Raw genomic sequence first — 72,089 nt, forward strand, 5'->3', positions numbered from 1 at the left:
TATATGTGGTGTTAATATATGCCTGAGGTGACCATCAATTCCGACATGTCCAAAAGAACAGACATCATTTTAATCCTGCAGCCATTATGAATCAATACACAATGGAATTAATGACATTAGCAGCCCATGGGCATTGGTTTAGCAGGTGTAGAGGTATGAAACCGGAATTTCCCTTATATTGTGCTAGCCGTCAGAGCAGGGCCCGTGAGACCACGTCTGCAGCGCCATCTCCTTCGTGTAACGCCAGACGACGCATGCCAACACACAAACCCAAGTTCCATACATCGGTATCTGTTTCAAACACGTAAAAATGTCGAGTTTTGTGCCTACGAGCTACAATTTGCGGACAGCACTGGTTTTCTGTTATCATTTGAAGTTAACTGCAGCAGAATCGCATAGAATGCTTGTCGAAGCTTTCGGCGAACATGCTCATGGGAAAACACAGTGTTTCGAGTGGTTCAAAAAATTTGTAAGTGGCGTTTTCGACGTGAGAAACGACGAGCGTGGAACAATTGAATGTGACGCAGAAAGCCCTTTCTCTTCCGTTGAAAGCTGTGGAAAACGTGCAGAAAATGGGTTCCGCATGAACTGAAGAAAAAGAGCAAGCAAATCGAAAGACCACTTGCGAAATGCTGCTCGCCACATACAAAAGAATGTCTTTTCTCCATCGAATAGTGACGGGTGACGAAAAATGGATATAGTTTGAGAATCCTAAGCGTCGTAAGTCATGGGTGAATCAAGTCAAACCATCGACATACACTGCAAGACCAAATCGCTTTGAAAGGAAGAAAACGCTGTGTTTGGTGGGATCAGAAGGGTGTTACCTATCATGAACGGCTAAAACATGGTGAAACCGTTAACACTGACCGCTACCAACAGCCAATGATCGATTTAAATTGATCATTACGTGAAAAACGACCGGAATGTGGAAAATGCAACACATATTGCGCCATGATAACGCTTCATCACACACAGCAAATCGGCTTAGGGAAATGATCGAAGCGTTAAGTTGGGAAATACTACGGCATGCGGCTTATTCTCCAGACTTGGCTCGGTACGATTATCATCTATTTGCATCACTGGGAACGCCGTCCGTCCCCGGTAGCTGAGTGGTCAGCGTGACGGAATTCATAGCCTGCTGGAGAAGTGGGAGAAATGTATAAATAGCGATGTAGATTATTATGAATATAATATTGTTTATCAGTTTCAAACAACAGACTGTAATTATTGCAACCAAATTCCTCTTTCATACTTTTACACTTGTTATTTCAACGGGGAAAGTTGCAAATTTGCGCTACACCGGAGTTCGATTTAATGCCCACACACCGGGTGATCAAAAAGTCAGTATAAATTTGAAAACTTAATAAACCACGGAATAATGTAGATAGAGAGGTAAAAATTGACACACATGCTTGGAATGACATGGGGATTTATTAGAACCAAGAAAACAAAGTTCACAAAATGTCCGACGGATAGCGCTGGACAACGAAACGTCAGTGACTGTGTATGACAATCGTGTATAAAAGGAGCTGTAATGAGAGAGAGAGAATCAGATGAGCCAGCAGATGCAGCATGTTGACGTTACCTGAAAAGACGCTCTTAGTGAAGCTGTATTATCAGAATGGGGAATGTGCTAGTTCAGCGTTACGATCCTATCGCCATAGGAAGGGAATTCGAACGGGTAAAGGTCCGTTGATAAATGCAGCTATGGCGAGAATGATATCGAAGTTCGAAGCTATGGGTTGTTTAGACGATAGACCCCGTAGTGGCCGACCGAGCACAAGGCGTAATGCTGCTGAAACAGTTCAAAAAGAAATGGAGACTGTAGCAGGTTCGTCTATGCACGGGGAAACCAGCGCTCGTGCAGTCGCACGTCGCAACGGCATTCCATATATTGCTGTTTGGTTGGCACTTTGGCTTACCCTCCGATGCTATCCGTACAAAATCCATCGGCATCATGAACTGTTACCTGGCGATTTAGTGAAGCTGATGGCATTTGCAGTGTGGGCGTTTCAAAAGATGGCGGAAGATGACGATTGGTTAAGTAACGTGTTGTGGACCGACGAAGCTCATTTCACGCTCCGAGGGTCTGTCAACGCTCATAATTGCAGAATTTGGGCTACCGAAAATCCTAGAACTGTCGTGGAAAATCGATTGCACGGCGAGAAAGTGACGGTATGGGTTGGATTTACCACATCAACGTTGTCCAGCCTTATTTTCTTCGAGGAAATGCGTAATTCTGGTTTTGTAAGTGCTACAGTGAGGGGTGAGAGGTACGCCAATATGTTGCAGAATCGCATCATCCCCAGCCTCGTTATTAACACCTGCTGGAACGTACGATGTTTATGCAGGATGGCTCTCCACCCCATATTGCTGTACGTGTGATAGATCTCTTGCGCGCGTCGTTTGATGAGGATGTAAGATGGCAAGAACTATGCGCCTTACATGAAGTCATTAAAGATCACCTAACTCACGTTGAGGAAACAGTAGGGCTGAACAAAAATGACTGACCAGACACAATGCATATTGTAGAGGGTATAGTATGGACGTATTGGAATAATTAATGTTGAGTGATGGTTTTAAAGTAATTCCCACGACATGAAAACTTTGTGGAAATGCGTCGATTTACTGGAGGCTAGTTTATCCCAGGGAAGTATTCAGAATTCACCGTGGCCAGCTGGGGAGCCGCGAAGGGAAGCGACAATAGGCAGCTTAGGGCGGCTCATGCTCTGAGAAAGTGGTAACGGGGCATTGCCTCCAGCTGCCTTAAGATGAGTGACAGTGTGTGGGTCGTTGACCGAATGCTGGTATACCGGGAAGCAGATGGAGAACTTACACGCCTGTTGATAAATGTCCGTCATCCCGTTTTCAGTTAAACATGCGAGAAAGCCGCGCAAAGCTATGGTGGAGCGGTCAACAGAGGCCAAAATATGCGTGTTCGTGACTATTGCAACTTCACGTTGAATTCACGGTCCACAGAGTCTGAAGTAAATCAGGTGAAGAGCGACAGAATGAAATACACTGGCCACCGATGGGAACGTAGGACCAAGGAATTTGAAGTACTCTCCTGGTGTTATAGCCTAGCCGGTAATGCCACCCGAGCCCGCTGCCAAAAAGGTTGGCAGCATCAAAGTCCGGACGCCGTCCGCATAAGCAGCGCCAGCGAGACAGGAAATCGCCGCAAGTCTGCGCGCGCCACCGCTGGCTTCTGGTTTCTTAAGCGCTGGAGTCGTGAGCGCTAGGACAGTTCTGTATTCGCCGCTCAGTTGTATACTCGCCACCGAATTGTGTACTTGCTAGTCAGTTGTGTGTTCATCGCAGCAGAGTTGTTGTTTGTCGTCAGCCGACGCTGACCTAGCCGCTCCGACTCGAACTAGACAGATCTCTGTAGACACGGAGTTCACTACTGTGTTTCTGTATCTTCGTTAATAAAGATAAGTACCGACTTTTATTTAATCAGAGTGTTTGGGTTTTCATCTTTCTGTTCACTGTTCCAGCGGACCGTTCGGCCCGCTATTAAAAGTGTGGCGGTGACTTCGTAAGCCGTTTCTACAGCGAATTGTTTGTCCCTACGAACGCCGCCACAAAACTGGCGACGAGGGCTTCCGAACTCGTGTGCAGGGCTGGTTCAACTTGTTTCTGGTTATACTAATTATAGCGATAAAATTTTGGGGGCTGGTTTAATTTGTGTTCACTATGTCTGCCGAATTACAACAGTTGATCTTGTTACAGAGTCAGCAAATACAAAGTTTGGTGGAAGCAATCGCCAAACAAGCGGCTAATCCTCCAACACAAAAGGAACAAGCATAGGCAGCACCACCTTTCCGTGCTTTTGATGCATCAAGAGAAGAATGGCGAGAATATTTCGCGCAGTTGCAGGCGCACATGACAGTCTACAAAATCACGGGTACTGAGCGGCAGCTTTATTTAATTTCCACTGCAGGCGTGGAAGTCTATCGACTACTTTGTAAGTTGTTCCCGGAATCCAAGCCAGAAGCTTTAGACTATGACGTTGTTGTTAACAAGCTTGCTGAGTATTTCGAGTCGCGAGTTCATGTGGCAGCAGCCAGATTCAAGTTCTTCAGATTGAAGAAACTGCCACATCAATCTAATAAGCAGTGGTTAACAGATTTACGGGGCCTCACCCGTCAGTGCCGATTTAATTGTGTGTGTGGAGCTTCCTACAGTGATGTCATGTTACGAGACGCTATTACTCAAAACATTGCAGATTCTCGTATTCGTGCTGCTATCTTAAAGTTGCCTGGCTCGTCATTAGAGACTGTGATGAACATCATTGAAGCCCAAGATACTTTTGACTATGCTGAGTGTGAGTTAGATCAGCCATGTATTTCTCAAATTTCCTGTGCTAAGCAAGTTATGTCACGCCGCGGCTCCACCGGCAGAGTCAGACTGTAAACACTAGCCGGCCGCGTCATGTTAAACACATTCGTCAGCCGCGTGTGCAAAATGATAGAGTTAAGTCTTGCCCTAAGTGTGTTCTTGCTCATCCTCGTGAACGTTGCCCGTTGAGAAACGCGGTTTGTCACTTTTGTCAAAAGAAAGGACACATCCAGACTGTTTGTTTGCGTAAACGCAAGAACAATTCTAGTGCTGCCCAGCCCATGGATATTCATGTTCTTCAAAGCCAGCCCGCCCAGAAGGTGGCGTTTAAAGACTCTTCCACGGTTCGTGTGGGTAATAACCTTGTTCGCAATAAGCCACCCACCCAGCCCTCTGCTATGCGACCCAGGCGTAATTCAAACGCTGTAAAAAGTAATGTACAGACTGCAAGTGAAGCGGGAGTTGTTGTTCCACCCGCCCAACCCACGAGTTGTCGTAAGCAGCGAACACGCGCTAAACGCGCTGATTTTGTCTCTTCCGCCTCCACTGCACCGATCCAGAGACAGTGTAATAAACTATTTGTGAAGCTACGCATCCAGGATAAGACCTTCAATTTTCAATTAGACACTGGTGCGTCTGTGACTCTCATAAATAGTGCTACGTATGCGGCTATCGGCCGCCCTAAACTTTCAGCGGCAAAACATTCTTTGGCTACTTATAGTGGAGAACAAATTCCTGTGTTAGGTGTATGTAGCGTGCCAGCCACATTCCGTGGCAATACAAAAACAGTTTCATTCACAGTGCTCCGCGCTACAGACAGTGTAAACATTTTCGGATTAGACTGTTTTGACTTGTTTGGCCTGTCTATCCAAGACAATGTGTTGCAAATTAATTCTGTTGTTGTTCCTCAAGACAGCATAACCGATTTTTGTAAACGATACAGTGACATATTTAAAGACGAACTAGGTTGTGCTGCGAACTTTGCCGCTCATATTACGTTAAAAGATAATGCTCAGCCTCGATTTTTTCGTGCTCGTCCAGTGCCTCACGCCCTCCGGGCACCTGTAGCAGATGAACTTCGTCGTTGGCAAAACAACGGTGTTATTCAACCCGTTTCAGCGAGCCAGTGGGCTTCTCCCTTAGTTATTATAAAGAAACCGTCTGGCAAGTTACGTTTGTGTGCTGATTTTAAGTCGACAGTTAATCCTCAGACTGTCATTGATTCTTTTCCTTTGCCTAGACCGGACGAGCTGATGGATAAGTTAGGGGAAGCTCGTTTCTTTTCCAAAATTGATCTCCGTGAAGCATATTTGCAATTGTCCCTCGACGAGCAATCACAACAGTATTTTGTCATAAACACGTCGTTGGGGTTGTTCCGTTTTCTGCGTTTGCCTTTTGGTTGTGCGTCAGCTCCAGCTGTTTTTCAGCGTTTTTTGTCACAACTTCTGGCTAATGTGCCATCGTGTTGCAACTATTTAGACGATATTGTTGTGTCCGGTCGGACGCCTGCTGAACATTTCCGTAATTTGGAGTGTTTGTTTACAGTGTTGTCTCAGGCAGGCCTACGTTGCAACATCGATAAATGTTCATTTTTCCTTACGGAGATGGAGTATCTGGGACATGTTATTAATGCTCAAGGCATTCATCCCTCCCAGTCACATTTAGCAGCTATTCGTGATTTGCCCGCCCCTCGCAATCTGCAGGAATTGCAAGCAGTTCTTGGCAAATTGACATATTATATTAGGTTTATACCTAATGCATCACAGATTGCTGCACCGTTGCATCGTCTCCGCCGTAAGAATGTTCCGTTTGTGTGGTCAGCTGATTGCCAATCAGCCTTTCAGCAGCTTAAAGAGGCTTTATTGAATGATCGTTGTCTGGTCCTTTACGACCCTAACAAGCCTCTGGTGTTAGCTTGTGATGCCTCTTCTTTCGGCCTCGGTGCTGTGTTGTCTCACCGAGTCGGTAACACCGAACGTCCTATTGCGTTCGCATCTAAATTGCTAAACAAAGCTCAGTGTAATTATAGCCAATTGGACAAGGAAGCGTTGGCTATTGTGTTCGGTGTCACAAAATTCCATCACTACCTCTATGGTAGACCATTCTATTTAGTAACAGATCACAAGCCCCTGACGTCACTGTTTCATCCGTCTAAACCAGTTCCTCAGCGGACAGCTCAGAGACTACGACGTTGGGCTCTTTTGTTATCACAATACCAGTATGAGATACTGTATCGCCCTACAGCTCAGCATGCAAACGCTGACGCACTTTCTAGATTGCCGATTGCTGCGGATGATGTCTTCGATTCCTCTGACGACTCTTGCCATCAGATTGACGCCGATGAGCATCAATCCCTCCGGGATTTTCCGATTGATTATCGTCAGGTGGCACGTGAGACAGCTACGGATCCTCATCTGAGTTTACTATTACGTTTTGTTCAACGTGGTTGGCCCTCCAAGGCAAAGGACATATCGGATCCTGTGGTTCGTCGCTATTATCCGCAACGTCATCTATTGTCTGTTTCGCACGGAGTTTTGCTGTTACGTACCGAGAATGACCAGCTTCGTGTAGTGGTTCCCCAAGTGCTCCAATCCAAGGTCCTCGACTTGTTGCATCAAGGTCATTGGGGAGTGGTCCGCACCAAGCAGCTTGCCCGCCGTCATTGTACATGGATCGGCATTGATAAGCAGATTACGCAGATGTCTACAGATTGTTCGACGTGTGCCGAACACCAAGCTGCTCCGCCTCAACGCTATTTTGAGTGGGCACGCCCTGCCGGTCCCTGGCAGCGAGTACATATTGATTTCGCTGGTCCATATTGGCATTCTCGTTGGCTCATCGTGATAGATGCATTTAGTAATTTTCCGTTTGTTGTGCCCATGCAGTCTACAACGTCTGCACAAACTATACAGGCGTTGACTTCAATTTTTTGTATTGAGGGTCTTCCAGAAGTTTTAGTGTCTGACAATGGTCCACAATTTACCTCTGCTGAATTTGAAAGTTTTTGTTCTGCCAATGGCATTCGCCATGTTCTTACTCCGCCGTTCCACCCTCAATCGAATGGTGCAGCGGAACGTTTTGTACGCACATTCAAGGATCATATGGACCGCCTTCGTGCTACGCACTCTCGTCAGCAGGCCCTCATCACGTTCCTGTCGTCGTACCGGACCACGCCACGCGACGGCCCTTCGCCTGTGGAGCTTCTCCACGGCCGTCGTCATCGCACCCTACTACGGTTGTTGCGCCCCCCGGATCGACCCGCCGCTTCTGAGCATCGCACGCGTTTTCAGCGCAACGACGCCGTTTTTTTTAGAGTTTATCACGGTCGCCGTCGTTGGGAACGTGGTACCGTCATAAGTGTCCAGGGTCGCGGTTTTTATACTGTTCAAGGTGCTACTGGGGTGCACAGGAGGCATCAGAACCAGTTGCGCCGCGCTGGCCGCCCGGATTCTGCCGCTCGTTCTTTGTCCACAGATTTGGTCCGCGGCGGGTTCCAGCCGCGCCTTCCGACTTCGTTGCCGCCCCCAGGGCAGCAGCAGCAGCCGTCGCCGCTACCACGCCGACAGTCCGTCCCGTTGATGCCTCCCGCGCAGCTTCATCCGGGAGCGCCCCAGGTGGTCGCTCCGGCGCCTGCGGTCCCTCTTCAGTCGCCACCGCCTTCGGAGCTGATGGACGTCGACCCCTCAGCCGGGCCGCCTTCCCAAGCGGTGGCTGTGCAGCCTGTCCTGCAGCCGCTTTCCTTGGGCACCCCCAAGGAGTCTGACACCGCAGCGCCTTGTCCGGCGCCCACTCAGCAGCCGTCGACGCAGCGTCAGGAGACGCTGCCTCTCTTCGTGGGTCCCGACGCCCCGTCGCGTCCAGTACCAGATGCTGCGCCCGTGGTCACAGGCGTGCACCCTGACCTCGGTTTTCAGTCGGTGTTTCCCGAGGCCCCGGGCAGCCAATGCTGGGGTGCGGACCGGGGACTGCCACCGACAACAGTCTCCGCCCCGGTCTCTTCTGCTACGCCTGCGGCCAGACCCCTCCCCCGCCGTCGCCGCTCGCCACGTCATTATTCAACGACGGTGCGGCGATTTGGGGGGGAGGAGTGTTATATCCTAGCCAGTAATGCCACCCGAGCCCGCTGCCAAAAGGTTGGCAGCATCAAAGTCCGGACACCGTCCGCATAAGCAGCGCTAGCGAGACAGGAAATCGCCGCAAGTCTGCGCGCGCCACCGCTGGCTTCTGGTTTCTTAAGCGCTGGAGTCGTGAGCGCTAGGACAGTTCTGTATTCGCCGCTCAATTGTATACTCGCCACCGAATTGTGTACTTGCTAGTCAGTTGTGTGTTCATCGCAGCAGAGTTGTTGTTTGTCGTCAGCCGACGCTGACCTAGCCGCTCCGACTCGAACTAGACAGATCTCTGTAGACACGGAGTTCACTACTGTGTTTCTGTATCTTCGTTAATAAAGATAAGTACCGACTTTTATTTAATCAGAGTGTTTGGGTTTTCATCTTTCTGTTCACTATTCCAGCGGACCGGTCGGCCCGCTATTAAAAGTGTGGCGGTGACTTCGTAAGCCGTTTCTACAGCGAATTGTTTGTCCCTACGAACGCCGCCACAAAACCTGGGAATCAGAATTCCTGAAAAATTGGTATTTTGTGCAGACACTAACCTTGATGGGTGGCCTGGGAGAAGCTAAACAGCAGAAGTTGAGAGGAAGGGAAATTTTGTGGGAATTTGGTCACTTCACAGAGCAGGCATTGGTCGGCACTGGGAAGTGACACATAATTAACGCGACTTGCACAGAAATTGGCGTAAGTGATTTTGCTGGAGGGGAAACCAAGACAACGAGCGGACTGGGAGAAGTCTCCATAGTTATCTTCCGTTCCCAGCTTGCCTAGAATGCAGACCTGGCGTTCTTTACTCAGCTTGCCTGAGAGAGAGTGAGCATCTCTGTAGTTTAGGACTTAGCAAACGGAACGATTGAGCCTGGAGATAGAAAATTTTCATTCAGCTATGTACTGAACAAGATAGCTAGAACTGAATAGACGAGCGCAGCCTTCAACACCATGAGGTCCGCCGACGTCCGCATAATGATACTGCCCCGCCACACTGAATTCGGTGATATTGCGCCCGCTCTGCCCACTGATTAATTTGTTGGATCATGTGGGTAAAGTTTCCACAAGGGTTTCATGGGCCGTGTATTGTAGAATTCTTCTCGCACTTCGCATCACGCCTGGGTCAGTCGATTGGAATTACATTTGATTTATCGCAAACACAATTTATTACCGCTGCCTGTTAGGAGAGTTATGTAATGTGATGATTGAAGGTCGTGAGTTAAAATAAATCTGTGCTAATCGACTGCATCTGTTCTCAATCAAGTAGTTGAAATCTCAAGTCACTTTCTTAATTAATTTTATGTTCAACATTTGCATCTGGTGTTCAGTAGCTGAATATAACATCAATGTGCACCCCTTTTTAATTAAAAGGGATCAATTCTGAATCAATTAATGTCAGCACTGCCACCGCAGTTCAATCAGGAGTCACAGGGCCTTATTACTTTCTTTGCGTTATCCCACATTGCGGCAGTTTTGCACTCTCTGTTGATCTGACAGTCAATTACCTGGGGTGAACACACACCACATCCAAATAAGTGACAGGTGGAGGGTTACATATGGCTGACCCATGCCAGGATACGATACTTTGGGATTTGCTAGGAAGTAGTCTTGAAAAAGGAAATTTTTCCACGTGATCCATTGCTTAGCCATTTTTAATTGAAAAAACGGGTAGCATTAGTTACAGTAAGTTACATTGTGTTCTTCACGTGCTGTCCTTTCAAATTGACGTTTATAGGTGCCTGTGCATTGTATTTGTGATTTGTTGGAGTACTTATGATGTGCAGTGCCGTAATCAGCCGATTCACAGCCCACAGAACACAATCATTGGTACTAGCCTTTTTGGGGGAATTCTTCATGAACTGTTTGTCGGGACACTGCTCACACCCAGTGTATCAATTTGTGTCCTGATACATGTTTTGCGTTATCTAATTATTGAGTGAGCAAAATAACTGATGATGATCGAAGTAGAGAGGATATAAAATGTAGACTGGCAATGGCAAGGAAAGCATTTCTGAAGAAGATAAATTTGTTAACATCGAGTATAGATTTAAGTGTCAGGAAGTCGTTTCTGAAAGTATTTGTATGGAGCGTAGCCATGTATGGAAGTGAAACATGGACGATAAATAGTTTGGACAAGAAGAGAATAGAAGCTTTCGAAATGTGGTGCTACAGAAGAATGCTGAAGATTAGATGGGTAGATCACATAACTAATGAGGAAGTAATGAATATGATTGGGGAGAAGAGAAGTTTGTGGCACAACTTGACTAGAAGAAGGGATCGGTTGGTAGGACATGTTCTGAGGCATCAAGGGATCACCAGTTTAGTATTGGAGGGCAGCGTGGAGGGTAAAAATCGTAGAGGGAGACCAAGAGATGAATACACTAAGCAGATTCAGAAGGATGTAGGCTGCAGTAGGTACTGGGAGATGAAGAAGCTTTCACAGGATAGAGTAGCATAGAGAGCTGCATCAAACCAGTCTCAGGACTGAAGACCACAACAACAACAACAACAATTATTGAGTGTAAGGGGTACCTGGGTTTTGAGTTTTCGTGTAACATAAAAGTGCAAATGATAACGAGAAGAAAAGCCAAGACAACGGCAGAATATAATCAGAGAACATGGGTGATAGTAGGGAAAGCTCTTCCGATGAGCGTGACGAACGCGAGTTCCAACTTCCTGAAACTGCGTCTCACGACTGGTTTAGTCCGCTGAATAGGAAGGACGTTGATTCAGGCAGTGATACTGAGGGCTCGGGTGATGCAGGGAGTACAGGACTAATCCATAAGTATGGAAGATCCAGCCTAAGAAGCCAGAGTGTGTTGGAACAAAACGGTGTCCGGCCATTATCAAACGACGATCCGACGGGGGCGCGGAGACGGTACTTGTCTAGATATCGAAAGGTTCCTCAGAACAAAGGAGAAGATTCGCATTTTCAACCACAAAAGAACGAGGGTCAAAATGCGGCTACTCTCAAAAACATTACGGACCTGTTGCAACAGATGCAAACTGTGATCTTAGAGCAGAGCGCCAACCTTAATGCCGAAATTAAAAAGGCGAATTCGGAGCTGAAAGAGCAGAGCGCCAACCTTAATGCCGAAATTAAAAATGCGAATTCGGAGCTGAACTATAGGCTCACAGAAGTTCATAGGGAAGTAAAAGAGGAGGTAAAGAATCTCGGCGTCAAAATAGAGAAAGAGATGGCCATCATCAAACGAACGGCAATTGAAGCCAAATTAATTGCGTAAGGTGCAAGGGAAATAGCGAGAGAAACTCGGGACTCCACGAAAAGCGCGGCAAAAGTAGGAAAGGTCATGTTATCAAGGCTACAAAGCCGGAAAAAACGTGTCGAAGAAAAGCAACAAGAGCAACCGGACATAGGGTCTAACGAGATGTTGAAAGAGGAGGTGGCGATATTAAAAAGAAATTTAGAGGACGAGGTAAAACGTCTCATTACAGAGACATCAGGAAAGGAGAAGGGTGTAATTACTGCGTCGACTGAACGGTCACTTGCCGGAACACAGATAACCGCTTCACGGTGTGACAAAGTTGACACTATAAGCAACGGGAACCACGCCTTGATTCACAGCTCTGAGGCAACGACCGAGGCAAACACGGACAGCGCGCAGCAGTCCAGTGAGCACAACTGCTGTCAGCTGATTACATGTACCGAACAACTGTCGAACATACAGAGGGGGAGAGATGACGATAGCGTGTCGGAACGAATTAGTCCACGTCCCGAAGTTCATACGATTCGTAAATGATAACTGGAATGATGACCGGTTTGACTACAAGCATTTTGTATCAATCCGAAAGTTCCATCACTACAAGGACGAAGATAATAGCTTGCATCCAAAAACTTTTATGGGACAATTCGAGTTATCTTTGCCCCCACACTGGCCATTGATGTACCAGCTGGATTTTGTGTGCTCCCATATGGAGGGTGCGTCCGCTGAATACATGAGAAATGTAGCGAAGACGAGCGTCTCCTTCGAAGAATTCAAGAATGCCTTCTTGGGCAAGTATTGGTATAAAGAAACCCAAGAAAGGATCAAACAAGAAATTATGATGTCCAGAGATATGGAATGAGCAGGGTACCGGAGTCCAGTCAAATTTTTTGAAAATGTGACAAAAAGGAACAAGTACCTAGACAAACCCATGTAGCGGTGCGGAAATCATCAGATTATGCTACATGAAACTTCCCATCTCGTATCAACAATCACTTGCCGGTCGTTGTGATAGAGATACTGAGGTATTTAAGGGTATTTTGCGCGAACTGTAATTCACATTTCAAGAGGAACAGGCGTGGGAGAAACGCCGACAGCGTGAACAAAATAACAACCGACGCAATAACGGACCCCAGTGGGATAGTAGGCCAGCACCGAACTACAACGGCCACAATCAAGATAAGAGTAATGGCAACTCGAAAAGAAGGTACACGGAAGAAGAGCGACACTCCACGGTGCAACATAGTAAATCACAAAGGACCTGGGGTGGTAATCAGCAATCGGGACGGAACAGGAATAATGGTTACCAAAATAACAACCAGGAAGAGGTCGAAGTCCGCCCTCCGAAGCCTGGTCCATCCCACCTTAACTGGCAGGATTACGAATGACTAGACCAGAGCGCGGACAGGAGTTGCAAAACGTCCGTAAGCTCGGAACTAGTCAAAAACATAAACATTATAGAATATTAGGATGTCACCGAGTTACTCCTCGAAGAAAAGGAAGAGCAACAAAATAAAGAAATATACCCAGTAGTCAAAATCAAAATAGGTGACTTAACGGTGGCCGCTATAATTGATAGTGGAAGCCAGCTTTCAGCGATCTCAGAAGAGGTATTTAAGACATGTAAGAATGTGCTGAACCCACCGACTCTTGTCACACAAAAGACGAAAGCCAGGGGTGCATTACTTGGAAAGAGCATAGAAATATCTCAACAGACACGTTTAGAATTCGAATGTCTGGGACATCAGTTGACTCCTAATCTTTTTGTCATTCCGAAACTGTCCACCGATATTATCATTGGTATGGATTTCCTATCAACGAACAAAACTATAATCGATTTGGGTAGAGGAGAAGTCACATTAGGAGAGGGTGACAAAATCCATCTTCGTTTCGATGAACAGGCAATCCCGGGGCAGGTACAAAAGAGCTGTCTCAGACTACAGTTTCCAAACCAGGAGGAGTCAACAGGTGAAACCTACGGCGAATAGGACAATCGAGATAGTACTTCGAAAGAAGCACTGTTAGTGGAAATACATAAGGAAATAAGCGAGAAATTGCAAGGCATAAAGGTTAAGAGACGCAGACAAAGAAGGGTTAGACAATGTGCTAAGAAGGAATATTGAAGTTTTTCTCCCCAAGACGAGCCCCATAAAGGGCTATCAATATAAATTGGACGTAAAGAGGCACAAACCGTTTCGAGTACCGCCGTACCCGATTCCGTGGTCGTACCGAGATCGTGTTTCTATCGAATTCCAGCGGATGCAGAGGGAGGATGTGATAGAGCCAGCAAAGTCACAATATAACAGCCCGGTCAGGATCGCAGACAAAAGGAACGGGGAAATTCGAATTTCGTTAGATTCCTGGCAGATCAGTACGATCATAGTTCCGGAAACCGACAGAGGCGAGAGGCTCGATGAGTTGCTGCAGAAATTCCCTGGAGTTTCGGTGTTTTCCTCTCTGGATTTGAAATCCAGCTTATGGCAAATCGAGTTGGATCCAGAATGTAGAAAATACACGGCGTTCATTGCATTTGGTAGATGCTATCAATTTAAGAGCTCCCCTTTGGCCTGAATATTTCGTCTGCAGCATTTATAAGACGATTAGGAACAATTTTGGATGAGGGGTTAAGGGATACAATAACATGTTACATTGATGATATCCTCATTGCGGAAAAGACATGGGAATCTCACAACAATCTTCTAGGAGAAGTGATCTCCAAATTAAGAAAACGTGGGCTGATGGTAAATACAAAAAATTAATGTTTTGGAGGAAGACAAGTATATTTTTTGGGTCATGTCATCACAAGGGAAGGGATTATGCAAGACCCTGAGCAGATGAGGGCAATCGCAGAATTTGCAACGCCTACCACAAGGAAACATCTGAGAGGTTTTCTCGGTGTCGTGAATTTTTACAAAAAATTCATATATATAGAGGCATTGGCGACACCACGACTGTGTCAATTAACCGGAAAGAATACGGCGTGGGTATGGGACAATGATGCAGAAAGCGAATTCAGTATGCTAAAATCAGCTCTGGTAAAGGCTCCGATTCTGTCACATCCTGATCTGGCGCATGACTTCTGTATGGCCACGGATAGCGCGAAAACCGGACTAGGCGTAATGGTCTTCCAAGAATATGAAGAAGATGGAATAAAGATATACAAAACGATCGCGTTCGGGAGTCGGGTGCTGAGTAAAAGCGAAAGGAACTACTCAGTAACCGAACTGGAGGCCCTCGCGATAGTGTGGGGGTTCCAGAAGTTCAAGTTCTTTTTATTCGGACGTAACACACATGTCTATACCGACCATAGAGCTCTGGAGTTCTTACTTACGGCCAAATTAACGCATGGCAGGCTTGCGAGATGGGCTGCTGTCCTCCAGGAATTCAATTTCACAATAGTCTACGTACCGGGACCCACAAATGTAATAGTGGATGCACTATCCCGTTCCCCTCTGGGAATAAGCGATTATCGGGCTGAAGAACTGGAACAAGAACATTTCTCCTTGTTCTATCTACGAAAAGTGGCGTTTGAAAATTATATCACAGTGACAATGCGTGATATTGGGCGAGAACAAGACAAAGACCCTGTGCTGAGAGGAATAAAAGAAAAGTGGAAAGATAGAACGCAAGCCAAGCTTAGGCAGCATTATCTGTTAAGAAAGGGGGTCCTGTTTTAAAGAAGAAATCCGGGTGAGACGTTGTGGGTCGTGTGCGTGCCAGAGGAAGTAATAAACAAGCTCATCTGGTATACACATCTCAGTTATGCTCGCTTCAGACCCAGGAAGTGCTTCTTGAAACTAATAAGCGTCTGTCATTTCAAAAACATGGAGAGACGAATACGCAAGGTTCTCGCGTATGTAAGAAGTGTCAGAGGGCGAAAACCAATACAGTAGCCATGCAGCCGCCTCTGTACCCCAGCCGGCCCGAGTGGCCGAGCGGTTCAAGGCGCTTCAGTCTGGAACCGCGCGACCGCTACGGTCGCAGGTTCGAATACTGCCTCGGGGATGGATATGTGTGATGTCCTTAGGTTAGTTAGGTTTAAGTAGTTCTAAGTTCTAGGGGACTGATGACCTAGATGTTAAGTCCCATAGTGCTCAGAGCCATTTGAATCATTTGAACCTTTGTACCCCATTATTCCGGAGAAATTAAGACAAACAGCAGCGACGGACTTGATGGGTCCGTTACCAACCACACACAGGGGTTATAGATACGTCATGGTGGTCTTAGAATTAACGTCTAAGTACGTCACCCTGACACCATTGAAAAGAGCAACCGGGACAACGGTGAGCAGGGCGCTACGTAGAGATTTCCTGGCACAGGTAGGGCCAGTAGATTATATTTTGTCGGATAATGGGCCACAGACAAGCTCGGAGGTATGGAAGAGAACACTTTAAAGTCATGGAATTAACACCAGTTTTCATATCCCGCTTCCACCCCAGTTCTAATCCCTCTGAAAGAACAATGAAGGATTTACGACACCTTTGCAGATTGTACTGCAGTAAGAAGCACGCCACATGGGACATTTTCATCAAAGATTTCCAGGAAGTAATTAATGAGATACCAAACAGCACCACCCTGTTAGCTCCAATCACGGTACTAAAGAACCGGGACCCGCCGGACTGGCTCCGTCAGTTAGTGGAGTTTCCTCCAAGAACACGGCAGCGACGTGGGACCGTCGTGGAGAAAGCCCTACAAAATATCCGACGTGCAGGCGAGAAGCGCAAAGGACGAGCGGATAAAGGGGCGCGAGTACGACAATTTGTGGTTGGGCAAAAGGTCATTAAGACACACCGACTGTGAAACAAGCAAAGGAAGTTGTGCCACAAATTCTTCGCCGCGTATAGTGGGCCTGTGGGCGTGAGGAGAATAGCTCATGCCAACGCATTGGAAGTAGAATCCATAAAAACAGGAAAATCGCTGGGAGTGCATCCGATAGCACATGTAAAGGCATTTGTGGAATGATGAACTGCAGACTTTGTACATGGAATTGTAGTAAACATAGGCTTAGAACAACGATTTTTGTTTAAGTTTCTTGTTTGTTTGTGTATATACTGATCTTAGTGGTAGAATGTCTCGTTTATATGTGTCGATATTTTGTGTTTTTATTACTAATAATCATATCTCGCCTCTCGACGTTGTGAAAGTGAAGTGCACTAGATTATTTTGTAAAAACACATGATTAAAGAATGGAAAACAAGCATTTCTGGGTGTACCCCTAGAAAAAGATAGATTAGGAACTCTGTAAATTACAGAAAAGTTCCCCATAATTGTATCTCCGTCATTGGAGAACGTATTTAAGGTGGCCAGCCCCTTAGGTCGTTAGGAGCACGCGTCGACGCATCTCGTATGCCCCTGAATACGTAGGAGGTGGACAGCTATGCGCAGTTGCGTGAATTAGCGAACCCAGTGTGGTGTCACCGCCAGACACCACACTTGCCAGGTTAGCCTTTAAATCGGCCGCGGTCCGGTAGTATACGTCGGACCCGCGTGTCGCCACTATCAGTGATTGCAGACCGAGCGCCGCCACACGGCAGGTCTAGAAAGACTTTCTAGCACTCGCCCCAGTTGTACAACCGACTTTGCTAGCGATGGTTCACTGACAAAATATGCTCTCATTTGCCGAGACGATAGTTTAGCATAGCCTTCAGCTACGTCATTTGCTACGACCTATCAAGGCGCCATATTCAGTTACTATTGATATTGTGAATCATGTACCTTCAAGAGCGACGGATTAAAGTTAAGTATTCCACCAGCTACGACCGTTTTTCTAAATTCTAATTTCCTTGTCCTGTTCCAGACTTCACGTCAGCCTGTGTGAGCTAAAACGCGTGCATTTCGGCCTCCTATAGTAACACGGTGTTGGCTCTCCTGCCAATCACAACATTGGCGACGAGGCAAAACCGCGTTCTTCTCTAGACTGCCCTGATTTACTTGTGTAATGGCTTCGCCACAATCTCCAGATGTGCTGTCCAAATTTTATGGCTTACAGAATCAGCAGACGCAGGCCCTACTGGATGCCATTGGACAGCTCATCCAGGGTCAACGTGCGATGCAAAACGATGCGGCAGCAGCCGCTCCACCGCTAACACAGCCACAACACGCAGTTGCGCCAACTTTTAGACCTTTTGATGCTGCACTGGAAAGCTGGACGGAGTGGTCACGCCAATTTGGATTCCATCTCGCCGCCTACGGAATTCAAGGTAACGAGCAGCAGCCTTTTTTGTTATCATCAGTCATGGTGAACATGTACCGTGTGATAGTCAAATTATTTCCCCGATGCGACAACTCTGTCCTACGAAGAAATTTTGTCTGCATTAGATGCATATTTCAAAGAATCAGTCAATGTAGTTGTGAAACGGTATACCTTCTTTCGTACAAAACGTATGGCAGGTCAGACTAATCAGGAGTGGGTTGCAACCTTGCAAGGCCTTACTAGGGATTGTGCTTTTGAGTGTCAATGTGGACTCCCTTATTCAGATACTGTGGTATGTGATGCAATTGCTCAGAACGTTTCTGATGTTCGTATAAGGGAACAGATTTTGAAACTAGTCAATCCCTCCCTTCAACAAGTGATGGACATATTGGATCAGCAGGACACACTTGACTTTGCTCAGGAATCATTTGAAACTTCACCAGCCGTGTGTCAGGTTAACCGGCCCGCCGGGCGAGCTGCACGGAACAGTAAACAGTCCTCGCACCTGGCCGCGCCACTGCCGCCAGGCTCTCAGCCACGTGTACCGCGCCGGCAACCAAATGCAGTGCTCAAATCCTGCCCGCAGTGCGCTACTAGACATTCGCGTGAGATTTGCCCGTCACGCCAAGCTATTTGCTTTTATTGTAATAAAAAAGGACATGTTCAGAGTGTTTACCAGAAAAAGCTCAGATCGTAAGCTCAAAACCATTCCAGGCCCTTTGCTTCGCGCCGGAATCGGAATCGAACCAAGGATACGCGAAACTTCGCCCATGAAAATTCATGTAGTTCATTCCACTCCACTCAGTGCCACTCACTGTACCAGTGACTGTGTTCGTCCCACAACTAGTGTGTGTCGACATCGCCGGAACTCCCGTCAAGTCGCAAGTGATTTGGTACCAGCGTCAGTTCACGTTGCACGAGACAGTCGCTCTTGTCGTCAGCAGGACAATAAACTTTTAGTAGACTTGGACATTAACGGCAAAGTGATACCATTCCAGCTCAATACCAGAGCTGCAGTTTCACTGATCAATCAAGACATGTACAAACAGCTGGGCACACCTCCGTTGCGTGCCACAAATGTTAAGTTAACTAGTTATTCAGGTCAAGATATCCCTCTGTTAGGACAGTGCAGCCTTCTTGCAACATACAACGGACAAACGAAACTTGTGTCATTTTACGTCCTTCGTTCTTCTTCTGCAGTGAACTTGTTTAGTTTCGATTTATTTCAGTTGTTTAACTTGTCTATAGTAAACCAGGTCCTATCAGTGAACCAGACTGTGCCTTCTGACAGTGTTTCTCGTCTATGTGAAGAATTTGCAGACATTTTTGCACCGGGCCTTGGTTGCAGTAAGAACTATAAAGCACATTTGGAACTGAAAGTAAACGCACAACCGAAATTTTTCAGAGCGCTCAATGTTCCCCACGCATTGCGTGATGAGGTCGCAAAAACATTACACGATTTGGAATCACAAGGTGTAATTGAACGTGTGCAGGCTTCTCTCTGGGCATCACCCTTAGTAATTTTGCCAAAACCTTCCGGAAAATTGAGACTTTGTGTGGACTTCAAGGCAACAGTGAATCCACAACTAGTGATTGCAACTTTTCCTTTACCCTGCCCGGAAGATCTTTTTGACAAACTGTGCCCGGGTAAATATTTTTCGAAGTTGGACCTAGCAGATGCATACTTGCAAAACCGGTGGACGAAGAATCCCAGCGCGTTTTGGTGGTTAACACGCATCTTGGTTTCTATCGATTCAAACGACTGCCATTTGGGTGTGCATCCGCCCCTGCATTGTTTCAGCAATATCTTAAACTGTTTGTGCGTCGGTCCCTACTGCAGCAAACTATCTGGACGATATTGTGATTTCCGGAAAGATGGAAGAAGAACATTGAGCCAATCTCAGAACATTATTTCAGGTCTTGCGACAAAATGGTCTTCGCTTGCGGAAGGACAAATTTGTGTATTTTGCTCGTGACTTGCCATACCTGGGACATGTACTCAATGCCCAAGGCATACATCCCAGTCCCGAGCACCTCCTTGCCATACAAGACTTGCCTTCGCCGCAGAATTTGAAGCAGCTACAGAGTGTGCTGGGAAAAATCTACTATTATCACCGATATGTCCCACACGCCTCTTCCATTTCAGCTCCGCTTCATCGCTTACGCCGTAAAGGTGTTCCGTTCGTCTGGACGACGGAATGAGAACGCGCCTTTCGCCAGCTGAAATCGGCGTTGCTTTCCAATACTTGCCTTACGCCATTGGATCCCCAGAAGCCTCTTTTGTTGATGGTGGATGCATCGGATTTCAACATCGGTGCTGTGCACGATCGCCCTGTTGCCTTTGCGTCCAAATTAGTCTCGTCTGTGCAAAGAAATTATTCACAGATCGAGAAAGAAGGATTGCCTCTCGTATTTGGTGTTACAAAGTTTCATGATTTCTTGAATGGTCGTCACTTTACCATCATCACAGACCAAAAACCTTTGACATCGTTTTTTCATCCGAACAATCCTTTACCTCCACATACAGCGCAGAAATTCATTGGCTGGTCTATTTTCCTCTCGCAGTACCGCTACGATATCTTGTATCGGTCCACTACTAACCACGGAAACGCCGATGCGTTGTCCCGTTTGCCTGTTGCTGAGGATAGGGCATTCGATTCCTCCGAACTTGCTTGCATGTTCATTTATGCGGAAACCGATGACGTGGTCGAATCGTTTCCGATTGATTTTCGTCGTGTAGCTACATCCCCAGCTACCGACCCTGTCCTTGCTACCATTCTGCGTTTTGTTGCTACGTAATGGCCCTTGTCAAAGTCACGGATCGCGGATCCGTTGGTTCGCCGATTTTTTGCTCACCAGGAGAGACTTTTTGTACAACGTGGTGTTTTGCTGTTGCGTTCTGATAATGATCAGTCCAGGGTCGTGGTCCCACATTCGTTACAGTCCTCTGTCCTACCGCTTCTCCACCAAGGACATTGGGGTATAGTGAGAACGAAACAACTTGCTCGTCATCACTGTACTTGGTTCGGAATCGATGCCGCGATTACGAATATGTGCTCTTCTTGCATGGTGTGTGCCGAACAACAATCAGCACCACCGCGGAAATTCTTTACATAGCCAAAAGCCACTTCCCCTTGGCAACGCTTACACATCGATTTTGCTGGTCCATTCTTGAATGCTCGATGGTTGGTTGTGGTAGATTCATTCAGTAATTTTCCTTTTGTTTTCCGGATGTCTTCCACTACGTCATCTGCCACCATCCAAGCGTTATCTGCTATCTTTTGCATTGAAGGTCTTCCACAGACTATTGTTTCTGACAATGGCCCACAATTCATGTCCGCAGAATTTCAGTCATTCTGCAAGGCCAATGGTATTCAACATCTGACGCCCGGGCCGTTTTCGCCACAGTCAAACGGTGCTGCTGAACGATGGGTCAGGACTTTCAAGTCACAGATGTTGAAGTTGAAAGAGTCGCATTCTCGGGAGGACGTGTTATTGCTCTTTTTGTTCTCGTATCGCTCTCAACCCCGAGATGGTCGCTGACCGGCTGAGTTGCTCCATGGTCGTCATCATCGAACCTTGATGTCTTTGCTACATCCGCCGCATCAGGTTCCTGTGCAGCGGCAGCCACCTGCTTTTGCTCCAGGCGACGTTGTCTACTATCGCCACTATCGAGGTTCACGGCGTTGGCTCGAAGGGCGCATTCTTCGCTGCCTCGGCCGCGCTATGTATCTGGTTTTGGGGGCCTCTGGTGAGGTGCATTGGCATCTCAATCAGCTGCGCCTCTGTCGTCGCATGGGATCTGCCGCTCCCCGTCTGCTTTCAGCGACGGTGCCGTCCGGTCAGCGCCCTGGGGACCCATCTACTGGCTCGCCTCAGCCCAAGGTGTTACCGACGCTGCCTTCCAATTTGCCCCATGGCGACGCGCCGCCGCCGCCGCCTGTTCTCCCGCCGGCGACGCCCGCCGTGGACGCTACGCTGCAGCCTCCGGGCGCCTCACTGGGTCGCGCGCCGCCGATCGCTTCCCGTGACCAGTTGTCCTCCGACATGGAACTCTTGCCCGCTCTGGACCATGTGTCGTCTTCGCCCGTCGGGTGCCCCGGCCCGATGGAGGTCGACCCTCCGGCCTCTCCTGTCTCTCTGCGGGCGCATACACCGCATGTTGGCGTGGACCCTGGAGCAGGTTTTCAGGCGTTTCCTAGCTCCTCGCTGTCCGAATGGCAGGGTGCGGGTGGCACAGCCCCGCCTGTTGTTAGGCTCCCCATCTCGTCGCATAAGTCAACATGGGGTCCTCCCCACGACGGGCGGAAGCCTTATGCCACAACCGTACGCCGATTTGCGGGGGAGGAATGTGGTGTTACCGCCAGACACCACACTTGCTAGGTGATAGCCTTTAAATCGGCCGCGGTCCGGTAGTATACATCGGACCCGCTTGTCGCCACTATCAGTGATTGCAGACGGAGCGTCGCCACACGGCAGGTCTAGAGAGACTTCCTAGCACTCGCCCCAGTTGTACAACCGACTTTGCTAGCGATGGTTCACTGACAAAATATGCTCTCATTTGCCGAGACGATAGTTTAGCATAGCCATCAGCTACGTCATTTGCTACGACCTAGCAAGGCGCCATATTCAGTTACTATTGATATTGCGAATCATGTACTGTCAAGAGCGACGTTCATCATTAATGGATTAAAGTTAAGTATTCCACCAGCTACGTCCGTTTCTCTAAATTCTAATTTCCTTGTCCTGTTGCAGACCTCACGCCAGCCTGCGTGAGCTAAAACGCGTGCATTTCGGCCTCCTCTAGTAACACGGTGTTGCTCGCCTGCCAATCACAACACCCAGTGTATGTTAAAATGAACCGGATGTAATCATCTACAGAGCGAACAGCAGCATTGATACGCCAGAAATACTTGTTGATACCAAGATAGTGTAACAACAGCGAGTGTGAGCAGTGAGCTGTGTTTGCGTTGTGCCATTGCGACACTGCTAATCCGAAACATGCTCACAGGCCTTATAAAACCATTCGTGACCAAAGGAGAAAACGGAATAAAATAGAGGAGAGAAAAAGTGTCGCAATAGAACACGATAAAGGACGCTATCCAAACTTCCAACAAAAATCTTGTTAAGACTGACACATGTCTAAGTTTGTTGTGTTTTATACATGTTCACAGGCACAATAAGAGAGACGTCTGCCACATAGGGAATTCAGAAGAAAAAACAAGATTAGAGATAAAAAGTAGTAAATAGTAGACATGTAGTCGGGTTGGCCAACACCGTGTTAGTCGTAGGAATTGGTAGTTAGAAATGGTGATGGGATCCTGTCCAGATAATCTTGATTCCCTGTCCCTTGATTGTGTGTGTGTGTGTGTGTGTGTGTGAACGACTGGTGAAGCAAGTTGTCTTGTACATTTTTATGTTTATGTATAAAAAACTTCTGTTACACTTCTATTTTAAATGATCCTGAAGTTGATTTAAAAAACAAGTAAAATTATTCCTTTTGTAATGAAACAAGTTTATTATCTTAAATCAAATGTAAAAAAAAAATGTATAGTACTGATGGTTAAACATGAGCACTTTCAATGTACTAAAATTAGTTGTCTTATTGTGTTAAGGTGGCGTAACTGAGCAAGAGGGAGTTGAAGCTACGACACCTGGCACACCACACACGAGCTGACAAGGAACGAAGACGACAGCAATGAGGGGACCACACAGCTGACGATGGTAATGGCATGCAGACCACGCCCTGAATCGACGGGGACGGTGGTCAACTCAGCAGCCGAGGAGAGGTGATATCCAGCGCCTCGGTGTACAACAAAGAGGTTGGTCCTGGTCTCTGTACATGGTGCAGATCGGGGGCAGCAATGAAGAGGTCCAAGAAGGTTTCTGTATTTGTGGCTCACCACATCATTTGGAGCGACAGCCCAGCTGACCTTTTGTGCCTAATGACACCAACTTTGAGGGCCTGAGCAAAAAATGGGCGCTTGTCTGATCACGGTCCCTCCCTTGCCCTAAAACGTCTACAGAAGGCGCAATGACCTGTGGCTGAGCCGCGAGAGGTCACCGATCATAGATGCACCGATTTGGTCTTGTGCCTGTTGGACAAGATGTCAACAATGAGCTCTTAGGTGAGAGCCATCCTGCCTCAAGAAGATGCAGGTGCCTGTGGCGCCATCTCCATAATCGACATTACTCTCTTCACAGCTGTTAGCCATCCCTCAACTTGCTAGTCAGAACTAATGTCACTTCCGTTCCTGCAAGAAACTTGTGGCGTGTATGTGAGTGTATCAGTGTGGTTTCAAATGAATAACATGCGCCTCAACGAACGTAAAGTACTCATTTGTTCTGTTTATGAATTATTTTATAAGAAGGTTATGATTTTATAAATGTGCCATTTGTTAAAACGTCATATATTTGTCATGCCACGTCTCTTTATGTTACGATAAGATTTCCTACTTATACCTTGTTACAAAGACACAACACTGGTTGCTCATTGCGCAATGATTCTTGTCATTTTGGTTGTATTTTATATATATATATATATATATATATATATATATATATATATATATATATAAAAGGTACATGTGTGTACACAATCCAGATACTGGACTGGGCCAGACCTTGTTGAATTGTGTAAAGATGACACTTACACCATGCATAATATAAACGTCCAGAGACAGTGAGACACAAAAAAAACCTTTATTTATAAAATGTCAAACTGGCGTTCACATATAACTGAATGAGAGGAACGACTATCAACTCCACAAAATGTTACACGAATATTGTTCATGTATGTTTTTAGTAATTTAAGTCGAGTAGGGATGGATAACTGAGAGTGAATGGACCTTAAGTTATAATTGCGGGTCTTGCCATTCAAATGACAAGCACAGTGGTGCTTAAACATGTGTATTTGCCCTTTGCGACGTGCGTCCTTGTAATATAATTGTAGTTTTCTTTTGAGTACTCTGACCAATAATTGTCTCAGGAATTGGCAGAACGTAAAGTTAGACTAAATAATGACCACGTCTTTAACAGTAAATCCAGTCATTGAAGGCAGGTACCATAGGAATGAGTGGGAGTTTGCATTAGAGAGGAGGCAGTGGTATTCAATCGCCTATAACTAATCACACGAATAGATTAAAATAACACTTATGGAGATATTAATTTTGTACCACAGGCGGTAACACCATAGGAGTACTACAAAATTGATTTAAAGAGAGGGGCTATGTAAGATGGCAAGAACTATGCCCCTTACATGAAGTCATTAAAGATCACCTAACTCACGTTGAGCGAACAGTAGGGCTGAACAAAAATGACTGACAAGGCACAATGAATCTTGTAGAGGGAATAGTATGGACGTATTGGAATAATTAATGTCGGGTGATGGTTTTAAAGTAATTCACATGACATGAAAACTTTGTGGAAATGCGTCGATTTACTGGAGGCTAGTTTATCCCAAGGAAGTATTTAGAATTCACTGTGGCCGACTGGGGAGCTGCGAAGGGAAGCGACAATAGGCAGCTTAGGGCGGCTCAAGCTCTGAGAAAGCAGTAACGGGGTGCGGCCTCCAGCTGCCTAAAGATGAACGACAGTGAGTGGGTCGTTGACCCCATGCTGGTGTACAGGGAAGCAGACGGAGAACTTATACACCTGTTGATAAATGTCTGTCATCCTGTTTCCAGTTAAACATGCGAGAAAGCCGCGCAAAGCTACGGTGAAGTGGTCAACAGAGGCCAAAATATGCGTCTTCATGACTATAGCAACTTCACACTCAATTCTGAAGTAAATTAGGTGAAGAGCGACAGAATGAAATACGCTGGCCTCCGATGGGAACGCAGGACCAAGGAATTTGAAGTACTGTCCTGGGAATCAGAATTCCTGAAAAACTGGTATTTTGTGCAGACGCTAACCTTGATGGGTGGCCTGGGAGGAGCGAAATAGCAGAAGTTGAGAGGAAGGGAAATTTTGTGGGAATTTGTTCACTTCCCAGAGCAGGCATTGGTCGGCACTGGGAAGTGACACATAATTAACGCGACTTGCGCTGCAATTGGCGTAAGTGATTTTGCTGGATGGGAAACCAAGGCGAAGAGCGGACTGGGAGAAGTCTCCATAGTGGTCTTTCGTTCCCAGCTTGCCTAGAGTGCAGACATGGCGTTCTTTACTCAGCTTGCCTGAGAGAGAGAGAGCATCTCTGCAGTTTAGGACTTAGCAAACGGAACGATTCAGCTTGGAGATAGAAAGTGTTCATTCAGCTATGTACTGAACAAGATAGCTAGAAGTGAATAGACGAGCGCAGCCTTGCAGCACCACGAGGTCGGCCGACGTCCGCATAACGACGCCACCCGCCACACTGAATTTGGTGATATTGCGCCCGCTCCGGCCACTGATTAATTTGTTGGATCACGTCGGCAAAGTTTCCATGAAGTTTTCATGGGCCGTGTATTGTAGAATTCTTCTCGCACTTCGCATTACGCCTGGGTCAGTCGATTGGAATTACATTTGATTTATCGCAAATGTAATTTATTACCACTGCCTGTTAGGAGAGTCATGTAATGTGATGATTGAATGTCGTGAGTTAAAATAAATCTGTGCTAATCGACTGCATCTGTTTTCAATCAAGTAGTTGAAATCCCAAGTCACTTTCTTAATTAATTTTATGTTCAACATTTGCATCTGGTGTTCAGTAGCTGAATATAACATCAATGTGCACCCTTTTTAATTAAAAGGGATCAATTCTGAATCAATTAATGTCAGCACTGCCACCGCAGTTCAATCAGGAGTCACAGGGTCTTATTACTCTCTTTGCGTTATCCGACATTGCGGCAGTTTTGCACTCTCTGTTGGTCTGTTAGTCAATTACCTGGGTGAACACACACCAAAACCAGATAAGTGATGGGTGGGGTGCTACAATGATTGTGTGCTCAGCCGCCCACTAGGGATACTGAAAGACAACATCCGACACCAATGCCTCACCATAACTCCCGTCATGCTTTACAGTGCTGTTCACAACATTATTCCTCGTTTACAACTATTGTTGAGGAATGATGGGGGACATATCGAGCATTTCATGTAAAGAACATCATATTTGCTTTGTCTTACTTGGTTATGCTAATTATTGCTATTCTGATCAGATGAAGCGCCATCTGTCATACATTTTTTGAACTTCTGTACTTTTTTGGTTGTAATAAACCCCCATGTCATTCCAAGCATGTGTGTCAATTTGTACCTCTCTATATATATTATTCTGTGATTTATTCAGTTTTCAAATTTATACAGACTTTTTGATCACCCGGTATATATGTATGTAATTCAGGCGAGGATAGTCAATGATCCCTTCCCTGCACATGCTCGCCAAGCTCGAACTCTCATGGAATAGAAAAGCCGCGAGTAATGAGGATACTGGGCAAGGGGAGCTACATCTGTTGTGTGTGGATAAGATGAGAATTTGGGTCTGATGGAAGGTGTGCTAGTGTAATCCATGCTGCTCCGATGATCACTGTGTGCAGATGTGGTAGTGATCAGCACATCTGCCTAGTAAGCAGCAGGCCTGGGTTCGAATTCCACTCCACCATAAATTTTCAGCTATCCCCGTTGGTATAGATGAATGCGCACTGGAAGCTAATGTTTTTAATCCCATTGTGTCTTGATTCATACTGGCTGCAGGATTGAAATGGCGTCGGAAAGAACGAACATCTCATATTTATATTAACAAAAACTTACCCGTGGTCATCTCGTGCAGCTTCCTTGCCATGGCCTTCTCTGACATCACATCAGACATACTCCAATACTAGTACATAATCCACACACTCCAGGAACCCAAGTATCTGCGGGCTGCTTCACGGCCATTGGACATACATTTGCTTAAGGAATGTGATGATGGACCCACACAGGTTTCCGTGAAGACGCAGTCCTCAGTCCACATTAAACTGAAACTTGCATTCCTCCATCTGTTAAATTATTACAATATTAAAATGCCCATGACCGTCCATGGTACGTGTCATGCTACCATATTATTTAACAGTTGGCTGATATAATATGGTCTAGCAGTATATCATCACAAACTCCAAGTTGTGGCACTTACTCCTCAAACCTGCAGAGCACCTTGGGGCACGTTTATGATGCAGTCTCGCTGGTGGCTCCTCGCTGCTCGCTGCTAGCGCATTGCACCTTGCCGCTCGCTGCTGTCACATAGCGCCTTGCCGCTCGCCAGGTGCCTTGTTCATTTAAGCTGCAGCCACACTGCTCGCTGCCCGCCAGGACTAATTAACCTGCAACTGTTTACATAGCGAACAGAGTGCTAGGAGAGACAGACGTCTCGACACTAGATTCACCTTGAAGCAGCCAATCTCGTCTCAAGATTCAGGACATAACGGCGATGGTCACAGCAGGAAAGATGAACCAGCTTCTTATCGCCTGGCGAGGATCGTAGCGAGCAGCAGGTCGAGAAGCGATGGTGCTGGTGAAACGGACAGGTAAGACTGTGATAGTCATTCATCATCGCCGTGCAGTGCCGGGCAAGCAACAAGTGTAGAGGTGGCAGCGTAAACACACCCTTACTCCTCAGATGTTCAGGAACAATCTGACATCTGTAACTTCGACTGGATGGTCTGGGACGAATCTGTGACTTACTTCTGAAGCGGTTTGAAGTCGTCCAACATCTTACTCTCAGCCTAGAGGAAGCCATAGACGTTAGTTGGTCCATACTTACAGGGTGCACATCCCAGGACAGTTCTAACCTTGTATCAATCGCTGGAGCTACCTAAATTGGAGTACAGTGCAATCTTTTGCCACAGCAATACGCCACTGGCACCCACCAAATTAGACATATTAAATACTGCGTTAGGCAACGGCCTTGCCGCAGTGGATACACCGGTTGCCGTCAGATCACCGAAGTTAAGCGCTGTCGGGCGCGGCCGGCACTTGGATGGGTCACCATCCGGGTCCCCATGTGCTGTTGCCATTTTTCGGGGTGCACTCAGCCTCGTGATGCTAATTGAGGAGCTACTCGACCGAATAGTAGCGGCTCCGGTGAAAGAAAACCATCGTAACGACCGGGAGAGCGGTGTGCTGACCACACGCCCCTCCTATCCGCATCCTCATCTGAGGATGACACGGCGGTCGGATGGTCCCGATGGGCCACTTGTGGCCTGATGACGGAGTGTAAATACTGCGTTAAAACCTATATCTGAGCTATTTTTTCAAAATTGAATCATGAACTACTCTTGGAAGCTATGGAAATTTATATTCAGTGCCAGTTACTGGCAGATAAATTCCTACTTGCAGAGAACGTAAATAAATGCGTCCTCATTGTTCAGAAATATATTGAAGATATGAGCTTCTGTGGATACGAACGGGCACTTCCAAATTCCTTAACATCAAGTAGAGGAGAGTGTTGTACGTGGAGGATGTGTAGGTGGGATTACGTGATACTTCCTGGCCAGTGTTTCAATCTAGTCACTAATTTTAGAATCATTTGCAGGAATGTGCAGTAGACACCGCCATAAGCAGTTTCTGGCATTTTCTAGTGTTTTTGTTGCTGTGAGACATGAGCCGAGTTTCGTGCAGCGTTTTTAAATATTACGATTTCTTTAAGTTTATGTGATGTATAACATATGAAAGTTATTTGGAGGATAGTCCTGGTTCTTCAGTTACAGAGTTTTATGATGAATTAAATTCAGTATATTTTTAAAACTAGTTATACAACGACTGGAAGCTTAAGGCAAATTTCTTCGATTGTGCACCAGTGCAGTGTACCACGAAACGAAAGGCGATCTTCTACCATGGAACACCTTACAGCTGCAAATGTGCTGAGTTTCTTTAGCGCATTGACAAGGTTTTTTCGACTGAAACACTTTTAGATTTCAATAGAATATTTGTTCCTAGCTATATTACCACACTGTTCTTGGAACAGTTTCTCACCTTTAGAAAAACCTTACTTTTCTTGTGTAATTTTCATAACTACAGAAAAAGACTGCAACACACATAAAGAGAATGCTATCATTTGAAAATGGAGTAAGATAATGCATTAAACTTCTGTTAGAGCGCCGACTAGATTCAAAAGCCTGATAAGTGTTCCAAAGTACAACACTCTCTCCTACTTGATTTGTGCAACATATATTGCTTCCCAAAAGGTTAAAACCTGAAGCTGTGTGCAAACATTGCATTTATGTTCTGAACTGCAAGACGCGCAACATTTTCTTGTCTACTGGAAGACAGACGTATCCTTAACTGTGTAGACCTTCAAACACATTACTAAAAGTTGTTAAGATTCCAGAGTTTTCTATTTTACCATCCTTTTGATCTCTTTTATTAGTATAACATTCTGCATAAATATTAGGTGGTGCTTAAGTTCGTAGCGTTTTGTTTTTCATGTTGGTATTCCGGTTACTGTTGGTTTATTGATCGGTTGACATTTTTTATTTGTAGTTCACTGTTGTTATTTGAGTTTACATATTGCCTTTTTGTCTTCTTGAGATGGCGAAACTGCGAACTCTAGAAAGTGGAGTGCCAGGTTGAGAAATCGGAAAGTATCCGACCTACTCTTCTGTTTGACTTCAGTAGAGGGGTAACAGTAGCGAATGAAGCCAGAAACATCTGCGCCGTGTATGGGGATAATGCCACTAGACATAGCACGACAAGAAAATGTTTTTTAAGGAGCATCGTTTCGACATTAGTGACTCTCTACGTTCAGCAAGACCTTCCGGGTTTGATGACGATCTTTTAAACTCGTTAGTCCATAATGATCCACGTCATTGTTCTCGAGAACTTGGAAAATTAGTGAACTGTGCTCATTCCACCATTGTGCGACATTTGCATCTAATGGGGAAGCTCCAAATATTGGGTGTATGGGTACCGCATGTCCCAAGCCAAAATCGCAAAAATCCGCAGGTTGACATTTACGCATCTCTGCTTGCTCGTCATCATTTGGCTCATGGACAACACCGACCATTCCTATCCTGTATCTTTACTCGTGGCAAGGAATGGAAAAAGGAAGAGAATGCATTGGTTGAGCCCAAACAAAGCAGCAATTCTCAGTGCAAAGATCTGCACGCATCCACAAAAGATAATGTTATGCATCTTGTGGAACAGCGACGGTGTGGCGTACGACCAATTGCTTCCTCGAGATGTTACCAACATTGCTGACATTCACTGACAACCACTGAGACGTCTTGCAGACGCAGTCCGAGAAGAACGACCAGGAAGACTTCGTGAAGAGATGCTACTCCTCCAGCCTGCATTCTGCTAGAGTGACAAAAAACACTATACAGGAGTTCGTTTGGGAATTCATTCTACACCCGTCTTATTCACTGATCTTTCACCGTCAGATTTTTGACGTTTTCGTCTCTCTATCGAACAACCTTCGAGGAACTTCCTTTCCGGACGAAAACGCGATCCCAACATGGCTCCACGAATTCTACTCAAAACCACGTGATTTCTACATACGCGGAATCGGAGAATTACCCCAGCGTTGGCAGACTGTTGTAAATAGTGAAGGACGACATATTATTGATTACTAAATACTCTGTTATGTTTATCTGTTGCATTTGCTAAACTTACAGAAAAACGCTACGAACATATGCACCAACCAAATTACAAACGACGACGCACATCAGTTGCTGCGACGAGTTTTTAGTTTCCAAAAAACTGTCAATCGAAAATACAATAAAAATTGTGATCTACACTGGGCTGTTACGACAAATAATAACAAGTGCCCAAAAGCTACCTTTGTTGAGGTTAGAGACCGAAACAAAAGACGCAGTAATGTACGTGTTCTATAACATTTTTACACGTGTGCAATGAGTTACACTAACATCCCATACGCACTGAGTGTCAAATTAGTTAATATGACCATTATTTGCTTCTGAATTGCAGTGGACGTGACGTGAAAAGTTATTTCTGACGAGATAAATGATGCTCGCGCTAAGGTATAAGCTTTTTATGGAAACACACCACTGTCCAATTCGCTCAAAGCACCGTAGAATGTTCCTACACAAACGACCTCTTACAAGGTGACCTGAATTCTCAAGACGGCAGTAAAAGGTGGAGACATCCATTCCATCCTTTGAAGTACCTGCTTTAACGTCACGCAGTCTCGCGTTTCCAGGCCGCCCCGCCCATCTGATGTTATGCTGGGAGTCTACCACTCGTAAAACAAGGGCACGAGAAACATGAACACGCCAGACACAAAGAAATGGGGACACCTCCGGCATAAACAGCTGAGATAAGCCCAAAACTCAAAACAAAAGTGATGATTTCTATAAGAATTTCTTCGTTACGCTGGAGCAGGAATTAGTGTTTTGACACAAATATCACCAAGATACGTTGGAATGGCTCCAAAATTAAGCAAAACCTTAGGTGACATCCCAGGATATACACACAGGCTAATAAGACTTATCATGTAACAGTTGTTATAAGAACCATAGAAAGTATTTTAGCCCATAAATTACCACATGCAAGGTACATCACAACACTTCGACATGCACAGAGATGTTCTCAAACAACTATTTTCATTTACTGTCGGCATACATTTGGGTCTGCTACATAGAAACTAAAGCAGGCTGCATCTTTTCATTCATAATACATATTATTCTATACTTTTACTTAATAACTATTTTCAGAGAAATATTACTTTCCATCTAGGTCCATAAATACTGCAGTAACACTGCTTAATAACTGCATTTAGATTCTTTATGTAGCAACTACTTTCTGATTAAAGTCTTGTTTCTTTCTTTAGTTACTACTTTTGTTTATATCCTGTATTCTAGTTCTAAATTTCCATCCATACTCTGCAACTAATGTCAAGTGCATAGCATAGGGTACTTGAATTTGTACCATATTACTGTTTTCTTCCCTTCCATTCGCAGACTAAATGTTTGATGTCTCTGTGCTTGCTGTAATTAGTCTAATCGTCTCTTCGTGGTCACACGTAAGTACCTGTACATGTGTATGCAAAGTAATTACAGAAGACGCTAAAAAGTAATCATCTGCGTGGAAGATAGATTGAAGTAAGCCTATACAGTCGGAGTATATTGCAGTAGAATAAGCGACCGTTTATTAATTACGAATTACACTGAATTCGACGACCTACACCCTCATAATTTTACCACTTGGGCATGTTCTTCCTCCCACAACACTGTTTATGTAAATGACTGTTCAAATAAAGTTATTTCTGCTTTAAACGTTCTGGTCTTTAGCAGTTCCTACGAAATATTACCCTTCACTTCACAAGACTCACGTTCCAGATTTATGATTAATTTTTAGCGTTTTCTATGGTAATTTTGCCCTCTTTCGTTTAATAAGTGACAGTTTCCTAAAACACAATTATTTTTATCACGACTTCACTGTCTTCACCAGTCTCCGTCAATTTTACACCGCGTTCCACACCAATAATTAACTCTTAGTGTAACTTTTTGTGGCTCTTGCGCATTGTACCACCAATCAATCCAACAAAACTTCATTACTCCTCTCTCGACTTCGCTGTCCATTCACGATCGCCAAATAGAACTGTACTTTTCTTTTTTACTACTGTACTTCCACTGTTAATCTTTAATTTTGCATAAAATTGAATCCCCAACACACAAGAATTCGTCCAAATATACAACTTCAACATATGTAAAATTTATTTACACAATACGAAACACTTTCTGCCAGTAAAATTGTAATATTATACGTTGTTAATGAATTTATTTCGGGTTACAAAAGGTTTATTATTAACTTTCAGGCAGCAATATACTCGTAAACGATGTATAGAATTATAATTTTACTAGCAGAAAGTGTTACTTGTTTTGTAAATTTTACATATGTCAGTGTCGTGTTTTTGGATGTGAACATACGCCAAAGTAAAAGTTATCAGCGGGAGGACAATGGTAAAGAGGAAAGCAACAGTTATAAATAGACCGAAAATTGGGAAAACCGTGGTTCATATTCCCATCCGGTCATCCACATTTTGGTTTTCCTTGGTTTGGCTGAACCGCCTAAGGCAAGTATTGGGATGGTTCCTTTCAAAATGACGAGGCCAATATCCTTCCCTTTCCTTCTTTGATCTTTCCCTGTGCTACGTGTCTAAAGGATTCGTTGTCAACGGTATGTTATACCTCTATCTTGCTTTGAAGAGGACACTACAAATTTCCTAATTTCTGTAATAACGTCCTCGTCGATGGGATGTTAAACTCAAATCATCTGTGTTCGTCCATTTTACGAAAAGTTTCAGGAATTACTTAAAAACTCATTGAAAATCAACGAGGTGCAATAAGAATAAATAGAAATCGCAGAACACCATTATAACGGCACTGAAAGAAAGCAAACATTAAATTTCATATATGTCTGCTGGATGGCATCACTCTGAAAGCAGCACGTGAAAAAGAGAAGCATTTGCTTAGTCATGCATATCGGTACACACATTCCAACGTTCATGCGCATACTTTTGACATCAAAGAAGTAGTAATAGACAGTGACAATAATTAGCTACGATTGCGCTGTGTGACTTCTCTGATCACAAAGAAAAAAGTTTATATCGCCTCCTGTGGCGGAATGCACGTCAGAATCAGTTGATAATTGTAATTATCGGCATATACGAACTATGTGAACGAGAAATAATTTGTATTGAAAGGAATTCACGCTACAGTGTATTTTACGTAGCTATTCGAAAATGTCTTCTAGAGGTTATGAGAACGTTCACTAACATTACCAACATTACAGAAAAAAAGTTGGATTTTATAATGCAGAGGAAAAATTAGTTTTAGTAGTGAATGTAGCACAATTCATTATTTTCATATAGTGAGGGAAATTACATTCATCCGTGGTACTTGAGACTTGAGAAACAATGCGTTTACCCAAACTACAACAGTAAGCTAAAGAATATGGGCCTTATAGCTACCTTTCCTGTTACGCTTCGTCGGTATACTATCTACATTCAGAAACGCATGAGAAGACAACTATGGGGATATTCTACAATCTATTCATAATAGTCTAATGCGAAGTTTTTGGATATCGGGGTCGGAATGTCCCGTATATCCTCCCTTCACTGCATTGGAAGTCGATATCACTTGGTATCTATTTTTTTTTTTTTTTTTTTTTTTTTTTTTTTTTTTTTTTTTTGTGATATGTTACATTACAGCATCACCGTTCTATTGCGGTCTAACTGTGTTGGTGAGGCAGTAAATTTCCACAGGGCAGTGACTGCATCACTGCAATTCACTTTGGAGGTGTGGCGGTGGGACTTGTAGTCCCGTACCACCCTCTGACGGTGACAGTACTACATGAGTCAGGCAGAAAAATTTAGCCTAACATGGGCAGGTACGATTGGAAAGTATTGGACGTAGAATGGGGGCTAGTCCCGCCAAAGGATGCGTCCGTGGTGGGCGTGCCAGACCTATCGTTAGCCATGGTCGGAATCCGTTTCCTCTAGGATGGTTAGTGGAACCGGATGTCGATGCCAGCGGCGTGGAAGTGTGGTCCCAACGTGGCGTAACCCATGGACAGTGTCCCGCAAGGCATCCACTTTCTCATAGAGCCGCCGCGCGTTGTTGCGTATGGTCGTCTTTAGGGGGACGATATCTGCTTCCTCGTGGAGAGTAACAATTCTCGTGAGTGGCGGGGCGTTCAGGCTCCACCTGAGCACCTTGTTCTGCAGGCGCTGCAATGTCCGCATCCTGGTGACACTAATCGTGGCCCATGCAGCAGATCCATACGTGAGGGCAGGCAGGATAACTGTTCGGTAAATGCGGAGCTTGGTATGCAGGTTAAGATCCCTACTGCGAAAGAGCGGGTACAAAGCCCTGGTTAGCTTTTGCCCCTTGGTGGTGACATACTCCGCATGACAGTGGAAGAGCAACTTGTGGTCCATCTGGACCCCGAGATAGGTGGTTGTCGGGGACCAGGGCACCTGCACACCTGCAATTGAGATATTGCGGCGGAGGACTGGGCGCCGTTTCGTGAAGTAAACTGCCGTAGTTTTGGCGGCATTGAGAGCTATTTTGTTTGTCCGGCACCAGGTGATAGTGGCGTCCACCTGTCGCTGGAGGCGGGCGACGACGGCGTCGGTAATGCGGCCAGTGGTGTATAGCGCTGTGTCGTCAGCGTATTGTGCAAGGTGGCACTCGGGGATGACCGGCATATCATTGACATAGATATTAAATAGGATGGGAGATAGCACCGATCCTTGCGGAGTGCCTGCCGACAACTGGCGAATGCCAGAACGCATTCCCCGTTGAGCCACTAGGAAAGTCCTACCACGGAGGAAGTCATCCACGATCTTGACATAAATATCCGGTATAGGGGTCTGAGTCAGCATCTTGTGTACGAGGTTGTCTTGCCAGATTTTATCGTAGGCGTTTTGCAAGTCCAAAAAAACGGCAGCTGTCGACTTGGCAGTGTTGAAGCCTTTGCTGATGTGTTCAGTGATCCGTAGGACCTGAAGTTCAGCCGAGAGGTGCGAAGTGAATCCAAACTGTTCAGGACGGATCGTCCCAGCTGCTGCAAGAGGTTGGGAAAGTCGGTGAAGGATCACAGATTCAAGGACCTTCGCCATAGTGTTTAGGAGGCTGATGGGCCTGTTGTTGGTGGGGACTGTAGGGTCTTTGAACCTCTTGGGGATCGCAATCAGCTTGGCTTGTTTCCACTGAGGGGGGAAAAGGCCAGATGTGAGACAACAGTTTAAAATCTTGGTGAACAAGATGAGTGGTGTGCGGGGAAGGTGGCAAAGATGTTCATTTAAAATTCCGTCCAATCCAGGGGCCGACCGGCCACGTTTCCGTCGAAGGATGCGCTGAATTTCTGCCATGGACGTAAGAAGGGGAGCAGACTGGGGTGGGCGGTTGCGGAATGCAGCAACAGCTGTCAGGACTTCATGTTCTTCCTGTAGTTCATTCGGAGAAAGGTCCTGGACCAGAGGGCAGTTTTGGGCCTCGAACGCATCTGCCAGCGTTTCGACAATTTGCAGGGTATCATATGACAAGCCCGCTGCTGTGCGAATAGGATGGGCAGTCGCTGGCTTAGAACGCCGCAGGGTGCGAATTACAGCCCAGTCAGATTTTTGGTGGAGTAGGAAAGTGGACATCCTGTCCTCCCACTGTTCAGACCTCCATTCGGCGAGCCGGTGGCTGAATTCGCGTTGGAGGCGTCTCATTTGGCGTTTGTCCTGGGGGTCACGAAACTGCTTCCACCTCCGGCGGTAGCGGTTCTTTTGCACCTTCAGCTCTCGTAACAGAGGGGGCAAGTCGTCCAGGGATGTTAAATTTCGAGGTGGAGTGGAGGTGGAGAGTTTCACTGCTTTCTGTATTTTGGTGGTAAGGTAATCCACAGCACGGACTATATTGGCCGGTGTTGTCAAATCGAGGTCGTGTCGAGTGGTGTTATTAAGAACCCTGGTAAACTTGTCCCAGTTGGTGAGGGTCGCAGTGGAACGAGCATCAAATGAAAGGGCAGCATTGGTGAGGTGCAATAGTACTGGCTCATGGTCAGAGGCCAGTTCGTGGATAACTTCCAGCGAAAACTGAGCATCGAGCATAAGCTATATATAACAAATATTCAAGATATTTCGCCTGCGAGTTTCTAACATTATTTGTTTCACGAAATACGAATTTGTGTAATGGTTCCAAATGTTCATACTTCTTGTTACATTCTGAATGTAACCAGTTTATTTTTCATTCTCTACTATTGTTTCTGTTTTCTGTGATCAAAGATATATGCAGGTAAGCTGCATTCATTCCGTGATGTACGAACATAGCGACTGATGCTGCAGTCTCTCGTTCTTTGTCTTTCCGTGGCCAATGTAGGTACTCCTGCTTCTCAAATATAACAAAATTTGTTGTTAATTTAATAGGTGACAGACAGATGTAAGATGATCCTTTTGCTTTGGAAATTTCTGAAAATAAAATCTGTGTAGCATAGTTTATATTGAATTGTACTGAACATTAAATTCATACAGACATCGGGTTCTATTGTATACAGGGTGTTACAAAAAGGTACGGCCAAACTTTCAGGAAACATTCCTCACACACAAAGAAAGAAAATATGTTATGTGAACATGTGTCCGGAAACGCTTACTTTCCATTTTAGAGCTCATTTTATTACTTCTCTTCAAATCACATTAATCATGGAATGGAAACACACAGCAACAGAACGTACCAGCGTGACTTGAAACACTTTTTTACAGGAAATGTTCAAAATGTCCTCCGTTAGCGAGGATACATGCATCCACCCTCCGTCGCATGGAATTCCTGGTGCGCTGATGCAGCCCTGGAGAATGGCGTATTGCATCACAGGCGTCCACAATACCAGCATGAAGGGTCTCTACATTTGGTACCGGGGTTGCGTAGACAAGAGCTTTCAAATGCTCCCATAAATGAAAGTCAAGAGGGTTGAGGTCAGGAGAGCGTGGAGGCCATGGAATTGGTCCGCCTCTACCAATCCATCGGTCACCGAATCTGTTGTTGAAAAGCGTACGAACACTTGGACTGAAATGTGCAGGAGCTCCATCGTGCATGAACCACATGTTGTGTCGTACTTGTAAAGGCACATGTTCTAGCAGCACAGGAAGAGTATCCCGTATGAAATCATGGCGGTGAATCGAGGAAGTACAGTACATACTGACGAAACTAAAATGAGCTCTAACATGGAAATTAAGCGTTTCCGGACACATGTCCACATAACATCTTTTCTTTATTTGTGTATGAGGAATGTTTTCTGAAAGTTTGGTCGTACCTTTTTGTAACACCCTGTAGAAGCTGACTCAGCTTGTATTTGAAGAAATGAAAGATTAAAGGTTTCCAGAAATAACTGCATCAGTCACCTTTGTGATGCTACAATTTTTTGTACCGTGAAAGGTTTAGAATCGACTAGCGACGCATCAGAAGGCGCACATCTTTAATGAATGTTAGGAAGTGTGTAACCAGGGAAACAGAGAAAGACTGAACAATAAGCCATGAATGCGGCGAGAATTTTTTACAACATAAGATAGATTTAAAGACACTATTTTTAATTAGTAGCATGCGTGGGTTTATTCCTGGTTCACAGATTATGTTTTCCAGCGTAATGCGGTCATATGCAAGTAACTCATGGATGAAAATGACTGAAAATATTGCTTTTAAATAGATCTTACAAAGTAAATAATTCTGAGCACATTCAGTGATGTGCCTTACATTCTAACACAGCTGCATTATCCCCACAATGCACCAAACAGTCATTAAAAATTTGAACCCTCGGATGATGAATAACAAGGTGGTTCGAGACCGGTCATGACAAATAAAAATTAATGCATCACAAAAGGCGACTGGTTGAAGTTATTTCTGGAAACATCTATCAAAGTCACAGTGTTCTACATCCGTAATCGATAAAGTTTTAAATGGAGGATTGTTTAATGTTTACGAGTCACGCTAAATTCACTGACTAAATTTGGAGCTCATCCGAAGATAATAACTGCTCACTTTATAACACTCACCATCAGTTTTGGATGCAGGATTGGAGGGATTATAGGAGGCGAAGCTCTAATCGCAATAAACAGCGTTTCACTGACTAGGATAACTGCATCGAAGCAACGACTTAAAGAAATAGATAAGCCTCTGATGTCACGTAGCTTAATGTTAGACTTCACATGAGACGTAGAGACGGAAGCGTTTTAACCTCACTGTCGGCTGATTCTTTTCAGCCGTAGCATCAGAGGAACATATGAAGTCATCTGGCCAATACTCGATTATGGTAGATTGTGCGTGGCGAAGCTTACGATAGGGATGGTAGAGGTTTCCAGAATGTGGATGAACAAAAAAATGGATTGCCTGAGTTTCATTTTTAGTATTCAAAGATTTCCATCTCTCAAAATAATACCTTTTGTTCCTACAATAAGAAGTTGTGGGACGACGAAGGTACAATGTAATGCTGAAATGAAATACGTGCTTCGGAAAAAGACCGCAGACATAAACGTATATTCTGAAACTTCCTGACATTTTAAAACTACACTGTTTCATAAGAAAATGTGATGGACCGTCGGCAGGTATATGAATGGTTTGAGTTGCAATTCTCCGAGGCAGATAGAAAGGCCACCAGAGTGCATTGGTGTTGTTCATATTTTGTGTTGTTAACAGGCATTCTGGAGTATATAAGGGGAGTGAACAGCGTCAGGTGTTGAGTGATCACTGTGGATGAGACAGAGATGCTCTGTACTCGTGTGAGATAGCGTTGTCAGCGCCTGGGAGTGTCTGAAAAGGGCCTTACTGTGGGTCTCCGTTTGGTCGGCTTGTCATGTCGTGCAATAAGCAGATTTTTGAGCCATTCAGATGTGACAGTAGCTCGATGTTGAATTGCACGGGAAAATGAGGGCAGGCAAGTTGCAGGTTCCTGTCGACAACGTTAGATTACCACACTGGAGGATCCTCATATTGTGCAACAAGTACATCATAACCAGTTCCCAAACCTGCCTACCATCTGAGAACAAGTGCAGGACTCTGCAGCATTCCGTGTCTGCCCACACCATTCGTCGGAGACAGGCAGTAGCCGGATTAGGTATTATCATCCCATACATAGGCTGCCGTTAACACAAGACAAACTGCTGCATCTGAAATGATGCAGTGTGCTCAGCGATGAATAGAGGTTCTGCAGTATCTCAGATGACCGTCTGCAGCGAGTCTGGTGGCGAACTGGCGAGAGGTCACAGGCTTTAAATGTTTTGAAGAGGCACGGTGTTGCTCCTGGCATGATGGTATTGGCGACCATCGGGTATGACTTCAGGTAATGGCTGGCAGCGATTCAGGAAACTCTGACGGTATGTCACGGACATATTGCGTCCTCATGCGTTTCCTGTCGTCCAACAGTATGTGGTGCTATTTTTCAACAGGACAGTGCTCGTTCGCATATGGCACTTGTCACTATGTAGTATCTGCGTGATGATGAGGTACTCCGTAGGCCAGCAAGATTCCATAATCTGTCCCCAATTTGTGCGACCAGCTAGGACACGACCTCTACCCCAGTGTCAGTATCCCGGATATCAAGAACCAGTTAAAACAGTTCTGGGTCAGCTTGCCTCAGCAGAGGAGATTGGTCCCAAACGAATCAGTACATGCATCCAGGTGAGACATTTATAAAAGACATCATATTTACGCCAGTGACTGTAACACTTTCTTTATTTCACGATTGCAATTTCGGCCTTAGACCATTATCAAGTGAAGATCTTATGGTTATCGGGCTATGTCAACTTAAAATAATCTGACACATTTATATGTCGTTGTCATTACTATTAAATACATTGGTGACGCTGTATCTAATAGCAATGACAACGACATATAAATGTGTCAGCTTATTTTAGGTTGACTGAGTCCAATAGCCATAATATCTTCACTTGATAATGGCCCAAGGCCGAAACTGCAATAGTGAAATAAAGAAAGTGTTACAGTCACTGGCGTAAATATGATATCTTTTATAAAGTTCAACGTGACTGTGAATCCCAGGTATAAAAAGTCAGGTGAGACATGATGCAACGTCATACCGGCAAGTGGGGTCATGCTGACTGTTTTCCATAAATTTCACTCGATTTTGTAACCAGTGAAACAATATCACGCATGCTCTCAACCTGTGTTCAATTTGTTTCCTTCTCTAGCTCTGGATCCTTCACTCTTTTTATCAGGCAGTGTATACACCAGACAGGGACTCAGACATGATCAAATGTCTTTATACTCAATACCGAGCTATCCAGGCAAGACTTGCAACACATCTTCATAGTTTCAGTTCTGTCAATATGGAGTTTGGGTGATATGTATTAGCCCACGAGAAGCAGTCTCCTTGATTAGAGTCCTAGTTTGGCACACAGCTTTACTGTCTCTACTTTTCGCGGTAGCACGTACTCAGGTATAGGGGGAAGTTCCAAATGCAAAGATACCATTCATAAATAAAAAGAAATGGTCAGGGATAAACTTCCGCAACAACTTGAACCAAGTACGACTTTTCTTCATTACCTGGCGAAAGATGGAGTAAATATGTAAAGTCTAGAATTCTGGCAGCACAACAGCGCTTACAAAAAACGTATTGGATGACTGTCGGAAATGTTTTATTCAAGAATCAGTTGATACGTTTACTGACGATTCATTCGAAGAAACAATCATTTCCCTGACGATTGCTTTACTGTTGAATTTGAATGTATTATTGCTCCAGAGACGCAGTGGTTCATGAACTGAAAATACACATTACTGCTTGCTATCCGGAAGCAAAACATTATCAACAGCTTCGTGAGAAAATGGATTCACTCACTTTCTCATATATATCTCGTAGTAAATAGCAGAATTTATTTTTCAGGAGCACAGGAAAAAAGGAATAGACTATTCCAAGGATAAGTCATATCTCCTATGCCAATGAACATAAATGCATCATCCCCTCCCAGCAGACATCACACCAGTGCCGTGTAACATCACCTCTAGTCTTGCTAACGGCCTCAATTCAGCGAAGAAGAGAATCCACAAATTTATTCAGGTATGCCATACGTAGCTGAAGTCACTCGTTGATGATCAGACCCGTACTGCTCCCAAACGGCGGGGATGTTGACTGACATGTTTCATTCATTTTTTCAAATAGTGCGGCATCGCATCCGGTTTAAGATCGGGTGATGTTTCAGGCCAGTTGAGGTGCGATAAGAAGCCTGAGCGTTCGTCAAACCAGGTAAGTATACACAGAAACGAATGAACAGTACTGTAGTAATCTTGGAAGCTGGAGTCCCAACGGCGTCCTCACGAACATGTAGAAGAATGAGCACACCGATGTTGTTGAAATAAACGTCCTGGTTCATACTCACGGTAACCTGAATAACTATGCTCATGTCATGGTACAGAAAACAACCCAAAAATATTATAGAACTAGCTCCAGATTGAGTTACTCCCTCTACACACGTCGGGTTAAACGCCTTAATGGTTTTACGCCCGGGGATAGTATCCCTAGCGGACACTAAAAATTCGTCCAAGTTCAACCTTGGCAGCTACCTGAAGCGAAACTGCTTATCAATGATAAAGTGGACTAGGGGGAAATGCTGTGAGAGTAGTGGTAAACTAGAAAGCTATCGCAGCACAGGGACCGACCAGGCACAAAAGTCTGTAAGCGAAGCATAATGACGTCAGGGTAGCCGAGGTACACCATCGTATTACTGATAAAGCAGAATGTCACAAGGAAAGCTAGATACAACACAACAGTAAGTATTTAGGTGCAGAAAAGAGCCTCTGAAGGGTGAAGTTGCGAAAGTCTGAAGTCACTAGGAGAGTTGACAGCGAGGAAAAACCAGCACACATGATGTCATAGCCAACCCCACCGCCACAGAGCACACGGTAAGTGCCAACATTAATACCTGCCCTCCTTAACAAATGTCTGATTGGACAGTGCTGACTACTGACTGCTCAGTGCGTAGCTCTTGTTTCAGTTGCAGCTCTCCAGTGTGAGGGAAGGCTATGGAGTTCGACACTCGGCACTCCTAGCTCTCTTCGATCGTCCGCCTGGAAGGGCGCTATGGGGCACGGGGACCACCAGCACGGTGCAGGTTTTCTGGGGTCTAACCTGCGTGACCGGGACGATATCCGTCACCCTTCGAGAGGGTGGACAACTGCTGCGGCTTATCCCGCCCCTGTGACACCCACTGGTGCTGCCGGCGCCTGTCTTCTAAATGGGGGCTGAGAGCCGACCCCTGCGAGACAGCGACTACTTCACGTAGTCCTGGGCCCTGACTTCTGAGTGCAATTCTTCGACATTAGCGTGTGCACTTTGGAAGTCGATACGTAGAGCTGGAGGCCTCCTGAGTCCATGGATCGACACCAGCCCTGTGACGTAACAGCCGCCGTCCTACGATGCTGTGCTGACAGTACTGTCAGTCGAACACACCCTGGCCGATGAGGCACTGCTCCTTAGGCCTGGTCGAGATGCGGCTCTCTGGAAGACACTCCTGTGTTACTTTCTAATAAATGTGTTATTCTTGTGGTGTCACCGCCAGACATCACACTTGCTAGGTGGTAGCCTTTAAATCGGCCGCGGTCCGCTAGTATACGTCGGACCCGCGTGTCGCCACTGTCAGTGATAGCAGACCGAGCGCCACCACACGGCAGGTCTAGAGAGACGTATTAGCACTCGCCCCAGTTGTACAGCCGACGTTGATAGCCACGGTTCACTGACCAATACGCTCTCATTTGCCGAGACGATAGTTAGCATAGCCTTCAGCTGAGTCATTGGCTACGACCTAGCAAGCCGCCATAGCTTTGATAATTAATATTGTGAAGCATGTATCATCAAGAGCGATGTTCTACAAATGTGGATTAAAGTTAAGTATTACAGCAACTGCGTCCATTTTCTAAGTTCTCATTTCCTTTTAACTGTTCCAGACCTCACGCCAATCTGCGTGAGCTTAACGCGTGCCTTTCGGCTTCCTCTCGTTGTGACTTGGCTGTCTTGCTAAGTCACAACAATTCTCAACGATGTTTTCTAGGAGCTCTCGAGAGTAACTAGGTCCTCACCACCCGTCTCTCTCCTGACGACCGCAGGAGTCTGGAATGAGACTCCTATAATGGGTTGGTGCACTCGACGTACGATTGGGACCACACTGCATGACTCTAGTCAGCAACTATCCAGTTACTGTGTTGTCTGATCCACTGCTGATGTGCAGGCCTTATGTGCTGCATTTAATAATGGCCTTTGTTTTTAATAAACACGAAAGTAAAATTCAACTAACGTGACCGAAAATCCGATGAAGTTCTAGTCTTACTTTATATCAGTAAAAGGAAGTCACCTGTCGAGACACTCTGTGAGCATAATTGTACTGAAACGAGAATGACACAGAAGTAGCCGAACTATTAAACGCCTTTTCCGAAAAGTGTTTGTCAGAGGAAGATTGCACTGTAGTTAGTACTTCAAATCGCCACACGAATGACAAAATGATGTTGTCGAAATAAGTGACCCAGGGACAGAAAAGCCACTGAAATCGCTCAACAGCATATGTGAAAGAACTTGCCCCTTATCTAGTAGAAGTGTACTGTAGGTCTCTAGAGGAGCGTAGTGTTCCTAATGACTGGAAAAAAAGGCACATGTCATTCCCGTTTTACACTGGACTCGCATTCGGGAGGACGACGGTACAATCCCGAGTCCGGCCATCCTGATTTAGGATTTCCGTGATTTCCCTAAATCGCTCCAGGCAAATTTCGGGATGGTTCCTATGAAAGGGCACGGCTGACTTCCTTCCCCATCCTTCCCTAATCCGATGAGACCGATGACCTCGCTGTTTGGTCTCTTCCCCCAAAACAACCCAACCATCATTCCCATTTTTAAAAAAGGGTCGTCCAACAGACGCACAATCCTCTAGGTCTATATCTCTGACGTCGGTCTGTTGGAGAATTTCGGAACATTTTTTACGCTCGCATATTACGATACTTCTGGAGACCGAAAACATGCTCTGTAGCAAGCAATGTGGGTCCCGAAAACAACGATCATGTGAAACCCAGCTCGCTCGTTCGTCCACGCGACCTAGAAAATAGTATATAGAGACGTACAGGTACACCCGGTGTTCCTTGACTTCCGGAAGGCATTCGATACACTTAACTACCGCCCAATGAACAAAGTATGAGAATACGGAATAACAGAGCGACCGTGTGAATGGACTGAAGAATTTCTAGCAAACAGAACACAGTATGTCATTCTTGAGACGTGAAAAAAACTTCGGCTCTGTCTCACTGGAGCGTTATAGGACCATTACTTTTCACAATCAAAAAGTTTCCCTTAGAAGGCCTTGCAGTTTTATAGACACAAAACAAATAGAGCCCGCCTCCACGTGGCGTAACACGGGCAACGGTGTGAGTGGGGTCGGGAGTCAGGATGATGTATCACTAGCCGCTCTGATCTCCCAATCCAGTCACAGAGGCCAAGTGGTTTTCAACGACCCACCATAAGAGCATCAAGTGAAAAAAATGTCCAGGATCGGTGCGCCAATCATGTAAAATCACCGTGAGCATTGAAGCAATCATCCCACCGACGCATTAGGTTGATGAAACACCGTATCCTAATGCATGAAGTCCATAACTGTCTGCTGCACATTCTCGTCCGAAAGAAATCGTTGACCCTCCAGGGAGATTTTTAAAGGACTGAAGGCGTGATAATCGCATGGGTAGAGATCAGGACTATAGGGCGGGTGCTAGGGGATCTCCCACCTGAGTTGGTGTTACGACACTTGCCATGTGGGGACAAGCGTGAGCATTAAACAGCAGAATCCCTTGGTGCACCATTCCGGAATAGCGTTTTCGACAGACATACTGCCCCACACACATTCTTCATTCTCCGATGATTATCTACTGGCGGTTGTCCTACAACAATCAAGAAAAGAGCACATTGGTCCTGTTTTGACGCATTTGGTAATAACATCGCCGTAGTTCACGTTTCTGAATTTACCCTCAACATAAACAAATATTACTATTACGATTATATAGATATGAACATCCTTTTTGTATGGCTACACACTTACAGAACAATCACTGAAAGTCGTTATTTCCATAAATATGTATGAGCATGCATACAGAGCGATTTGAAGTGAAACGATTTAAAGTAGAACGGTCACATAAAATTAACCGTGAGCAAAGCAGATGCCAGACAGATTCATTGGAAGAAGCCGCAGGGGATGCAATCCATCAAAAAAAGGAAATGGCTTACAAAACCTACGTTCGACTAATACTTGGCTATTGCTCGTCAATATGGGATCTCTACCACACAGGACTGATAGAGGAAATATAGAAGATCAGCAGAACAGCAGCACATTTCGCTAGATGTTCATTTAGCAAGCGCGAAAGCGTCACGAAGACATTCAGACAACTCCAGTGGCAGACGTTGCACGAGAGGCATTTCGCATCACGACGTGGTTTATTGTTAAAATTCCGAAAGCATCCGTTCTTAGGAGAGTCAACCAATTTATTGCTTCCTCCCACGCACATCTCGCGAAAATAGCATGAAGATAAAATTAGACGCTTACCGATAACCGGTCTTCCTGTGAACCACACCGATTGGAATGGGAAAGATGGGAAGTGACACTCATACACAAAGTATCCTTCACTACCGACTGTAACGTGACTTGCAGAGTATAGATTTAGATGTAGAGGTACCTGACTTCATGGAGTCGCACGGAGTCCCCTTCACAGTCTTCTCTGGGAAACGTGTTCTGAGGAACGTGCATTTATTGACAGCAGCAATTCCTGATGTATTTGACAAAAATTTTAATTGATACAGCATGACACACGTCCTCGGCCTCTGCCAGTTAGGATCTTTTTTATGACTACTGTTGCTGCTGTTACGTGGGTGCAACTGATACGCGAATCCTCGCAGACACGTTTGATAGACCGTGCTGATACTCCAACAAACTGAGGAACCTCATCCACTGTGCGACCATGGGCGCGTCCAGAGAAATTATCAGTGAAGAAGCTATTGTTAGATTCGAGAACCTCTTTAATCCTCGTATCAATCCTGGTGACGCAGCACGGAGTTCCAGCTGGAGGCAAAGCATTAGTGTACTGTAAGCCATACACGGTACCTCACTTGCAACCCATTGTGGAAGAATTCATTAACCAACAATTGAATGACGACAACATTGAGGGAAGTACGAGTTCATGGTGTGTATTGTTGCCTTTCTGTCAAAAAGGTTTTTGGACAGGACAAAGAAACAGAGATTCTGTTGTACTATCGATACGTGAGCAGCAGTATGATTACTGATGCTTCTCCAAATCCGAATGTCACAGAAAGCCTGGCTAACTCAGGACAGTGTAGACAGTTTTCCACAACACACCTAAAAAGTGGTATATCCATTACACACTATGTGTCATCAATTACCTGTTACCCATTCACCGTTTGTCATTTAATATTAGCTGTTATCCATTACCCATTACCTAAAAAACTGTAACAACTGTAATTGTAACAACTAAAACCTTTTACTCATTTTCCAGCAAACTGTAACAGCTGCATCTTTAACAACTGTAACTAAATGGTAAACAGCGAATGGTAAGAGGTAAATGATACTGTGCACCCGTTACCCACATCCGTTACCTAGCAGTTACTCAAAATAAATTGTAATAACTGAAACTGTAACACTTATAAGAACTGTAACAAAAACAATTAGAACAAAACAGTAAATGATATATAGCAGACAGTAAATGGGAAACAGTAAACGGTAAAAAGTAAATGGTAATGTATATTCATTACTCACTATCGATTAACTGTTACTCATTATTTGTTACCCATTACCCAAGAAATAATTGCAGCAATTGTAACCATAACAGGTGTAACAAATTGCCCCAAAACTGTAACAACTGTCACTGTTACACCTGTAGGAAAGTGATAAACAGTAAATGGTAAATTGTAAGTGGAAAAAAACTGTAACAGTTTGCCCCAAAACTGTAACAACTGTCACTGTTACACCTGTAGGAAAGTGATAAACAGTAAACAGTAAATAGTAAATTGTAAGTGGTAAGTGGTAAGTGGGAAGTGGTAAACAGTAAGCAGTACTGTGCCCATTATCCATTACCTCTCATCCATTACTCATTACCATTTATCTGTCATCCAATACCTGTTGCCAAAAAAAAAAAAAAAACTGTATCAGGTTGCCCTAAACTATAACAAAGAACTGTAACAATTAACCAATGTTACAGCAAAACTGCAATAACTATAACAGAACAGTAAACAATAACCAGTGACTGGTAAATGGCAAACAGTGAGTGATAAATAGTGTATGGTAAATGGTAAATAACAAACTGCATGGTATACTCATTACCCATTAGGAGTTTAACCATGTACAATTCCCCATTTACCATTCACCATTAGCTGTTCACCATTTACCATTCACTATTAACCCATTTGTTGTGTGCTATATGCCATTTACCAACCAGTGTTAACAATTCACATCCATTCTCTACTGTCCATCATTCTCTTTACAGACCATAATTCTCTCTGTAGATCATCATTGTCTCCAGTATTAGTATGCAGGTAGTCAGATGTTTCCACATCTGATGCAACTACTCTACTGTCTCACCACTGAATTTCATTACACATGCATATGCACAAGATCAAAAAAATTACGTAGAATATTTCCAAATCTGACTCATCACTATCATCATCATCATCATCATTATCATCATCATCTCTTTGGTTTATATGCCACAGTAAATTTCCTCTCTCTGTAATGCCTACTCCAATGAGGCAACAACATTATAACACATATTAGAGAGTGAATGAAGGGCTACAAAGCTTACTTTAATGAGGAAATAACATTACAGTCTATTACACAGGCAATACAGTTCTCCACTGCGTTACAGCAAAACGTTAGGTACTGTCCTGATAATAGGCATTCTGATCATGTTGCTATGCATTCTAACATTAACTGCTTATGCTGATAATTACAGACGATCTAAATGTGGAAATATTTAATTTGACAGTGCATTGTGCTTGCAAAGTAAACAAAATCTTATATATTTCTAGAAGCAAAACAATTTTATTTTCCTCGAACTTTCGTAGAAGTCTGTAATTACACCATCTTATTACGATAAGCAGCTGTGTATGTGTATGTGTGTGTGTGTGTGTGTCTGTGTGTAACGGTAAATAATGTGATGAAAGAATATACTTTTGAAATATAGACTCTGTCATCGTCTTTGGAAATGTGTAGAGTCAGTCACCATCTTTGGTCTTGTTGTGTGTGAGTTTATAACGAAGCAATCGTTCTTCAATTTAATATATTGTAATAAAACATCTCCTTCATTCCATCCTAAAAAAACTCGTGTTGCAGTTTAAGTGACAGAAACATCTTCTTTTCCTCCTAAAATCGTGTTTAGTTATTTTGTGTTGGTCTTGGGATATTTTTATTACATTTTGGCGTTACTTAAAGGAAAAACAATCTGTAAACGTTTCAGAGAGTCTTAGTCCTGATTGGTAAAAGTTTTAGTGAGCCATTATTTGGTTGCAGCAATTTGTTTCATACTGAACTCGACTGGGTCTATTCATTTGTAATAACTGCCATCTCTTATATTTTTTGGTGCCATCAAAAGTGCTGGCGAGAATAATTGCTTTCAGAATGCCTGCTTGTTTGTGTGTTTGGCTAGTATTTTATTGTGTTCAAGTTAGTTTGGATCTTGTATGCCTATCTTTAAATAGCAATTTTCTGTTTTTTTCAAAAACTGTAATTTAAACCAATAAAATAGCATTGAGACACTTACTTTCTCATCTACAGCGATATTTTTGTGTGCTTCTCTAGTATTTTAGCTGACATCTATTTTCTGCAGTTAAAAGTCTGCTCACGTCAGTTTCGATCTTTTCGGCCTAACTTGGAACATCAACTGTGTGTTACTTGCTTTTGGCATGAAAATAGCTTTGGCTCACTTAATCTGAAAGCCCACAGCGATGTTTTAGGAACTAGTTTGACAAATATGTCTAGGAACTAACATTGTGATACTTGACATAAACAATGTGATACTTGACATAAACATTGCACATTAATGCGTTGCTGATGCACTTTTGCACACATTTTAGAACATTGTGACGTCTGGCAAGCATCACAGATTTCGTAAATAATTAACCTGAGTCTCTGTTGTGTCTGACACTACAGTACAGATATTGGACTTCGAACTTCTTACCAATGTACTGTTCTTACGGTGGAAACAGGCAACAGGGGGCGTAAATCAGAAGTTGATTTTATTTTGCGCTTCTGAAATTTTTAATACAGCAGTGCGTGTAACAGCGCACATTCAACAAACGATATCTACCTGTGGTTTATTTCAGATGACATTACTGCTATTCCCCCACTTATAATGTAGAATCCCAAATCAACAATTCCCGTGGATATGCAGGGCTTGGACAAAGAAACACCACGAGAACAGCATTCTTGAAGCCTTAGGTTGCGATTTGTATTTGCCCACGAGCGGCAACTCTCCATCGTGGTCAGAGTAGTACTGTGCAGTTGTAACTAAATTATGTCACAGCTAAGTGATTTCGAAAGTGGATAAATTCTTGGTGCTCATTGACGGGTGCGTCCGTAACCAAGGTAACCGACGTGTTTGCTATTTCATAGGCACCGTATCGAAGATCGATGCAGCATACAGGAAAGCGGAAAAACATCAATCGCTAAGTCACAAAGCTGGCGAAAGTGTCTGCTGAGTGATCGTGACGGGCGGGCCTTGAAGAAGGTTGTGACAAAAAAAAAAAAAAAGAGAACAGCAGCTCTAAAAGTCTCTGCAGTACTGAATGTCGCACTTGCGAACCGCGTCAGCACCAAAGTAACACGAAAGAAGCTCCATAAGCAGGGTATTGTACAGCGAGCTGGGATTCCAAAACCGCTCATCAGCGATGCAAACGCTCGTAATTGGGAAAAATGCTGCCGAGGCCACTAAACCTGGACTATTGAGCAATGGGAGCAGTCTTTTTGTCGGATGAGCCTTTTTCTACATTGTTGCCAACTTCTAGCCGAATTTACGTCCCAAGAGTGGAACATGGCGGGTTTGGTGATGATTTGGCCAGCCATATTGAGGAATCCCATACGTTGGACAGAAGGGTGCGTGATTGCTATTCATCTCCATCGTAGTTACCTGAATTTACTACTCTTTTGCAGGAAGAATGGTATTACATTCCTAACCATACAGAACTCGTATTTCTCTATCTTGAGACTACTAGAAGCTGATTTGAATGACAACAGTTTTTTTTACAACGTATTAGGATGTTAATGTATGGTCTCTCCAATTTTTTGTCCAATCCCTGTACTTATTTTATGACCTCATACATTGATTGAGGTCTCTTTAATTTCGTAAATAACGCTCAAAAGCTTATCAGTTCAGAAATTTTTGTTTATATGGCTCCCAAAATGAAAATAGTGATACTAGTGAGATGCACTCAACTATCTCGTCGCTTCAGTTTTGCGACCCTCTCGACCGGTGTGGCCGAGCGGTTCTAGGCGCTTCAGTCTAAGACCACGCGACCGCTGCGGTCGCAGGTTCGAATCCTGCCTCGGGCACGGATGTGTGTGATGTCCTCAGGTTAGTTAGGTTTAAGTAGTTCTAAGTTCTAGGCGACTGATGACCTCAGAAGTTAAGTCCCATAGTTCTCAGAGCCATTTTTTGTTGCCACCCTCACCCTAGGCAAAAACAATACAGAACCATCGTGAAACATCCGCTCATCTGTAACTGTTAAAACGTCTCTTTGGTACACCCAATGGTAACTTGCCAAGACTGCTACTACTGATAGTAGTCTGTTCGCATGAAAATCATTTTATAAAACACTGTCCAAACCGTGCTGAAATGGAATGGAAGGTCTAAAAGCGCACAAAAAAAATCACAAGAAAAATTATTAAATAAAAATCAGTGCGTCATCACGAGTTCAGAGTACTTATCCGTTTTTATGATTTATAAATCTTTTTCTTATTAGTACTCCGAATCCTACCACCTTTCTCCGGTACCCAAGCAAATTAGCGGCCACCTGCAAGTATGCACGTACCCTGTGCCCTCGGCCGTCTGATACTGGATCGGAAATAAACCAGAAATCGCTGCGGCCTGTTAATATTTACATCGCCCTCAAGCTGGAGCGAGTTCTTTTCATAACGTAGCCTCGAATTACAAGGGTTGTGCCAGACAGTTTTGGCGTAACAGCGCCAGAACCGATGGGTTTTTGCCTCGGGCTTGGATTGAAATACGTCAGTTGCTTCAAAAGGCATTTGTAAATATAAAGTGTCAAAATCAATATGAGCAGTGCTTCTGCGGTATTTAGTGACGGAAACCCTATGCCCACAAAAACCTATTACGTCTCTGCGAATAAGAGGCGACTCTGACTTTCAGTACAAGCTAATACAGCTGGGGATATTTTCTATAGCAGAAATCAAATGCCAAACGTTCAACAACAAGGGGGAAACTGATAAGGTAAATACAGGTAAAAAGATCGATACGGAAAGAGACAGATAATTTCAAGTAATTTTATCTAGTGGCTGAAAGCGTTTGTTATGTTCCAACGGAACCAAGTTTCACTATGTAGAAATTCAGATTATAGTTTACACAGCAGTCTGACTTATGAAAAAGAGTAGCGGGTTTAGTAGAATTTTATCACACTCAACTCGCTGAGATTTTGTTGGAATGAATCGAGTTCTTCAATGGGCAGGACCTCAAACACGCCGTCCTGCCCTCTAGGCAAGGAATTAAAAGTAAAAACCTTTATAAAGGAAAACCCAGGAGTATTACCCCAACTTAATTCTCCAGTCACAGAAAATATTAATGTAATAGGTATTAGTGTCAGTGGCCTTCGGAAACAGCTGGAATCATTGCAACTTAACAAGGTCCCAGAGCCCCATGGAATCCCTCCCGGATTCTATACTCAATTTGCAGCTCAGTTAGCCACTCTGTTAATTATAACCAGTCGTAATCCCCAATAACTGAAAGAAAGCATAGGTCACTCTTGTTTAGAGGAAGGGTAGCAGAAGTGACCAATAAAACTGCCGTACAATATCCTTGACATACATTTCTTCTGGAATCTTATAATATGTTCTGACCTCTGACGGAGTGAGATATCTAGAACAGAACAACCGCCTCCATGACAACCAGGATTAATTTCGAAAAGGCAGAACGTGTGAAACCCAAATTGCACATTTCTCACATGACCTCCCGAAGCCATGGATCGAGGCAATTAGATGCAGTATTTCTCGATTTCCGAAAAGCGTCTGATTCACAAGGGGAGGCCGCCAACTGTGAAATTCAGGTTCGATTCATACTGCGCATAATAAAAGCTCATGGCCAGAGTTGTAATGTGGCAAAGCACCAAGATGCATTTCTCAGCCGCTGTCGAGAAAATCGACCGTTAAAAGAAACCGTTGCGGTGAAATACTCTCTACGATTAATAATTTTCTACAGCCTCGTGGCGCAGCGGTAAGCGCTCGGGTTCGTAATCCGAAGGTCGCCGGATCGAATCTCGCGCCATGCAATTTTTGTTATTATTAGTTTTTTGTAATTAATATATATATATATATATATATATATAAACTATTAATGAATTGCTTATGCATGTTGGTGAATGCGGATCGCTCTCCAATTGTACCGCCTCCATTTTTCCGTTTTTTTAACAGGGTGTACCAAAGCTCTCCCGTCCGCACTGATTTTCAACGACGCGCTAGGGACCGCATCTACCTTCTTTCGAAGTTAGCAGGCAACTACGCCGTTATGCGGCGGCTCGTTTCGGCCCATTCAACATCTGTCCTTCAAGTGTAACGAGCGAGTAACGGAGTTTATATTTCATACCTGCCGCAGCAAATTTGTGTTCGTGGGGTCTCTATTCTAATTCGAACGTTTGACTTACGCTATATGCATTCGTTTCGCAATACCGTTTCTACGTCTTCCGTTAACTGTACGTGGTTAACATTATGAAGACAATTAATAACATTTGTGAAATACAACTTTGTTTGCGGAAAACATAATGATGTTCGAAGTAGCCAGTTTTTCCACGACAAACGACTTTCAACAACTTATTATATGCATAATTGTTGCAACTGATTGCCGGGAATTTTTTATATATATATATATATATATATATATATATATATATATATATATATATATATATATATATATATGAATTACAGAAAACAAATACGAAAAAAAAGGGTTGCATGGCGCGAGATTCGATCCGGCGACCTTCGGATTACGTACCCGAGCGCTAACCGCTGCGTCACGACGCTGTAGAAAATTATTAATCGTAGAGAGTATTTCACCGCAACGGTTTCTTTTAACTGTCGATTTTCTCGACAACGGCTGAGAAGTGCATCTTGGTGCTTTGCCACATTACACCTCTGGCCATGAGCTTTTATTATGCGCAGTATGAATCGAACCTGAATTTCACAATTGGCGGCCTCCCCTTGTCAGTGCGATACCTAAGCTTACTATCAAAAGTACGATCTTATGGCGTACCAAACAAAATTTGTGGCAGGACTAAGGATTTTTTGGTAGGGAGGACGCAGCATGTTACCTTCGATTCAGAGACATTGAGAGCTGTAGAAGTAACTTCGGGTGTGACACAGGGAAGTATTTTGGAGCCATAGCTGTTTATATTCTATATTAATGACCTTGCGGACAATATTAACAGTAACCTCAGACTTTTCGCGGGTGATTTAGTTACCTATAAGAAAATACAGTCTGAACGAAGCTGTACAAATATTCAGTCAAACCATGACAACATTTCAAACTGATGTAATGAGTGGCAGCTTGCTTTAAATGTTCAAAAATGTAAAGCTGTGCGCTTCACAGAAGAGAAGGAGATTTTATTCTGTGAATATAATGTTAGTGATTCACAGGTGGAATCTGTAAGCTCATACAAATACTTGGGTGTAACACTTAGTGGGGACACGGGATCTCATAAGCACAGTCTACATCTACATGGTTACTCTGCAATTCACACTTAAGTGCCTGGCAGACGGTTCATCGAAACATTTTCATACTATTTCTCTACCATTCCATTCTCGAAGGGCGCGTGGGAAAAAGGAACACCTAAATATTTCCGTTCGAGCTCTGATTTCTCTTATTTTATTATGATGATCATTTCCCCCTACGTAGGTGGGAGTCAACAAAATATTTTCGCATTCGGAAGAGAAAGTTGGTGATTGAAATTTCGTGAATAGATCTCGCCGCAAAGAAAACCGCCTTTGTTTCAGTGACTGACATCCCAACTCACGTATCATATCAGTGACACTCTCACCCCTATTGCGCGATAACACGAAACGGGCTGTCCTGCTTTGCACTTTTTCGATGTCCTTTGTCAATCCTACCTGGTAAGGATCCCACACCGCCTAGCAATATTCCAGCAGAGGACGGACAAGTGTAATGTAGGCTGTCTCTTTAGTGGGTTTGTCAAATCTTGTAAGTGTTCTGCCAACAAAGCGCAGTCTCTGTCTGGCCCTCCCCACAATATCATCTATGTGGTCTTTCCAATTTAAGTTGCTCATAATTGTAATTTCTAGGTATTTAGTCGAACTGACAGCCCTTAGATTTGTGCGATTTATCGTACACCCAGAATTTATCGGATTTCTTTTAGTACCTATGACGATGACCTCGCACTTTTCTTTGTTTAGTCGTTGGTAAAGCAGGTGGTAGACTTCGATTTATTGGTAGAATACCATGGAAATGCAATCAATCTTCAGAGGAGATAGCTTAAAAATCACTGGAGCTACCAGTCCTAGAATATTGCTCAAGTGTGTGGTGGGACCCGCACCAAATAGGACTGGCAGATGATACTGAAGGTATACAGAGGAGGGCAGCACTAGTGACCATAGGATTGTTTGAACCGCCGGAGTGTTTCACTGAAATGCTGAAAGAACTGAACTTGCACACTGTGGAAGACGGACGGAAACTACCCCGAAAATTCTGTTAACAACGCTTGAAGAACTAGCTTTAAATGATGGCTCTAGAAATGTACTACAATCCACTACATGTCACTCACCTAGCGATCGAGAGGATAGGATTAGATTAATTACAGTACCCAAAGAGCCATTTAAACATTCGTTTTCACGCGCTCTATACGTGAATGAATCAGGAAAAAACCCTAATAACCGGTACAGTGTGGCGTATCCACTCTCATTCACTTTACAGAACCTCACAAAGTGTAGATGTAGATGTAGAAGTGGAAAAAAACTATTGAAATAATCTCGCATTTGCAAATGACTTTGTTATACTAGCTGAAAATGTGACATCAGCTGTAACACAAATTAATATTTTAGAAGAAACAACCAACAAGACCAGCTTAAGAACTTCTGCAGAAATAAAAAGACAAATACACTGAAGAGCCAAAGAAACTGGTATAGGCATGTGTATTTAAATACAGAGATATGTAAACAGGCAAAAATACGGCATTGCGGTCGGCAACGCCTTTATAAGACAAGTGTCTGGCGCAGATGTTAGAACGGTTACTGCTGCTACAATGGTAGGTTATCAAGATTTAAGTGAGTTTAAACGTGCCCAGTAACACGTCCTCCTGCATTGATGATGCCTGTATTCGTCGTGGCATACTATCCACAAGTTCATTAAGGCACTTTTGGTCCAGATTCTCCGATTCCTCAACACAGATTCGGCATAGCTTCCTCAGAGTGGTTGGTGGGTCATGTCGTCCATAAACTGCCCTTTTCAATCCGTCCCAGGCATGTTCGGTATTGTTCACGTCTGGAGAACATGCTGGCCACTCTAGCCGAGCGATGTCGTTATGCTGAAGGAAGTCATTTACAAGACGTGCACAATGGGGCGCGAATTGTGGTCCATCAAGACGAATGCATCCCCAATATGCTGCCGATATGGTTGCACTATCTGTCGGAGGATGGAATTCTCGTATCGTACAGCAGTTACGGCGCCTTCCATGACCACCGTGTTGCCTCAAAACACGTCTCCGACGGTTGTCTGGTTGAAGGCACGTGCGACACTCATCGGTGAAGAGAACGTGACGCCAATCCTGAGTGGTTCATTCGTCATGTTGTTGGTCCCATCTGTACCGCACTGCATGATGTCGTGGTTGCAAAGATGGACCTCGCCATGGACGTCGGAAGTGAAGTTGCGCATCATGCAGCCTATTGCGTACAGTTTGAGTGGTAACTCGACGTCTTGTGGCTACACGAAAAGCATTATTCAACGTGGTGGCGTTGCTGTCAGGATTCCTCCGAGCCATAACCCGTTGCGAGGTCATCCACTGCAGTAGCAGCCCTTGGGCGGCCTGAGCGACGCATGTTATTGGCAGTTCCTGTGTCTCTGTATCTCGCCCATGTCCGCACAACATCGCTTTGGTTCACTTCGAGACGCGTAAACTTTTCCTTTGTTGAGAGCCCTTCCTGGCACAAAGTAACAATGCGGACGCGATCGAACCGCGGTATTGACCGTCTAGGCATGGTTGAACTGCAGGCAACAAGAGCTGTGTACCTCCTGCCTGGTGGAATGACTGGAACCGATCGGCTGTCGGACCCCCTCTGTCTAATAGGCGCTGCTCATGCATGGTTGTTTACACCTTTGGGCAAGTTTAGTGACATCCCTGAGAACAGTCAAAGTGACTGTGTCTGTGATACAATAACCACAGTCATCGTCTATCTTCAAGAGTTCTGGGAACTGGGGTGATGCAAAACTTTTTTTGATGTGTGTATATCAGTTTAGTCCAGGAAGTGGTCAACCTGAATCAGATCACGTCTGTAGGGCTTAAGGAGTATGTAGTTTTGGTGGGGATGGTCTCCAGCCAGTGGACAAGCAGATTGTAGTGGAACACTACGGGAGAGAGGTGGAGACGGGGGCTTCTTGAGTGAAGAACTCAAGGGAGTGGTTCTGGATACTTTATAGCGATTTCCTTAAGAAGACAGGCTTGTCTGTGTAACGTGCGTGATTCTGATTCATAGGTGACAGATGCTGGGTGATGAACGACCGCTATGATAGCTCCTAAACGGACTTCATATTTCGAGAGGTCCGAATGAGCTCCTGAGTAGGACTCTAACTTTTGCCGCTTGATTTACGGAACTGAGGGTAGACAGTGTATGAGTTCGCGTGTGTCAATTTGTGAACCATCATGTTGAACCCTGAACTGTTTTGAACTAGTAAATCTTTCGTATATTGTGATCACGAAATGGACTAAGTTTTCTCGAGACTTTGATGACTATGTAGTTTGGGAATTTTGTTAACATTCTCGTATCGCTATCAGTTAACATTACTACATTTGAAAGGATATTTTCTATCGGTTTTTTAACTGAATATTTTAAGAGCACTTCCGGTTTATTAGAGATGTCTTTCTTGAATGGTCATTATTCAGTATAATTCGCTGTCGTCTACATCAATAAGAGACGTTAGAATAGAACCCTTGTAATTAAGTTATTCATTTATCTTTTATCTTATATTTCTGTGTATTTTAGCAGTTCGCAATTCTAACCAATGCATAGACTATTTGACTGTAGGATTACAACTACAGGTTATTATTTACAAATAATTGGCTGCGGGGCATGAAAGCAGACGTGCATGACTCGACCCTGTGACTACATCGAGCTATTCTTTTTAAACAGATCCGTGCATACACCCAGTACCTATAGTACGAGTAACCGCAGATAAAGACGCAACTGGTTTGCTCGTATGGACTGCTGTTTGTAAGAACAACTACACTCGGCGGTAACCGTTGGGTACCGTCGCAATTACAAATACTAGAAAAGCGAATCATTAGGAAAATATTGGACCCATGATAACTATCGAAGGTTGGATACTACATACCAACGATGATTCATCGAAACATAGAGAACATATCAGAGGTAATGAGAAAAAGAAGACTACGGTACTATTTTTTGGATATTTATGTCAGATATAAGACAGTAGATTAACCAGAAAGATCTTCAATTATTTGTGGGATGAGAAGTCAACAACAAGCCATGAAGTAAAACTGAATTTAGAAAAAAAAAAATATAAAAGATGAAGAAACAAAGGACACATGTGTAGGGAAAAAGTATTGAATGCGGAAGCATTCCAAGTAGGAGAGTAAGGGAACTGGTCAGATGACAGGAAGCAAAATCATAATGGACAAATGAAAGAGTAGCAAAGAGTACAGCAGACACAAATAAAGTAAATTGCAAATCCTGATTTCGGTCACAGTGTGGTCATCCTCAGTGCTAAGACATACGAAGAACCTGTAACAGTAAGGTAACATGCATGCATTGTTATATGTACAATTATAAGCTTCGAATGTGAGTCAGTGATAAAATATCAGTTAAAATATTAAAACGACTTATATATATATATATAGTCCCAAGTGGACCATTCATGGCGCCGGCCGCTGTGTCCGAGCGGTTCTAGGTGCTTCAGTCCGGAACCGCGCTGCTGTTACGGTCGCAGGTTCGAATCCTGCCTCAGGCATCGATGTGCGTGATGTCCTTAGGTTAGTTAGGTTTAAGTAGTTCTAAGTTTAGGGGACTGATGACCTCAGATGTTAAGTCCCATACAGCTTAGAGCCATTTGATCCATTCATGGCAAAGGTTGAGTTCACAGGCAAGCCGATGTTTAGAGTTTCAGTGCACGTCGTACTAGGGCCCTCTTTACATGTGCGACGCGTTGACAACATGTATTAACCACAGGTCAGGCATCAATGAAACTGAATTTCCCGACTACGATACTTGCTCTGAGGGACAACTTGGTAGACGACCTGAAGCCAGGTTTAGCAAACATGTCGCAGTAGCTGCTAAAACGCGGCAGGAAAATCATTTAGCTGACCACCTCCTTGAAAGTGGGCACGGACTGTCAGTTTTGTCTTCACATATGAGGGTGCTCGATCGATGCGAGAAGGGTAGACGAATGGACTAGATGGATGAGTTTGAAAATTTTTACCATTAGGCGTCGTCTGGTATGAAACTGATAAATAAACAAGTGACAACGAGAAGCTCTCTACTTTGGAAACTGCTAAAAAATGATTGGGATGGGGACTATTATGGACCGATTGTAACAGATGCACTGATCTGGAAATAACGACCTACTATGATTACAGTCGTTCTAGATCGCATGTGAGTACACAGTTTCTCAGAGCAAATACAATGTATTTTCAATATCATTACGTGATATAGTTGAAAGTTTATTAGTGTTAACATCGAACTATGAAAAATATAATGCACTTTAATGTGAAACCTAAGAGAGGACACAATAAAGTAAAGAGATTTCCGATCCTTTCGACATACCGCCATTGTTACGATAAATTATAACACCATTCTTGACTGTTCAAATTCTTCAACTGCTACTAGAATATAACAGTGTTTTAATATAAAAAATTCATTGACTGAGGTCTTTTGAAGAAATATTACATGTTTTTAAACTATGTTCATTTGTAAATTGTGCAGCAATAAACGACGACTGTGATTATTTCACACAATTACCACCACTTGCGTATAACTGTAAAACGTTAGTCACTGTTTCTAATTACAAAAAAAAATGGCTCTGAGCACTATGGGACTTAACTTCTGTGGTCATCAGTCCCATAGAACTTAGAACTACTTAAACCTAACTAACCTAAGGACATCACAGACATCCATGCCCGAGGCAGGATTCGAACCTGCGACCGTAGCGGTCACGCGGTTCCAGACTGAAGCGCCTGGAACCCCACGGCCGCACCGGCCGGCTTCTAATTACAGCCATCTATTTTGTTTTAAGTATAAAATAACACAAACACCTAAAATGATATCACGTAAGAAATAAAGGAATGTAAATTAAAGTTAATTCATGTTCTCAATGCATCACACACGTAAAGAGGGCGCTGGAGGTTTGTTTGACATGCGCTGAAGGCAGTTGTGCTGTAACTGTAAACAGCGGCCTCACTGTGAACTAAGCCTTTGACAAGAACATTTCAGTTTGGGCTATGTGTATATGTCAATGGTTTTGATGTTTTGACTTACTTTTACGGGTATGTATTTTATCACTGACTCACATTCAAAACTTATACAACTCTACATACTATAAGGCATGCATGTTACTTTGCTGTAACTGGTTCTTTGTATGTCTCTCTGCACTGAAAATGGCCACAAATTGATCGAAATATGGATTTCCAACAAACATTATTTGTGACTGATTGCTGTACCCCTCATTACATGAAATAAATACAGTCACCGACCACATCTTTTTCCATATGGCATAAAAAAAAAACAACGAATGAGGAACTGAAATTGGCGCGTAGTCCTTAGTTGAGGCATCTGAGATAAAATAAATAAATGGTAGCGGTACTACGGGCACAAAACGGAATCCCTAAGATTTACTGACGTCTTCTGCTCCTGCATAATAAGATCACTATGGAAACAGAGCACAAAGTAGTTCAGTCCCTATAGTGTACAGCTGAGGAGAGGCGGCAATGAGGCGCTGCCGCGTTCGCACGTGCCCCTGGCAGCCTGGAGCACTTCCCAGAACGGAATTTACGAGAGGTGCGCCCGCTGGATACCAACATGCCAGCCGGAATTGTACAAAGGAATCGGTAGATTCCATTCCGCCTGCGTATAGTCCCTACAGGTGCTTCGGAGAAACAACCATCTGGAATGCTGGGGCCAGAGATGATATTTTCCTTTTTGTGCGTGCTTTTCTCTCCTGGGTGCAGTCAGGAGCTGATCGAGGGGTAGAGGGGGAAGAGAAGGGGGGTTCATGTATATGATGAAGCCCCCTCACCCCAATTCACAGAGAATACCAGGTGTACCGGTATGAAATGAGCGTTTTTTTGTGAAAATGAAACACTAATTTTGAATTGAAAAGTAAAAACATATTATTCAAAGTACTGACCATTGCTTTCTATACATTTTGACCACCTTTCTGGCAATTTGTGGACACCACGCCAATAGAAATGTTCGTCTTTTGAAGCAAACCAATCAGACACCCAATTTTCGACTTCTTCGTAGGAATCGAAGTGTTCCTCAGCCAATGCGTGTCCCATTGATGAAAACAAATGGTAGTCGGAAGGGGTCAAGTCTGGTGAATATGGCGGGTGGGGTAGCAGCTCCCAGCCAAGTGTTTTGATTGTATCTTGAACCAGTTTTGCTTTGTGTGCAGGTGCATTGTCGTGTAAAAAATTACTTTGCGATGTCTTCTGGCCCATTCTGGTCTTTTTTCAATCAATGCATAGTTAAAATTGATCATTTATTGTCTGTAGCGATTAGTATTCACAGTTTCACCGGGTTTTAGAAGCTCATGATACACCATACCTTTCTGAGCCCACCAAACACAGAGCATTATCTTCTTGCCGAATCGATCCCGATTTTGAAATCGATGTTGATGGTTGTCCCGGATTAACCCGTGATTTTTCCCGTTTAGGATTCTTAAAATAAATCCATTTTTCATCGCCAGTAACAATTCGATGCAAAACTGATTTTCTTTCATGTCTTTGAAGCCAAATTTGGCAAATGGTTTTTCGGTTTTCCATCTGTCTTTCATTCAATTCATGTGGCACCCATTTTCCACACTTTTGGATCTTTCTCATAGCTTTCAAACGGCCAGAAATTGTTTGTTGTGCAACATTTGCATTGCTGCCATTTGCTTCTGACTCAAAGTATCATCTTCATCCAATATTGCTTGCAATTCGGCGTCTTCGAACTTTTTTCGTGGTCTTCTACGTTCTTCACTTCTTACATCAAAATCATTATTTCTGAACCGTTGAAATCATCTTTTGCATGTTGCTTCTTATAGAGCGTGATCACCATATGCCTCAACAAGCATTCGATGCGACTCTGCAGCACTTTTTTTCAAATGAAAACAAAAAATTAATGCTTTCCGCAAATAATCACTTTCTGGTACAAAATTTGACATTGTTAACACGATGAAAACATATGATGTTGTTTGTTCCATGACTTTATGTATACTAAACATCTTTGACAGATGTCACACTAACCAAACAAAAAAAAATTAAGGTTCGTTCACAAAAAATGTTCCCTATCGACACATTTGTATCTTAACGCTCATTTCATACCGGTGCACTTGTTATTTCACTAAAAGTATTTTATTTTTACGAGTATCACTTTCCTAGTTCGCTACATAACTTTGCAAAATAAAGAAGCATTAAAGCAGTCTAAAACGGCAAGGAATTCTAGAAAATGACATTCTGTGTTAAATAGGACAATTTTCAGCTACTCCCTTGAGGACTAGCCGACGTGGATGTCCTTGTGTACCTAGCGACTGCAAGGAGCATTGTAGTCAGGGACAGGCGCAACATACACAGCCTGGCCGTATGAGCTGTCAGAAGTAAATCGGCTATATTACGTTGGCGCATAAGTTAGTAGCGTTTTCGATTGTTTGTTGGTATTCCGGTTGCTATGCGTTTATTTATCGATTGTCATTTTTATTTTTAGTTCATTGTTGCTATCTGAATTTACATATCGTCATTTTCTCAACAACAACAAAAATGGTTCAAATGGCTCTGAGCAGTATGGGACTCAACATCTGAGGTCATCAGTCCCCTAGAACTTAGAACTACTTAAACCTAACTAAGCTAAGGACATCACGCACATCCATGCCCGAGGCAGGATTCGAACCTGCGACCGTAGCGTTCGCGCGGTTCCAGACTGTAGCGCCTATAACCGCTCGGCCACCCAGGCCGGCTGTCATTTTCTCATTTTGAGATAGTGAACGGAGCTGTGGACGCTAGAAAGTGGAGTGCCAAGTGGAGAAATCGGAACATTTCCGACATATTCTTCTGTTGAATTCAGCAGAGGGGTGACAGCAGCGGAGGCAGGTAGAAAGATTTGCGCCGAGTATGGGGATAATTCTGCTGGACAGAGTAGGGCAAGAAAATAGCTTTCTTGTTTTAAGGAGGATTGTTTTGACGTTAGTGGCTCCCCACGGTTATGAAGGCCTTCGGGGTTTGATGAAGATCTTTTAAATGCATTAACCTACAATGGTCCACGTCAGTGTACTCCAGAACTAGCTAATCTGATAGACTTTGATCATTCCGTCATCGTGCGATATTTGAAAGCAATGGGGAAGCTTCAAAAATCGTGTGTATGTGAGTAGTCAATGCTCTAAGCCAAAACCATAAAAATTAGCCGGTGGCCATATTTGCATCTCTGCTTGCTCGTCATCAATTGGCTCGTGAACAATACTGACCATTCCTGTTACTGATGACGAGAAATTGTGTCTTTATACACTACTGGCCAGCCGCATGGCTGTAACAGATCGTGCAGACACGTCTCGATCCCTGAGTCAACAGATGGGGACGTTTGCAAGACAACAACCATCTGCACGAACAGTTCGACGACGTTTGCAGCAGCATGGACTATCAGCTCGGAGACCATGGCTGCGGTTACCCTTGACGCTGCATCACAGACAGGAGTGCATGCGATGGTGTACTCAACGACGAACCTGGGCACACGAATGGCAAAACGTCATTTTTTCGGATGAATCCAGGTTCTGTTTACAGCATCATGATGGTCGCATCCGTGTTTGGCGACATCGCGGTGAATGCACATTGGAAGCGTGTATTCGTCATCGCCATACTGGCGTATCACCCAGCGTGATGGTATGGGGTGCCATTGGTTACATCTATCGGTCAGCTCTTGCTCGCACTGACGCCACTTTGAACGGAGGACGTTACATTTCAGATGTGTTACGACCCGTTGCTCTACCCTTCATTCGATCCCTGCGAAATCCTACATTTCAGCATGATAATGCACAACCGCATGTTGCAGGTCCTGTACGGGCCTTTCTGGATACAGAAAATGTTCGACTGCTGCCCTGGCCAGCACATTCTCCAGACCTCTCACCAATTGAAAACGTCTGGTCAATGGTGGCCGAGCCACTGGCTCATCACAATACGCCAGTCACTACTCGTGATGAACTGTGGTATCGTGTAGAAACTGCATGGGCAGCTGTACCTGTACACGCCATCCAAGCTCTGTTTGAGCCAATGCCCAGGCGTATCAAGGCCGTTATTACGGCCAGAGGTGGTTGTTCTGGGTACTGATTTCTAAGGATCTATGCACCCAAAGTGCGTGAAGATGTAATCACATGTCAGTACTAGTACAATATATTTGTCCAATGAGTACCCGTTTATCATCTGCATCTCTTTTTGGTGTAGCAATTTTAATGTCCAGTAGTGTAAAATATTTTTTTTTAATTTTATTATTAAGCTCTTGGGATCTGCGGCACTTTAAAAGTGGGAGCGAAAGCAAATTACACTACACTAGTCGTCCATTTTGAGATTGTAGCAAATACGCTTGCTCATGACATCTGTAGATCTTATGGTGAACCGGGTTTGTCTATACTGTTGAGGCACACTGTGTATATGAACATTCACGAAAATGTGCCTCACCGATTTCTGTGATATTCATTTCCATGTGGGCCCAGGCACAAAACGTAATACCTGTTTCTCTGCACTGCTCAACGATTTTGTATGGTCACCAACATAATTTAGTGTTTGTGTTATGTATGTAGTAGGAGTACTTTGTGATCAGAGGTACACTGATAGATTTATCTGAATCTCAAGCCACAGATTGTGCTTAATGAAAATGATGATGACAAATACCTTGAAATGTTGGTATTGGTCATAATTACGTGTGTTCTGCAATTAGTATCTATTCTTTATGTTGTGGTTCTACCTTTTCATTGATCAAAAACTGTCAAAACACACTTTCATCACCAGATTATGAACATTTTTTTTGTAATTGATAGTGTTGTTTGGTGTCCTCATGAGGGATATCGTGCCATATTCTATCCAATTAGCGGAATAGATCGTCAAAATACCGAACCAGTAGGAGGGCCCTGCGCATAATACTCCAAACATTCACAATTAGGGAGAGATTCAGCGACCATGAAGGCCAAGGTGGGGTTTGGCAAGCACGAAGACAAGCAGTAAAAACTTTCGCTATGTGCAGGCAAACATACTGCTGAAATATAAGCCCAGGATGGCTTGAATGAAGGGCAACAACTATCGTCAGAGTACCAATGTGCTATATGGGTGCCGTGCTTGACAACCAGAGAGGTCTGTTATGACAAAAAAATGGAACCCTTCACTAGGCATGGCCTGTGCCTCAATGGATATGGGAAGGGGAGGCTGGCAAATCTTATAGGTGACAGTGTAGTGGATCGTGGTAGGATCACTCGTGGAAAAATTCCTATAGTAGTTACTGTTAGAGCTGAACCTTTTTTAGGTTGAAGTCAGTTGATAGGTATACCTGTTTAAAGAAAATCCCACTACGTAAGAAATCGCCATCAGAGGAGGTCAGGTTATCAAGTGGAGAAGAAATTAGCGTATTTCATCAAAATATAAGAGGTGTTAGAGATAAAGTTAGCCAACTGCTTATAGATGTTGACTCTGACGTTATTGGTATATCAGAACACCACTCAAATAATGTGACAATTCAAAGGTTTCCTTTACCAGGACACAGACTAGCTGACTGTTTCTCAAGGAGTTCCTTCCAGAGTGGGGAGTGGCCACGTGCAAAAAAAACAGTATTCCATTTAAGTCCATAGATGTATCACGACACTCCACTGAACAGATATTTGAATAATGTGCAGGGGGAGTTGAATCTAATGAAATTAAACTTTTAAACATTGCTGTTTATAGCTCCCCTAACTCTGATGTCAAAGCATTTCCGCTCAAGCTAGAGAGGTTTATTGGTTCACTTAATAGGGAGCACCAAAATTTTTTTACATGTGGTGACTTCAATATTAATTTTGTACATGATTGTGCAGCAGAAAGGATGTTGGTAGATGTCCTACACCAAATGATCTGATGCAGACTGTTCTTTTTCCAACTAGGGGGCAGGGCAACAGTAGCACAGCCATAGACAATATTTTCATTTGTTCTTCATTCTGGATGGGCATTCTATTAGTAAAAGGGTGAATGACCTTTCAGACCATGATGCACAAATATAACACTAAAATGCTTTTGTATTCAAACAAATGTCACATATAATTACAAACTATGTAAGAAAGCAAATCCAACGGCAATATAGGGTCTATTTAAACCACGTTTTGGAACAAGAGTGGCAGGATGTTTATAGTGCCGATAACATAGATGACAAATATAATGCTTTGCTGAACAGATTTCTCATGCACTTTGAGAGCCTGGGTGGCTGACTAGTGGGATAAGGACATCATGTAGAACTAAGCAGGAATTATATCAAAATGTTAGAAGTAGTCACAATCAAGCTACAGTAGCCCTTTACAAACAGTATTGTACGGTGCTTAAAATGTTATTAGGAAGGCAAAGAGTATGTGGTATGCAAATAGAATAGCTAATTCACAGGATAAAATTAAAACCATATGGCCAGTTGTGAAGGAAGTGTCTTTTCAGCAGCACAAGGCCGACAATATAAAGTCAGTTCATAGTAAAAATATTTCTGTTACTAATAAGTCAGATATATGTATGGTATTTAAAAATCACTTTCTGAGCTTTGCTGGTGAATTAAATAAAACTTAGTTTCTACAGAGAATCATATAACTCTCTTGGAAAATGCCTTTCTGAGATTGATGTCTGAAATACTACTCTGAGATACTGACAAAGGGGAGATTGAGCCAATAATTAAATCACTGAGGACTCCCATGGATATGATGGAGTGCCTAGCAGAATATTAAAGTACTGTGCTGCACATGTTTGCCCTGTGATTAGCCATATTTGTAATTTTTCCTTTAAGAATGGCCAGTTTTCTCAACGATTAAAGCACTCGGTAGTAAAGCTGCTTTATAAAAAGGGAGAAAGAGATAATGTAGACAATTTTAGACCTATTTATATGCCATCAGTGTTTGTTGAAGTTACTGAAAAGGTTGTTTATGTAAGGATAATTGATCATTTTATATCACATAATTTGCTGCCAGATTTACAGTTTGGCTTTAGAAGTCATTTAATAACTGAAAATGCTATATTCTCTTTTCTCTGTGGGGTACTGGATGGACTAAACGAAAGGTTTCGAATGCTAGGCATATATTTTTTTTATTTAACTAAGGTGTTCGATTGTGTTGATCACAAAATATTGCTCCAGAAGTTGGACCATTACAGAATTTGGGGAGTAGCTCACAATTGGTTCACCTCTTACATTAACAACAGACAGCAACACGTCACTATTCACAGTACTGAGAATGGCTGTGAAGTGGGGTCTGAGTGCAGTATGGTAAAATTGGGGGTGCCCCAGGGATCAGTGTTGGGCCAATCCTGTTCCTTGTGTATATATATGATATGCCTTCTAGTATAACAGGTAACTCTAAAATATTTCTGTTTGCTGATGACACTATCTTGGTAGTAAAGGATGTTGTGTGCAGCATTGGCCCTGTTGCAAATAATGTGGTTTATGACATAAGTTCATGGCTTGTAGAAAATAAACTAACGCTAAATTACAGTAAGACCTAGTTTTTACAGTTTCCAACACACAATTAAAAAAAACGACGTTTTAATTTCACAAAATGGACATAGGATTAGTGAAAATGAACAGTTAAAATTTCTAGATGTTCAGATAGATAGTAAAAAGCTGTAGAAAGCCCACTTTCAGGATCTTGTTCAAAGACCTAATGCTGCCATTTTTACTATTCGAACGGTATCTGAAGTGAGTGATCGTTCGACACGAAAATTATTCTACTTTGCATATTCTCATTCGCTTATGTCGTATGGTATTATATTTTTGGGGTAACACTTCCCATTCTAAAAGGATACTTTTGGCTCAGAAACGGGCATTTCGGGCAATAAGTGGTGTAAGTCTTGTCAGCCCCTGTTCATTAGTCCAGGGTATTTTGACACTGGCCTCTCAATATACACTATCCGATCAAACGTATCCAGACACCTGGCTGAAAATGACTTAAAAGTTCGTGGCGCCCTCCATCGGTAATGCTGGAATTCAGCATGATGTTGACCTACCCTTACCCTTGATGACAGCTTCCACTCTCGCAGGCATACGTTCAATCAGGTGCTGGAAGCTTTCTTGGGGAATGGCAGCCCATTCTTCACGGCGTTCTGCACTGAGAAGAGGTATCGATGTCGGTCGGTGAGGCCTGGCATGAAGTCAGCGTTCCAAAACATCCCAAAGGATTCAGGCCAGGACCCTGTGCAGGTCAGCCCGTTACAGGGATGTTATTGTCGTGTAACCACTCCGCCACAGGCCGTGCTCGATTGTGTTGAAAGATGCAATCGCCATCCCCGAACTGCTCTTCAACAGTGGGAAGCAAGAAGATGCTTAAAACACCAATGTAGGCCTGTGCTGTGACAGTGCCACGCAAAACAAGGGGTGCGAGACCCCTCCATGAAAATCATGACCACACTGTATTACCACCGCGTCCGAATTTTACTGTTGGTGCTACACACGCAGGCAGATGACGTTCAGCGAGTATTCGCCATACCCACACCCTGCCATCGGGTGGCCACATTGTGTACCGTGATTCGTCACTCCACAGAACATTTTTGGACTATTCAATCGTCTAATCTTTACACTCCTTACACCAAGCGAGACGTCGTTTGGCGTTTACCGGCGTGATTTGTGGCTTATGAGCAGCCGCTCGACCATGAAATCCAAGTTTTCTCGCCTCCCGCCCAACTGTTGCAGTACTTACATTGGATCCTGATGCAATTTGCAATTCCTGTATGATAGTCTTGATAGATGTCTTCAAATGTCGGCAGTCTGTGTCAATTAACAGACGAGGTCGGCCTGTACGCTTTGTGCTGTACGTGTTCCTTCATGTTTCCACTTCACTGTCACATCGGAAACAGTGGACCTCGGGATGTTTAGGAGTGTGGAAATCTCGCGTACAGATGTGACACCCTATCACCTGACCATGTTCCAAGCCCGTGAGTTCAGGGGAGCGCCCCATTCTGCTCTCTCATGATGTCTTAAGACTACTGAGGTTGTTGATATGGAGTACCTGGCAGTAGGTGGCAGCACGACGCACCTGATATGCGAAACGTATGTTTTTGGGGGTGCCCGGATACTTTTTATCAGATAGTTTATATATTCTTTACTGGCGTTTCTTGTTAACGATATCAGCTTATTCCCAAGAATTAGCAGCTTTCACTCAATTAAAACTCGGCAGTAATCCAATACGCTATTGGATCGCCCTTCCTTAACTCTTGTGCAGAAAGGTGTGCAGTATACTGCTGCATCCATTTTCAATAAGATATCACAAGAATTCAAAAATCTTAGCCGTAATCCACGCGCCTTCAAGTAGAAACTGAAGTGTTTCCTCATGGCTCAATCCTTCTGGTCCGTTGAGGAGTGTCTTATGTTATGTCGTTGTTTGCGTTTACTTAAAATTATGGATTGACTTTTTTGGGTTCATAAACATTTTATTTTATATGTTATTATCTTTATGTTGTAATATCATGTACTGACACGTTCCATGACCCTGGTGACTTGCTCCTCAATTTGGTCCTACGGAACTAGGCGTGTAAATAAATGAATATCACTCGTGGTTGTCTGGGTCATATGACGGGCGACAGTCAGATTGGTATCCTGTTGCTGTCAGGGACGTCTCTCCAAACACTGCCTCGGCCTGGAGTCTCATTGACTGGATTAGAATAAACTCTCTTGAGTGATGAGTCCCACTTCGAACTGAGCCCCGATGATCAGCAAAGATGTGTCTGGAGACGTCCATGACAGCAGTGTCTATACATGTACATCACATTACCTATTTCCGTCCCATTTGGCTAATTCCTTTCCAGTGCACCTTTTTCTTTTTTGTACAAAGAGTGTATGTTGTGATTTAACATTAATAACAAATGTGATCTTGAACATTAATTAATATTTCATAATATAAAGGAGACACATTATTTTTATAGGAAATATGGGAAACTCAGACTTGGTTAAAAAAAAAAAACTAGTCAGACCTATGAGACTGGTGATTTGTGTACAATTTTGGTTTTCACAAACATCTATTCTTCTCAAAAACTTTGTCTGTGCTTTGGACCCTTATGGTTCTCGGCGGCTCTCTGAAAGTTACTGCAGAATGCGTCGGGCAAGAGATGTCTATAGCTGATTTGTGTTCTGTTCCACTCGCATACTAAATGGGGGAAAATGACTAAGTGTATATGCTTAGCGCACGCCCAGGTATCATTTGTGTTATTCTTGTGATGCCTATGCGAGGTTTTCGATGGTGCCAGCAGAACACTCGAACACATTCCGCCCAAATACCGGATCTCTTAAATTTAACCCACAGGGTTTCGCAAGAATAATGTCGCCCCTCTCCCAGATATTCCTATATACATATACATACATATATATCCTTAGCGTCTCAGTTACTCTTTCGTCTGTGGTATAACTACCTGTTAAGATCCATACAGGACCACAGACCTAAAAGTTAAGAATAAAGGTTAAGATCTAAAAGTTAAGATTGTCAAGGGCTGCCCACATCGCTGCATTCCTGAATTGTACTGTTCTTAACATCTACATCTGTACTCCACACGTCAACTTATGGTGTGTGATGGAGGGCACTTTGTGTGCAGCTGTCATTTTCCCCCTTTCCTGTTGCAGCCGCTAATGCTGCTTGGGAAGAGTGACCGTCGGTAGGTCTCGGTGTGAGCTCGTATCTCTCTAGTTTCACCTTCATGGCCTTTTCGCGAGATGTTCATAGGAAAGAGCACGATATCATTTCATTCTTCTAGGAAAGTACTCTCCCGGAATTTTAACACTAAACAGCACCGCACTGCGCAACGCTTATCTTCCAACTTCTGCCACTGGAGTTGGATAAGCATCTCATTGACACTCTCGCAGTTACTAAACGAGCCAGTGAAGAAACGCACTGCTATCCCTTGAATGTTCTGTATTTGCACTGTCAAACCCACCTCGCAAGTATCGGGGACTTACTAGAA

General features: G+C 43.9%; 1 protein-coding gene and 1 pseudogene across 1 annotated transcript; both read left to right on the forward strand.

The window, feature by feature from the left end:
- The first annotated feature begins 4,622 nt into the window (after positions 1 to 4,622).
- On the forward strand, positions 4,623 to 11,686 carry LOC126456446 (uncharacterized). Its single transcript, XM_050092196.1, has 3 exons — positions 4,623 to 4,695; positions 7,816 to 8,201; positions 11,441 to 11,686. The coding sequence occupies exons 1-3, from the start codon at positions 4,623 to 4,625 to the stop codon at positions 11,684 to 11,686; spliced, it is 705 nt and encodes a 234-aa protein (XP_049948153.1).
- A 17,017-nt stretch (positions 11,687 to 28,703) lies between these two features.
- LOC126459722 (5S ribosomal RNA) lies at positions 28,704 to 28,821 on the forward strand (annotated as a pseudogene).
- The last annotated feature ends 43,268 nt before the right edge of the window (positions 28,822 to 72,089 follow it).

Source organism: Schistocerca serialis, chromosome 2, assembly GCF_023864345.2.
Source record: "Schistocerca serialis cubense isolate TAMUIC-IGC-003099 chromosome 2, iqSchSeri2.2, whole genome shotgun sequence".
In the NCBI taxonomy this organism is placed as follows: Eukaryota; Metazoa; Arthropoda; class Insecta; order Orthoptera; family Acrididae; genus Schistocerca; species Schistocerca serialis.

Coding starts and splice junctions, on each gene's coding strand:
- LOC126456446 (XM_050092196.1), top strand. CDS start 4,623: ATGGATATTCATGTTCTTCAAAGCCAGCCCGCCCAGAAGGTGGCGTTT. Junction 4,696..7,815: donor CTCTTCCACGGTTCGTGTGG/GTAATAACCTTG, acceptor CTTTGTCCACAG/ATTTGGTCCGCGGCGGGTTC. Junction 8,202..11,440: donor CCGACGCCCCGTCGCGTCCA/GTACCAGATGCT, acceptor CTGTTGCAACAG/ATGCAAACTGTGATCTTAGA.